The sequence below is a fragment of the Malaclemys terrapin genome, chromosome 12 (genome assembly GCF_027887155.1).
Source record: "Malaclemys terrapin pileata isolate rMalTer1 chromosome 12, rMalTer1.hap1, whole genome shotgun sequence".
NCBI classification, from domain to species: Eukaryota; Metazoa; Chordata; order Testudines; family Emydidae; genus Malaclemys; species Malaclemys terrapin.
The window spans coordinates 22,480,668-22,552,756 of NC_071516.1; positions in this window are offsets into that span (position 1 = coordinate 22,480,668).

Here is a 72,089-nt window from a genome sequence, read left to right on the forward strand (position 1 = left end):
AAGTCAAATATAAAAGTATAATTACGCAGGCCAAAAAATAATTTGAAGAACAAGTAGCAAAAGACACAAAAACTAACAGCAAAATTTTTTAAAGTACATCAGAAGCAGGAAGCCTGCCAAACAATCAATGGGGCCACTGGATGATCAAGGTGCTAAAGCAGCACTCAAGGAAGACAAGGCCATTGCAGAGAAGCTAAAGTAATTCTTTGCATCAAGTCTTCAGTACAAAAGATGTGAAGGAGATTTCCATACCTGAGACATTCTTTTTAGGTGATGAATTGGAGGAACTGTCCCGGACTGAAGTGTCAACAGAGGACGTTTTGGAGCAAATTAATAAATTCAAAATAATAAGTCACCAGGACCAGATGGTATTCACCAAAGAGTTCTGAAGGAATACAGGTATGAAACTGCAGATCTGCTAACTGTGATATGTAACCTATTGCTAAAATCAGTTTCTGTATGAGATGTCTGAAGGATAGCTAATGCAAAGCCGATTTTTGAAAAGGCTCCAGAGGTGATTCTGGCACCTACAGGCTGGTACGCCTAACTTCAGTACCAGGCAAATTGGTTGAAAATATAGTAAAGCACAGAATTATTAGACACACAAATGAAAATAATATACAGGGGAAGAGTCAACACAGCTTTTGTAAAGAGAAGTCATGCCTCACCAATCTATTATAATTCCTTGAGGGGGGGCAGTAAACATGAACAAGTGTGACCCAAGTGTAGTGTACTTGGACGTTCAGAAAGCCTTTGACAAGGTTCCTCACCAAAGTCTCTTAATCAAAGTAACCAGTCATGGGGATACGAGGGAAGGTCCTCTCAAGGATCACTAACTGAGTAAAAGATAGGAAATAAAGGGTAGGCATAAATGGTCAGTTTTCACAGTAGAAAGAGATAAATACCAAGGTTCTCCAAGGATCTGTACTGGGACCAGTGCAATTCAACATATTTATAAATGATCTGGAAAAAGGCATAAACAGTGAGGTGGCAAAGTTTGCAGATGATACAAAGTTACTCAAGATAGTTAAGTCCAAAGCTGACTGCAAAGAGTTACAAAGGGATCTCACAAAACTGGGCAACTGGACAACAAAGTGGCAGATGAAATTCAATGTTGATAAGTGCAAAGTAATGCACATTGGAAAACATAATCCCAACTATATATACAAATGATGGGGTCTAAATTATCTGTTACCTCTCAAAAAAGAGATCTTGGAGTCATTTGGATAGTTCTCTGAAAACATCCACTCAGCGTGCAGTAGCAAGCAAAAAAGCTAACAGAATGTTAGAAACTATTAGGAAAGGGATAGATAATAAGACAGGAAATATCATAGTGCCATTATATAAATCTATGGTACACCCACACCTTGAATACTGCCAACATGTCTGGTCACCCCTTCTCTAAAAAGATATATTAGAATTGGAAAAAGTACAGAGAAGGACAGAAAAATGATGAGGGGTATGGAACAGCTTCCATCTGAGTAGAGATTAAAAAGACTGTGCAATTTAGAAAAGAGATGACTAAGGGGGGATATGATAGAGGTGCGGAGAAAGTGAATAAGGATGTGTTATTTACCCCATCACGTATCGTACAAATCAGGGGTCACCTATTAAATGAATAGGCAGTAGGTTTAAAACAGACATAAGGAAGTACTTCTTCACACAATGCACAGTCAACCTGTGGAACTCATTAGCAGGGGATGTTGTGAAGGCCAAAAGTATAAATGGATTAAAAAATAATCATGGAGGATAGATCCATCAGTGGCTATCAGCTAAGATCGTCAGGGACACAACCCCATGCTCTGGCCGTTCCTAAGCCTCTGACTACCAGAAGATGGGACTGGACAATGGGGTGGATCACTTGATAATAGCCCTCTTCTGTTCATTCTCTCTGAAGCATCTGGTGTGGACCACAGTTGGAAGACAAGATATTGGACTAGATGGCCTACTGATCTAACCCAGTATGGCCATTCTTATGTTCTTACATTCTTATGAAAAAGAAGAATTGCTTTTTTGTGTGTGTGTGTGGAAGCACAGCACATGTTGCTGTTGGTTTTAAGTGCTGTGAATTTGTATGCCCAGATTTCCCCTTGCTGGTGCGAATTAAACCTTTTTGCACCAATGAGTAGTACTGAACTCATGGGGAAATCATATGAAGGAGACAGTAAATGATGAATCTAGTGTGGCCTTCGTTGGGTTTCTTTTTGGGAAAGGTAGTTTTAATCTCGGCTTTGAGCTTTACAGGTTCATTACCAGCAGACATTACAGCAGCGATGCATTAAATCATTGCATACTTCAACCATCCTGGCCATGTCCCCTCTCCAGGTGCTGCTATCCACCCTCAACCACCCATTATGCTGCATCAGGTTACATTAAGGTTTTTTCTAGTACTCTGAACTTAACTGGGACTAGCACTGGCACAGCAGGTCCCCATGTAACAATGTCTGAAGTCTCCCATTCAGTGAAATTCCTGCACACATGTTGGAATTCACCCATCAGCTCAGGAGCCATGGAATGCATTGACACTGTGGTGGTCTTCTGCAGAGGTATGGGAGCAGATGTACATGGGGATCAGGGGGAGTGCAGAGATGGACTGGGAGAGAAATGTGGGTGTAGCGACTGGATCTGTGACAAATCGATCCACTGGTCACAACCTTCCATGTTGGAGATGTGGAAGGGTCAATAGAGTTGTCCTGAACTGTGCTCATGGGGTAGAGAGGACATTATATCACCCCCAATCCTTGCTTAGTTCCTCTGTTGATTCTGGCTTTGGGAAGAGTTGGGGTAAGGTGGGATGTCTCAGGGCAGAGCCATCCCTAGGTTTTGCGGGACCCTGTGACAAGTAAGGGATGTCATGCCTGAGGCAGACTTTTGAAATCTACAGAGGCTGTGGTGGTAACATGCTAAATCACTCCAACCTTCCACCATCCTAGCTGTGCCCCTTCCCCAGCTGGCACTGTCCACTCTCAGCTGGTGAGAGTTATGCAGTCTGGATCAGGGTATTTGCCATTGTGAGCCCAGAGTGGACTGGGCTTCCATGCTCGTATTTCAAGGTATGTGTGGGTGGAGTTGAATGATTACAACTGATGGGAGAGGCTATACGTTTTGCTGGGTTGTTGCGGGGCTTGATAGGACAGAGACCCACACAATGTGGGACCTTATGCAGCCACCCCATCGGCACATGCCTAGGGCCGGCTCTGCTGCAGGATTAATGTGTGACCACCAGCTGGCTGCTCCTTTCCTCCCCTCTCCAGCAGCATAACCATCCCTTTTTCCTTTTTAAACCCTCTCCATACAGCTGACGTTTTCTCCTCAGTGCAGAGGCTTCTGCGATTTACTGTAGCTCTCCTCGCGCAGTAAATCTGAATGTCAGGGCAATCCAGCACCAATTCATGCAGTGCATCAATCTGTCTTGGCCCCCTTTGGTGCCTGCAGGGCCAAAGAGAGCCCAAGATCACAACATTTTGAAACCGTCCAGAGCCCCGAGTGACAAAGCTCCTAATCTCCCAGAGGGTGAGAGCAAGTCAGAGTTAGTTTACCAACACGCTTGCTCCAGTAACTTCTCCCATCGCACTCTTTTCCCAGTTATTATTATTTTTCTCCCTCCCTTCCTTATTTTATTTTAGGCGCCTCCGAGAGTTCAACTGTCGCCCAAGGCTTCAAACTAATTTTCTCTTCAGAAATGATTGCAGAGAGCAGCATGCATAATAAATCCCGTTATTGCTCTTGTTATTAAAATAGGTTGTTAGGGAAGTGGACTTGGAGGCCTTTTCGTCTGATGACAGCAGTTCTTCTTAGCTAGGCGCTTATGGCTTATTGACTGAGGCTGCCAGGTTAAAGAAGAAAAAAAAGAAAATCAAAAAAAGAAGGAGCTGTGACTGCTGTTTAATAGTGAGAAAAGTTGGGATGATTCGAGGCAGTTCTTTTCATCATGTCCATGGGCCGTGTTTGAAAAGACAGTTTATTTCCAGTGTCTCTGAGACTGCACCAGGAACCACTGCAGGAATGTGTGCAATCCTTTCTTCAAAATGTTTTTTATTTATTGTTCATATATCAATAGGTAGAAGCCCCCACTGAGATCAGGGACCCATTATGCTAGGTGCTGTACAAACACAGATTAAGATACAGATCCTTCACTGAAGAGTTTATGAACAAATAGATAAAAGAAGGCAAAGGGCAGACATTGGAGTATTATTCCCATTTTACAGCAAGGGAACTGAGACATAGGGACACAAAGTGATTTGCACAGAGGATGGGTATGGCAGAACTGATAATTGAACCCAGCTCCCCTAAATGCTAATCCAATGCCTTCCCCACAAGCCCGTCTTTCCTTTCCTTGCTTAAATGAAACACATGTTCTCCAAGCACCAAACTGAAAACTCTTGTGAGCTAAAAGTGAAAACCCTTTTACAATGAAGCACAGTGAAAGAAACAAATCAGCTGTAAGAATAAACTCCTAAAGCAATGCCAGGTTTTAAAGCAATAAAAAATAGATTTGATAAAGGGAAGCATACTTTCCATCTACTAAATGGAGACATTATCTGGTTACCTGCACACCAAAATGTGTTTCATAAATCACCATTGCCCTGTGAAATGAATATCTGATCTAGGGAGACACATGTTAACGGGAACAAATGTGGGGCATTTAGCAAGTTTCTTGTGCATGTACAGTGAAGTACGCTGTGAAGTACATATATTCCTACTTGGCTAAGACATGCATTCGGTATCCATACAGAGCCCAGTGCTAGATGTTCAATGCTTTTATGCAGAAAACTCCCATGGTGGCAATGATCTGTATAAATGCAATTGCACACGAGTTGCAAGTTGAATTTTCAAACCAGGTAGGCATACCTGGGAACCACGGATGACAATTGTCTAAGCAGTCACCTCAATGTGTGTTATTGACAGTAGTTTATCTTATGATAGTAACTAAGGGAGAGAGTTTCATAAGCACCTAACTTCTCTTTATGCCTAACTCCCATTGATTGATGTCTTTTTGTGCCTTTCAGCATCTCCCCTTTAATATATGCATATCGCTGCTATATGTCTGAGGATCTGCAGTAAAGTTACCACTATCAGCACAACTATTTGCCTTGGAAACATGAGTTATGTAATGGGTTACTGCCCGGTAACGGGATGTGTTCTGCACACTATTCACTATAGCTTCCCAGTAAGTCGATGGGAACTGTGTGATAACTGATGGCAATCACGGATAGGGTACTTTACTAACTACGGTACTGTTCCCACACTCACATTGGAGTCAGGGCGGGTTTTGCCACTGACTTCAATGAACTCAGGTTTTAGCCTCTTGTATATAAGAATAATTTCAATCATTGCCTTCTGGTAAAAAGTGGCTGCCATAAAATGGTGCACACCAATACAATCTAATTTAGGGTAGGAAGCAGAGAAGTATTCTGCATGCAGTTGTAACTGAAGGAGAAGTTTAGGTACAGAAAATATATTAATCTCAGTGCCCTGGCTGAATTCCAACTCCAACTGAGCTTGGGATAGATGCTTTTAATAAATCAGGATAAAGAAACTGACTATTTAAATAATATTCTTAAAGAAAGTGGCAGAGATGTTTAATGGGCACGTGAACATGGAGAAAGCTTGGTTTATATCTCGTCTGATTAGACTGAGCCTGTAGCATCTCAAGCCCAGATCCTCATAGGTATGTAGGTGCCTAATTCGCATTGAAATCAATGGGAGTCAGGCTCTTAAATACCTTTGAAGATCTGGGCCACAGTGCGTATCTCGAACATCACACTGAGTGACTGCTGTAGTATTTACTCGGATTAGAAACTCGATCTGCTGAATTCCTAACACCCATTTATCTAGGAGAAAGGGGCTCAAATGAAACCTTTAGAGTTGAACCCAAACTTTCTTTTCTTCTTTTGCTGGCATGTGAGGGATTAATTTGGGTTCCAATTTTTGAATCTTTTGCCTCATACTTTCTAAGGTAAGATCCAAGAATCCAGTGTAACATTTATCTTTCCTTAGGAACAAAACAGGGGTCTAAGCAGGTTGAGAGTCCCAATTTATAAATTTGGCCAATTCATTTAGGGTGCCCGTTTGGGTGCTCAAATTGGCACAGACTGTAGATGTCATTTGGACACATAAGCAGCACTCTAAGTCCCAAAGAGACAGGGCCGGCGCAACCCATTAGGCGACCTAGGCAGTCTCCTAGGGCGCTACAATTTGGGGGGCAGCAACCGCAGAGGCATTTCAGGGTGGGACCTTCCGCCGCCTAGGGCGGCAGAAAAGCTAGCGGCGCTCCTGCAAATAGAGCACTGTATATCCTGACTGAGTCACCCAAAGTTAGAAAATTCAGCACAATCTCTGTAAATGGGTTCCCTTCATAGGTGAATTTTGAAGAATATAATTCATGGGGTGGGAATGTAAAAGCAGTTACAGAAATGGAAGGTGACTGAATCATTGTCAGGTATTCATAGGCAATTGGCACCTCCTGAATATTGAATTGTACTAAGTACTGGCTTTGTACTAAATACAGAAAATCAATAATTCTCATTGAAACACTTCACCAACATCTGAAAGGTGGCACAGATGAAATAAGAAATGCCATTTATCTAGTACTGCTTGAAACAACAACACCTCCATTTGGTGATTATGTCTGGTAGCCTCATGGAATGGAATCATTCTGCACTGTTCCATTTGCACATTTGAGAAAGGAGTGAATGAAGAACACCCAGTATATTCACTACAGCTGAGTTTTGTTTGTTCTCCCACTCGTCACTGTTATAACTGGGAGCCTAATGAGCTGGAAAACATGTTCTTGGAGAGGTGAGGAGTGTTCCAGAAAACAAATTTATGGGCCTACTGTGGTCTTTCCCTTGGAGATTCTTTGAGTAATGATGATACTTAGCTCTTGTCATCTGTAGACCTCAAAGCACTTTGCAAAGGAGGTAAGTGTAATCACCATTATACAGATGGGGAAACTGAGGAACAGGTAGGTGAACCAAACTGCTCAACGTCACATGGCCAAGACAGAGCTGGGACTAGAATAGAGGTCTTCTGATGCCCAGTCCCGGGCTCTATCCACTGGACCACACAGCCTGTCGTACTAAGTTAGCTTATTGGCTCTCTTCCGTTAACTTCTGAAGTTCTCCTTTTTGGAGATCCTCCCAGGGATCCTCCCAAGTTCTAGGCTCTTGAAACTTCACTGCAGCAGATCTCAGAGTTTGGGAGACTAAAGGCCGAAGGGAATAAATAAACTAGAAAACATATCATCATTACAAACATAAAAAGCCACAAATCTGTCACACTGCAGAAACTCTCACTTCATTGTTACTGTGATTTATTGGGAGCTAATTTTAAACAAGTTTTCTTTTCCAAAACCACAACACACAAACAAACTGAACAAACAAGCCAGAGGACAGAAGCTAGTCACTACTGGACCATTTAAGCAATAATCTCATTTGCTTTGTAGTATAAAAATGAAGTAAAGGGCTGTTTACTGACTGAATAAACACTGAATGAATCACAAAAAGCTCTTTATTGCAATTATACTCTAAGGCAGTGGAGATTATTGTTATTACACAAGGAGGCACAATGTGAAAATTTAACTCAATGCCTCAGATTTTTAAACAGTTTAGGTGCACAATTGCAGTTGAAGTCCACATTGTGTCTTTAATTTTAGCACCCTATTCTGACAATTGTGCATGCAAATTAGGTGTCTGGGTGCAAATGCATTTAATTAGCTATTTATAACCAATCTGTGCCTGCATGGTAGATAGACACACGTTTTGCACAAGCAATTGCATGCTTAACTGGTCTGATAATCTAGCTCAATGGGATTAATTGAGCCCTGATACATGTAGTGCTGCAGAAGAGCAAAGCAGATATGGTTGGAAACATTCAAAGCAGCACATGGCACATAGAAAGGCAAACAATATCAGGTTTTTCACTAGAGCTGCTTAGGGCTGGTCCACACTAACCCCCCAGTTCGAACTAAGATACGCAACTTCAGCTACGTGAATAAAGTAGCTGAAGTCGAAGTATCTTAGTTCGAACTACAAGGTACTTACCGCGGGTCCACACGCGGCAGGCAGGCTCCCCCGTTGACTCCGCATACTCCTCTTGCGGAGCAGGAGTACCGGTGTCGACGGCGAGCACTTTCGGGATCGATTTATCGCGTCTAGACAAGACGCGATAAATCGATCCCAGAAGATCGATTGCTTACCGCCGAACCCAGAGGTAAGTATAGACGTACCCTTAGAAAAATTGAATGTAAACATTGTTTTTTGGGGAAAAAAATTATTTTCATGTGTTTTTAGCATGCTATTCTCCTGGCAAGAGGTGAGACAAGTGCTCCTCAGTGAATAGCTGTCCTGTCCAAAAAGTGTTGCTCTGCTGGAAAGGTGCATGTGCTAGGAAAAAGGTTAACTGCATGGTTCATCATTCCCTCAACCAGGCTCCCCAAACCAGAGGGTGCAATCCAGAACACGTGCAGGCCTCTCTGAGATGTGCCTCTTTGCCCAGTGACTCAGCAAAGGTTCAGCCCATTGGCCCAGCAATCAGGAGGTGTGCATGAATAGAGATGTGCAGTACTTACCACTGCTCTCATGCTCTGCTCTGTGTTTCCTCTGTGCATACGTCATCCCTGACAGGTGTGTGTTTGCAGAAAAATTGTCTCTCCTGTTTTACATATGACACACTTGTTAATACATCCCAGAATGATATTAGCATTTTTTGCAGTTGCATCACACTGTTGACTCATTCAATTTGTGATCCACTATACCACCCAGATCCCAGGCAGTGATTCCTTATTTTATAGTTGTGCATTTCATTTTTCCTTCCTAAGTGAAGTACTTTGCACTGGTCTTTACTGAATTTCATCTTGTATTCAGACCAATTCTCCAATTTCTCAAGGTTGTTCTGAATTCAAATCCTGTCCTCCAAAGTGCTTGCAATCCCTCTCAGGTTGTTGTCATCTGCAAATTTTATAAGCATATTCTCCACTTTATTACCCAAGTCCTCCTTGTTGTTAATGTGAATTAACCATTAACTTTGTTAGTGAAGACTGAAGCAAAATAGGCATTAACATCCCAGGTTCTTGATGTCATCAGTTATTAGTTGTCCTTCCCTGCTAAACAGAAGACCTACACTTTTCTTCATCTTTCCTTTTCTCCTAATGTATTTAAAGAATCTCTTCTCATTGCCTTTTATGTCCCTTGCTAGGTATAACTCATTTTGTGCTTTAGCCTTTCTAATGTTTTCCCATACATGCTTATGTAGGGTTACCATACGTCCGGATTTTCCCGGACATGTCCGGCTTTTGGGGGCTCAAATCCCCGTCTGGGGGGAAATCCCCAAAAGCCGGGCATGTCCGGGAAAATCGGGAGGGAGGGAGGGCTCGGCCGGGGCCTCTTTGGCCGGGGCCGGTGCGGGGCCGGGGTCGCAATGCCCGGCCGGGCTGGGCGCGGGGCCGGGCGGGGAGCAGGGGGCCGGGCCGCCGGGGTGCGCCGGGCCGCGGAGCCGCGGGGGTGCGCTGGGCCGGGGGGGCGGTCCGGGAGCCGGTCCGGGGTTGCGGAGCCGCGGGGGTGCGCCGGGCCGCGGAGCCGCGCCGGGCCGCGGGGCCGGTCCCGGAGCCAGGCCGGGGTCGCGGGGCCGGGGGGGTGCGCCGGGCCGCGGGGCCGGGGGGGTGCGCGGGGCCGCGGGGGTTCGCTGAGCCAGGGGGCCAGTCCGGGAGCCGGTCCGGGGCCGCGGGGGTGCACCGGGCCGCGGGGGTGCGCTGAGCCGGGGGGCGGTCCGGGGTCGCGGAGCCGCGGGGGTGCGCCGGGCCGGGGGGCCACGGGGGTGCGCTGGGCCGCGGGGGTGCGCTGGGCCGGGAGCCGCGGGGGTGCGCTGAGCCGGTCCGGGAGCCGGTCCGGGGTCGCGGGGCCGGGGGGGTGCGCCGGCCGGCAGTGCTGGGCGGGCCGGGGGGGCCAGCCTGGGCCGCACCTCCTCCCCCCATCCCCCCCCCCTTACCTGCTTCAGGCTTCCCGCGAATTAAATGTTCGCGGGAAGCAGGGGAGGGGGCGGAGACTTTGGGAGGGGCGGAGTTGGGGCGGGGCATGGGCGTGGCTGGGGGCGGGGCCGGGGCCCCGTGGAGTGTGGTAACCCTAGCTTATGCTATTGTATTGAACTCCTCCTCCTTAGCAATTTGTCCATGTTTCCACTTGTAGTAAGATTCCTTTTTGATTGTTCAGGTTATTAAAGAGCCATATTGCACTCTTACTGTTATTCCTCTCTTTCCTTCTCATCAGGTTAGTTTGCAGTTGTGCCTTTAATAGTGTCTCCTTGAGAAACTGCCAGCTCTCTTGAATGACTTTCCCCTTAGATTTTCTTCCCATGGGACCTTATTTACCAGTTTTCAGCATTTGTTAGTCTACTCTTTTGAAGTCCATTTCCTTATTCCGCTGCTCTCACTCCTTCTTTTCCTTAGATTCATGAAATCTATCATTTCGTGATTCCTTTCAACCAAATTGCCTTCTATCTCCAGATTTGCTACCAATTCCTCCCTGTTAGTCAGAATCAAGTCTAAAATGGCTGTCTCCTTGGTTACTTCCATGGGCGGCAAGTGACCCAGCCATTGGGGGAGGCTAGTCCCTGGCCCTCCCCTTGTGCCCAAGGCCCCGCCCTTCTCCTTCTGCCCCTCCTCTCCCTCTCTCCTTCTGCACCCCTCCCCCACAGGAGCCCAGAGCACTCCCACCACAGCCCCAGCACAGGCGGACGGGGGGTGAGGCCCCAGCCCTGGTGCTACGGGCAGCACGCCCGCAGTGCCTCTAGCCCCCGTGCACCAGACAGCCCAGCCCCAAAGCACCAGGTGGTGTGGGTGCAGCGCACCAAGTCCCAGTGTGCCAGGCAGCACGGCCCCAGCACCAGCCACCCTGACTCCTTGCGGGAGACAGGCCAGCCAGCCTGAGCCAGCCAGGGCAGAGTGCTGGGAACTGAAGGAGGGGGCCTGGCCTGGGGGCGGAGCCTGGGCGGGGCCATGCTAGGCTGTTTGGGGACACACAGCCTACCCCTGCCTATGATACTCATTGCCCATGGTTACTTCCGCCGCTTACTGGAACAAAAAGTTTTCCCCAATACATTCCAAGAACTTACTGGAAATTTTGTGGGGTTTTGTATTACTTTTCCAACAGATGTCTGGGTAGTTAAAGTCCCCCATTACTACCAGGTCTTGTGTTTTAGATATTTTTGTTATTTATTCTAGAAGTGCCTCATCCACATCCTCTTCCTGTTGGTGGTATGTGGTAGATCTCGACCATGATGTCATCCCTATTTTTTACCCCTTTTATCTTTACCCAGAGACTCTGAACTGGTGTGTCTTGCACCTCCTTCCGGACCTCAGGACAAGGGCATATATTCTTGATGTGCAATGCAACACCTCCTGCCTTTTTACCCTGCCTTTCCTTCCTGAATATGCTATACTTTTCTATATTAATGTTCCAGGCATATGACGTATTCCACCAAGTCTGTGATGCCAATTCAGGCATATGGGACTTGATCCAAAGTCTATTAAGTGGACTTTGGATCAGGCTCTTGGCAGGGAAATAGCTACTAAAGGGGAGACCATTCCCCATTGTCTTGTCCTCTGGTGACAGCTGCCATTTTGGCAAACACATCAGGGACTGAACTGGGGACATGCAGAGCTAAAAGCATGAGCTACTAGATCTTGAGGTAAAGCTTTCTAGCTAGAGCTGGGACAAAGTCATATACTCTGTGAATCGGGCACAGAGGAGAACCACTTGTGGGTCACAGTAGCTCAGTGGTTCCCAAAGTGGGGTTCGCGAACCCCCGGGGGTTCACAAGAAAAATTTCATTAATGGCGGCCAGAGGACTCTGCTTGGACCCAGTTGCAGGGCAGACAGCCCGAGCCCCAGGGAGAGCGGGGCTGGGCAGTTTGAGCCAGCAGCCCCAGCCCTCCCTTGTCAGCAGGGGAGCCAGCAGCCCCGAACCCCAGCACTCCAAGCGGGGTGCAGGTGGCAGCTCGGATCCCTGTCCCACCTTCCTCGGTGGAAGAAAAGCTGTTTGCGAGCCAAACTAGCCAGAAGCACGTTGTAGCCAGTGTTGGAGTGTTAAGGTGTCTCAGTAATTGTCCTTCTCTCTGGAGTGCTGATTTGCTTCAGTGAATTAATCTTCTCAGTTTCTAGTTTGTTGGTTGTTAGCAGTCTCTCTCTCTGTTATTTTTATTAGAACTTTTGTACACAAGTTCAATGGATAAGTGGCTGAAAAAGGAAAGTGTAAAGACGCTGGAATCAGCTAGTGTTTCCTCAAGTCCACACTGTGGAAAATCTAAGTCTAATGATCATGATGGTCCTGGAAAGTCACTTACAAAGAAAAGAAAATATGATGATGATTATAGAAAATATGGCTTTACATGCATTGGTGATCAAGAACATCCAAAACCACTGTGTGTGATTTGTGGTGATGTTCTAGCAAACAGCAGCCTCAAACCTTCTCTACTTTGGTGCCATTTAGAAACTAGGCATCCTGCACAACTCGACAAGCCTGTTGATTTTTTCACGCGAAAATTAGCTGAGAAGAAAATTGACATTACCAGTTTTATATCCAAAGCAAGTACTGATCATGAAAATGCACTTAAAGCATCATACCGGGTGAGCTACCGAGTAGCAAAAGCATCAGAAGCCCATACCATAGCAGAGAGCTTGATTGGTCCATGTATAAAAGACGTAGTTCATTGCATGCTCGGAGAAAAGGCTGCAAAAAGGATTGACATGGTACCTTTGTCCAATAATACGTTGTCACGAAGAATTAATGACATGTCAAATAATGGAGAGACCACAATTGTACATAGAGCAAAAAATAGTCCATAGTATGCTATACAGTTGGATGAATCAACTGATGTAGCTAATCTAGCTATTTTGCTACTGTTTGTACGTTATGTGAATGAAGGTATGGTTGAAGAAGACTTGTTGTTTTGCCGACCATTGGAAGAACGTACAACTGGAGAAGATATCTTCAATCTGACTAATGCATATTTTCAAGAAAAGGAAATAGATTGGGCTCATTGCCTAGGCATTTGCACTGATGGGGCCACATCAATGACGGGGAAGTATACTGGATTTGTAGCTCGAACAAAAAAGGTTGCATCAAAAGTCTCTTGGACTCATTGTAGCATCCATAGACAAGCCCTTGCAACAAAATGCATGCCAGAGGGACTGAAGGAAGTGCTGGACAATGCAGTGAAAATGGTGAATTTCATAAAATCATGGCCAACAAATTCCAGAATATTTCACGTACTTTGTGAAGAAATGGGTAGTATACATGACTGTGTGTTGACCCATACTGAAGTTAGATGGCTCTCAAGAGGTAAAATCCTTGTGTGCTTGTTTGAGGTTAGAACGGAAATCCTAGTTTTTTTTCAACAGCCACCCTTTCCATCTTGCCAGCTGTATGGAAAATAATGTCTGGCTCCAGAGCCTAGCTTATTTAGCAGATATTTTCTCAAGAATTAATGACCTAAATTTATCTCTTCAAGGCCTCAATATAACAGTTTTCAATGTGCAAGAGTGAGTTGAATCCCTGATAAAGAAGTTGCAGTTCTGGGGAAGTTGTTTGGAAAACAATCAAGCTGAGTGTTTCAGTAATCTTCATGACTTCCTGGCAGAACATAAACTTCAGTTGGATCAGTGCACTAAAACCAATATAATTGTACACCTAAAAGGACTTTGCACAACTTTCAGGGAATACTTTCCGGCTATGTCAGGTGATAATGATTGAATTCGCAACCCTTCTGATGATACCACTTTCTCAACACAGATATTAAACACCAGGAAAAAGAGAAATTGATTGAGATCTCCTGTGATTACGAACTGAAAAGGAGTTTCAGAAATCTATCATTGATCAACTTTTGGCTGAGTTTAAGAAACGAGTACCCCTTTCTGGCAGAAAAAGCTGCTGCAGTTTTGTTACCGTTTTCAACAACATACTTATGCGAGAAAGCATTTTCCTCGTATGCACATCTGAAAACCAAATACAGAAACAGACTTGATGCCGAACCAGACCTGAGACTTTATCTTTCTCCAGTGGTTCCAGACTTCCAAGAGCTTTGCAGAGCAAGGCAAGCGAATCCATCACACTGAGGACATTTAAACTTAAATCCCTGGAAATATTCATTTTTAGGAGGGGGTTCACGAGATGTCACAATTTAGTGAAAGGGGTTCGTGGGCTGTTAAAGTTTGGGAACCACTGCAGTAGCTCATATCATCATGGTCGGAGGGCTGGCAGTTAACTGCTGAGAGTGAGCTGATTTACAACAGCACTTTCCATCCTTATGTGGTCAGAGAGCTACTGAGAACCACTTTCAATGCAGTCTAACAGCAAATCTTCCAAAAGTACAAATCAGAACTGGATGGAAAATAAATACATGAATTTGCCAATATTTAGGTGAACACAAGTATTGATTTCAGTTTTCTCCAATTTGTGGGATCCTGTGACTTGTTATTTGCGAGATAACTACCTGTATTCATGGAGATAGTATTGAACCCTGACATGCACCATTTTGTATTCAACCCAAAACACATGAGGGAAGATCATTATGCCTTGCTCATCACTGTCGTGCTTGAAGAGTTTCAACCATGCCATCAGGAAACAAAATTATACCATGTCACTTGAGTGACCAGTCACACAACACAAATAATTAATAATCAAATCAAACAGCTCGTGACGGCTGAAAATCTTTCCTTGAAGACTTGAATATTTGGCAAAATCTCAAGAATAATGCATACACTGGCAGAAATAAGGGTTGTCTCCTGAACTATCCACTACCCAAGCAAGAAGCTACATTCATAACAATTATTATTTGTAACAAATATTTCAATCAGCTCTGGTGCTCAGACATACTGTAATCTACAGTAGTTGCCTCAAAATATTTTTTTTAATTTTATTTTACAGAGGATGATGTGTGATTGTTTTAATGCGTAATTTTAATGCAAATTAAACGGACTTGTTTCTCCACTGTAACTGTACACTTAGGAAGTCTCATATCCCATTTAGCATGTGCAATTAACTGCAGAATATGCAGACTTTGCAGGAACAATATAAGGGCTGGTATTTGCAAATGTGGCCCTACATATCTATTTTGGGCCAAATCATATTTGACAAAGTTATTCAAATATGAGCCTCAATGGGACTATGGCGGTAAAACAAGAGGAAGAAGGTTTGGCTTTTTATCATTAACATTTCCCCACTGCACCCACCAGTCAACTAGAATAGGGGAAGCACGAGGGCTGTAATTGTCAACAAGGGCTAAAGTAAAATAGCAAAAGGAAAAAGAAAATGTGAAATATTATGGGAAATGTACATGGAACCACCCCCCCACCACCGCCACCACAAACCTTAAAAATATCAATCCCCTGAGCTCAAAGCAATGGATTTATTTTTTAAATTGTTAAATAAACATGAAGGCCGGAATGGAGGGGGCTGCCGCAGATGAGAATAGAAAGGGTTTTGTTGCTGATGGTTCTCAATCTCCTTTGAAGGTTTATTTTGTGAAGGACGGAGCTTTCATGATTTCTGAATTCAACTCCTTGGGCCGCCAGCCTCTGTAAACACTTCTGCTGACTACCAGTTGGGAAAAGGGAGCTCTGGCCCTTGAGAAGGAAGCCTTTATGTTCAAGACACGTTTTCTCAGAGTAAGATGTGGTTTTGGCTGTCCTGTGGAAACCACTTACACCTGGTTTACTTCAGCAGTGCTGGGCAGGATATGGTATAAGACCTGGAGTGCTAAGGCCAAGAATACCAGATGTTTCTACACAGACAGGATAGGCTTCCATAGCCTGTCACAGTGAAGCCTCAGCAAAGACCCTGTCCCCTTTTTCTTTGCTTGACCATAATTCAACAATGTAAGCAAAACATTCTTTTTGAAGAACAGTTCTTTTTTCTTTTTCATCTCTGACTCATGAGACCCCTTTGGCCAAGCCCCTGTTCGCCTCAACCTTCCTTCTGAACAGAAAGGCTCTGATAATTTGCTGGATTTGTATAGTTCGTATGCAGCACATTTCAAACTCAGAGTCTGGTCTTTGAAGGCACAGGAGATCCATTTGTACTTCAGATAGCACAAAGACATCTGTAAGCAGAGCAAAGAGAGACTCAGGGGTGTGTATGAAACAGGGTTCACACTAAAATGTCTCAGCCGCAGTTTAACATGGCTGAACAACTTGACTCAATAGCCGAATCACTGTAAGCCATATGGTTTAAACTTTTCTGCTTCTTTACAGTACATAGTGCGCAAGGACTGGCTAACAGAGTAAAACAACAAACTGGAACTTAATTTCTGTATTCACATATTCCTAATACTTTGAACCAGCTTATGTTTAGGCAATAAAATGTTTCAGAACTTTTAAAGTGTATTGATAGTACACACCTGTAATGCAGCGCAGAGAGAGACTCAGCGGTCTGTATGGAACAGGAAGCCAACCACAACCCTAGCTGCCAGGGAGTGTCTAGACACCCACAGACTAAAGAGCCACATGCATGTGTTGAGAAAACCAGAGGTTCAGGGTGTCTCTAGATACTACTGAGTACAGGAAGCACAATGGGGAGTGTCCAAAAAGTTCAACCACTGTGAAAACTTTAGCTATCAATGTAAGATCATAGCACTCCCTTTTGTGTATGCCTTATGGTTACACTTAGATGAAGCATTCTGTTTTGGGGGAAATCAGGAAATTTGATGATATATTATTTGCATTACTCTAGTACCCTGGACCAGGGCCCCTTGTGCTAGGCGCCGTACAAACATAGAACAAAAAGTGCTGGTTCTCTTAGGGCTGGTCTTCACTACCCGCCCGGATTGTCGGTAGAAAATCGATCTCTCGGGGATCGATTTATCACGTCTCGTCGGGACGCGATAATCAATCTCCGAATCGACGTGCATACTCCACCAGCCCAGGTAGGAGTAAGCGCCGTTGACGGGGGAGCCGCAGCGGTCGATTTGCCGCCATCCTCACAGCGGGGTAAGTCGGATCAGATATGTCCAATTCAGCTATGCTATTCCCATAGCTGAATTTGCATATCTGAAATTGATCCCCCCCGTAGTGTAGACGTAGCCTTATTTCCTAGAAGCAATAGAGATGGCCTCAGGGTGGTCCTATCAGGAAGTGTGGGCACGGAAGCAGGTGGTGCGTGAGAAGAGGAGGGAGTGCAAGGCATTGCTCAGTAAAGCCCCTCTAATTGTTTTTAAAAAGATAACATTCCCAATGAATCCATCCCAGGTTTTCATGGTGTTCAGATCTGATCAATAAATCTCCTGCAATAGGTATGTACTGGTTTGTTTGGCATACACAAAGAGCAACATGTATTTTTAGACTGACTGAGTTTTATTTCAGATTAAGGAAAACGGAAAAATAAGGAAGAATAAATGTAAGATTTCCAGAAAAGCCCAGGGTTTGTCACTCACTCTGTAGCAGGAGCCATTTTGAACTGCCCCCACAGACAAGGAGAAAGGGAGAGACTGTTCCTCAAATTTAAAGATGAAATGTAGGAGAAACAGCCCTTATAGATAAATATGCAACAAATAACTCATTTAATACTGAATATTGGTGGTTTGACTGAAGTAGTCTCCAGTGATTTAGTCACAACCAGTCCCTTTCCCGAAAACATAGTAAGATCATTCTGAATTCCAGTCATGTCATGCTAAACTTATGCATCATTTTACCTTTAATTTGTTTGTGACTAAACACAAATTGTTTGCCATGTTGTTGAGTAGGGTGTTATCAGAGAAAGTGCTGAAGGAATAGACCTGTGCTCAGGGCCTGTGCTACCATTAAGGCGAAGTAGGCGGTTGCCTAAGGCACCAAAATTTGGGGGCGCCAAAAAGCGGTGCCCCCAATTTTTTTTTACAGCGTTCCTCCCCGAGTGCACGGTCGCCGCTACACTTCTCCCATCTCCCAGGCTTGCAGTGCCAATCAGCTGTTTGGCACCGCAAGCCTGTGAAGAGAATTAGAGCGGGGATGGCGTGCTCGGGGAGGAGGTGGTGCAGAGGTGAGCTGGGGTGGGGAGGTGCCGCACGGCTCCCCGGGCCGGGGGGGTGGGGAGCTGCCACGGGGGTGCCTCAGGGCGCAGGGGAGCTGTTGCAGTGCTCCCCACCCCAGCACACCTCTGCTACGTCCCCTCCCCGAGCACGCCATCGCTGCTCCACTTCTCCCACCTCCCAGGCTTGCGGCGCCAATCAGCTGTTTGGCGCCACAAGCCTGGGAGGGGAGGAGAATTAGAGCGGGGGCGGCGTGCTCAGGAGGAGGCGGAGCAGAGGTGAGCTGGGGTGGGGAGCTGCCGCACGGTTCCCCAGGAGGGGGAGCTGCCAGAGGGGGGGTGCCTCAGGGTGGAGCGGGGGGGCGGGAGCTGCCTCAGGGCTGCGGGGGGGAGGGGCGTAGAGTGGAAGTTTCGCCTAGGGCGTGAAACTTCCTTGCACGGGCCCTGCCTGTGCTGACACTTCCCATCCCACAACTTTTGTCTGCCTTGTCTCTTTCAATTGTCAGCTCTTTGGGGCAGGAACTGTCTCTCAGAGTGTGTTTATACAGTGCTGAGCACACTGGGGCTGTGATCTCAGTTTGGGCCTTAAAAAGCTGCTGTAATACAAATAATGAAGGATAATAATTAAATAACATCTTGATTTCACTTGCTAAGAGTATCACAGAAAAACTTATATAATTTCAAGAGCTTTGTTTTTCATTCCCAAATTTTGTCCCTTTTCCCCATTAGCCATCCTTCTGTTGCATATGACTGTGCCATTTTGTGAGTTTTGTAATTGTTTTTGCAAGATGAAAATTCGTCTCTGAGATAGATGTATGCAATTTCTGTTAACGTCAGAGGGGATGTGCACAGGTTTGAAAAGGGCAGAATTTAGCCCGTGCAAAACTTCACTGTAGAAAAGAAATATCTAGTGTCTGCTTTTTTGTTTGTTTATTTAAATAGTATACCTTATTTGTACAGCATTTATTATCCTAACAGATTTCAAAGCCCTTTGCCGTATAAATGAGAATTATTCTGCTCATTACTGAAATGCAGCCACCTCTGGAGTGGAGTAAGGCTGATGTTTAACAGTTTAGGACATGAGTTCAAGAAAAATGGCTTATTCAGCTGAAGTTCCTGAGCTACTTTTGATCGGCAGAATGTAATTAGCCATCTCTGTATTTGGCCAGCACCTCTGGTTCTTATAAAAAGAGCCATGGGTTTTTAATGACCACAAAGTGGCCAGTCCCTCAGTTTTAAGGGCCACCCACAAGATTAGCCAGACATTGATTCTGGGATAAAACTTTGCATGTACTCAGTCAGGGAAACATTTAATTTACAAAAGACAGAGATTGTTTTTAAAAAATGTATCTCAGTGGAACCTGGCTAAAGAGACTTGGAAGGGGATTTTCCCTGCTAGTCTACACTAACTTGTTGAATTAATGCTTTAATTTCATTTATTCTTTTATGCACCGTTTGGCTTGTTGTAGCTACATGCCAGTACAAATCGTGTTTTTCTCCCTCTCCTCTCATCACACTCCTTGCACTGACAGGACCAGGCTGCCTCTGCAGTAAGTTATGCGGTCTGTCAGTTTGGCCGCCGGGATGCAAATCCATGATGAGTATCTCTGTCTGTCCCCTTGGGGTGCCATCAATACTTTATTAAGAGTTTGCCTCTTTCTTTGTCTGGAGAAGTGATGGACTAACTGCATTTTCCTTCCTCTCTAGTGGTCTCAACGGGCAATAAATAAATACTCTCTACAAACGTCTAGTAAATAACAGCTGAAGGAGGACTCATAATTTATCGGCGTTTTCTCAAATCTAAAATTTGTTAAAAATGTATATTTTAAGTATCGCTTTTCTCCTTTTTCCAAGGGCCATGTCATAAAATAACTAGGTGGGACAGGCTTAGTTTGAATATCCCAAAATCTGAATGAATACACCACTGGGGCAGGGGTTCATGCCATTTTGAAAGTACAGGCTATGTACAGAACTCAGAACCCGCTCCTGATTTGGATTTGAATTGGGATCAAGTTTTGGGATGGTCAGCTCTGGTGTTTAGTTTCGGGGGCAATTTCCAATAAGAAACTGCTGAAGCTTCACCAAAGCCCCAAACCAAATCATTCCTGAGGTTTGAAAACCTTCACAGAACATTTTCCCCACATTATTTTTCTTTTTCATGCTGTCTCTATACTTCCTGGTTGCAGCTGAGACTAAGAGCAGACCATTTATAAATGCCATGAGAAAGGCTCTGCTAACAGTGCTTCTAGGCCTGACTGGAAGCAGAAAGCACTCACAAGAAAGTCGGCTCTCAGGAGACTGGCAGCCAGTCAAGAGGTTTGGATAAGTCTCATCATTTTTGGTGGTTATCCAAACCAGTTTGGCAAAGCTCAGTATTTGCTTAACTGTAAGCATTGTAGTGACATCCTCAATGGGACTTCTCATGTGCTTAAAGTTAAGCACATGCTTAAGCATGTTGCTGAATCAGGACCCCAATCTGTAACATTCTTAGATGTACCTACCACCGCTGCTTAGTTAAAACGGGACAGGAGAAAAGGAGAGATCAAATTCCCAGAGCTCATATGAGACACCGGAAGGGGAGACCAGAGTTCCTCAGAGCTCAGATGGCACCTGAGAAGAGAACAGTCCAAGACAGAATTCCAAAGTCACCTGGAGGATATAGATACACAACTCCCATTAATTTCAATGTAAATCCCTTAGGAAATTTTGGAAATTAACATGCTCAGAGCTCACCGGGTGCAATACAATTATAAAGGAAAGTAACTTGTATTTCTTTTGAAATAATCACTATTTCCACACCTGAAAGAAACATAGGTGAGCGTATGGTAGTGCAATTGGGTCCTACACTGGCTTTTTTGTTTGGTTGTTTTGTTTTGCCTTAGCTCAGATCTTAATTGGTATCATTTAAATAGAAATAATTTTGCAGGAATCATCTTACTTCACATTTAGGGCTAGATCGAACAGGATTTATTCACCCCGGTAATACCATGGACTTTAATGGGGCTGCTCATGTGAGCAAATGCTCACTGTTGTGAATAAAGATACCATAATCTGGCCTTCCTATGAGAACCTCACGAAAGCATTACGCCATTTGATACACTCGACAGTCTGGGCTTGAGGGCTGGTATAACGGGGGAGCGGGTGCAGTTGCTAATCAGCATGGAGGGGTGTTGGCAGAGCTTGGCTGGAGAGCAAGAGTGGAATATCAAGGAATGTTACAGATCAGGCCCAAAGTGTGTGAGGGGGGCTTGCATATGTTCATTTTAATGAGCAGCAAATTCACACACGCATCTATTTTAGGTGAGTCTCACTGAAGCTATTGCATGCTGCAGCAGTAACGAGGAAAAGCTAGTATGAACTAGAGCAAAATCAAAGCCATTCTCTATGAGCAAATCAGATTAAGCTCCATATTTAGCAATAAGAATCGTATGATACAGGCGAAGATTAAGTTCCAGTCCATGGCGTCATTCTACCATCGTTGCTACGGCAGGAACATTTGTCTGTCCCAGATGCTGCTGGTGGCTGGTGGGAAGAAAAGAAACATTATGAGACCTCCCGAGGCATACATAGCTGCCCATTGCTCGCCTGTACCTGACACAACACTCGGCACTGAAACAGTTAAACATTTTACTCGTGTGAAAATGCAAAGCAGCTGCTTAGTGCTGTGCTTGGCACAACACACCAGGCCTCTCTGCACTCCCTGTCTTCTGCTGCTCTTGGATCACTGCAGAGTTAACCAGCTGTTGCATTCCAAATGCCAGTTACGCCAGTTTGGAAAAGCAATAGCCGGGGTAGCTTTATGGCCGTACAAAGGGAATGGGAATAGTATTTGTTACTGACCCAGAAAAGGCAATATTTATTCAACAAACATGTTCAGGAATATAAGGCTTCCTTTGTTATTAGAATATTTTGTGTGATTTGATTAATTGTGCCTACAAAAAAAGTACCTAATTTGCATGCACGATGGCAGTCAAGTGCAAAGTGTCAGTTAGCTGCATGGCTGGCAAGCTGCACAGACACTTACTGCAAATGCTCTCACAAATTGGGCACTCAAATGTTTGTACATTTTTGCAAATGCAGTTGCTTGCATGCAATCCTGAAAGTAAGCTATTTAATAGCTTCATATCATACACATAAGATTGCAACTTGGCGAAACTTTCACTTTTCGGGAGCAGATTTTGTTTCCAAGTCAGAATGTCAAGCTATCCAAATTGTTTATGGTTTCAGGTTTCATTACAAAAGGTTCACACTTGAGCGAGGCCAAAGTTTAAGAATTCCTGTGCAGGTGCAGGCCAAATTGCAGGGATGTTCAGAACGGGGGCTTATAGAGATAGGGAACATCTCTATACAAGATCTCTATACAAGATCCAGACTGAAGTTCGGATTCAGAACTTCTCCCTTCCTGAGGTGTTTGATATGAGCTGACCTCTAGTCTACACAGTTCTACTTTGGATTGAAATCTAAGTCAGGGGTCGGCAACGTTTGGCACGCGGCTCGCCAGGGTAAGCACCCTGGTGGGCCGGGCCAGTTTATTTACCTGCTGACGTGGCAGGTTCGGCTGATCGCGGCCCCCACTGGCCGCGGTTCGCCGTCCCGGGCCAATGGGGGTGGCGGGAAGCCGCTGCCAGCACATCCCTCGGCCCGCGCCGCTTCCCGCCGCCCCCATTGGACCGGGACGGCGAACTGCGGCCAGTGGGGGCCGCGATCAGCCGAACCTGCCGCGTCAGCAGGTAAATAAACTGGCCCGGCCCGCTAGGGTGCTTACCCTGGCGAGCCGCATGCCGAACGTTGCCGACCCCTGATCTAAGTGAAACATTTACACTGAAACCCCCAGAAGAGGTTGTTTGTTGTAGGTTGGCTGAAAGACAATGTGCAGGAAACCCAGTTGCTTGATAGTGCATTTTACCAAATGCCCATTCTTCTCTTCCTAAATGCAACGGGGAGATTCTCACGATAACCCAGCAGCTAAATTGATGAAATGGCAGCAAACATTTGCTGAAAATGAAACTCAGCCTATGCCCACACTACATACTTCTGCTGACACAGCTGTGTTGGTCGGGGTGTGAAGAGGTATGATCCCTAAGTGACTTAGCTGTGCTGATGGAAGGATATAATGTAGATGCAGCTTTACCATCCAAACTGCACTTTTAGTGATAAAGATTGTTTTGTACAGGGGTAGATGGAGTAAGCTATGCTGATAAAAGCACGACTTTGTCAGTATTAGATACATCCACACTAGAAGCACCTTGATATGATAGTATCCCAGAATGCTCATGAAGTGCTCCTAGTGTAGATATGCCCTCAGTGAAAGTTCATACTGATACCAATAATCTGCTATAGATTCATTTGCATCAGAAAAAAAGTTTTCAAAGAGAAATCCAAGGAGATTGCTGCAGGTCTAGGGTTTTACCAAACATCTCAGTGTACATCACATGTTTGTGATTTCCTCTCAGGGTTCCAGAGCAGAGTCCTTTACCCTCCCCAGAATCCCCAGGTGCAAAGAACTTCCCTCTCTCACTGATACAAGAAGCACATACTCTTCAACTTCCTCTCAGAGTTACTTCCTGACATAAGGATCCTTCCTGGTTGGAAGATGCCACATCCTTGAGGGCCTTTCTGTATATGTGCCACACACAGAGACCCAGCCAGAACAGTAACTCTGTTTACAGTATCTTCCTTCGCACGATCAACCCTCCCACCCTACCCCTATTGTTGGCTTCCTGTGATGCCTGTATGTTCCCGATGCCTGACACTGACATCCCATAGCACACCTTCCCTGACTGCCTGACCTCTGGGTTTGTTCTTTGTGGCACAGCATCCTGGAGTATCCGTTTCCCTTGGCACGTTATTCCAACCCCCTGGCATTGGTTTCTCAAGGCTGTATCTTTGCTGATTCCCAACCCCTGGTACCGATTTCTCCGTGACGCATCTTCTCTTGCTGCTCAGTCTCTGGTGGAGAATTCCCTGTGGCATGGCTTCCCTGATATTCAGCTCCTGGAAGTGCTTTCCTTTGGCCCAGCTGCCTTCCCCACTCCATGTGGGCTTACAAGTAGCCTAGATGAGGTTTTTATTAATGCAAAATAAAGGTGAAATGGGGGAAGGCCAAGCAAAATATAAAATCAAAGTTGGATTCCATGCAGGCCCAAGTAAGTGCTGCTGAAATCAGCAGATTTCACTATAAAACTAGCCCTTCTGTAAATGGCTCAGAGAAATGTCCCAAACCAACAGAATGAACTATGATGCTCCATTTGTTTTGAGGTGGTCCTGCTTTGGCAGAGAAAGAGTTAACTGGAGCCAGAGAGTAATTAATGCACCTGGTTACACCTGGAAGGTGGACCAGGCCCAGTTTAGGATTAGGCCCAGCTGGAGAAGAGCTGGGTGGCTGAATTAAGGATGAATCTCTGCTGCGAGCAGCCAGGTGACAAAGAAAGGAAGAATTTTAGGGCAGTAGAAGAGAAGCAAGAGGCCCAGGGGGACCTCAGGAGCCTCTCCTGAGAAGGAAGCTCTGGCCAAGAATCAGAGAGACACGGGGAAGCCATAGGGATGGAGTGAACTCCTGTGATGAGCCTTGACCTGGGGCCAAGAGCCCAGGAAGGCAGCCCAGCAGTTGGGTGTCCAGAAGAAAGAGACACAGAAACTGAGAGCTTTGGGAGAGGCAGACAGGGTATGAGCCTTCTGGGAGAAAGTCCTGGGAGGCATTGCTCTGTAGAGGAGCTGGAAAAATCTCTCCAGAGTCCAGGAAGGGGTGAAAAGTCTGGAGGAGTGAGCACCAGAAGGGGCTGGGGAAAGGGTCTTAGAGATGGGCCAAAGTAAGGAATAGTCCAGGGTGGCAGAAAGGAGTCTGAGGAAAGAGACCTGAGCTGCTTGTTTCAGGGTCTCTGGACTGGAACCCAGAGGAGACAGAGGGTCTGGGTTCCCTTACTGGCCACCAAGGAAAATGATTTGACAGCACCCTTAGATAAGGGAAGCAAGGACCACTGAATCCAGAGTCTGGCTGAAGACCCGACATAAAGTCACTGGGTTGTTGATGGGACTCTGTTACCCTAGAAGGGGTGGGCCAGAAAGTGACCTGGCCAGAGGGCTCCGTCACGAGAAGCAGACCACTGCAGTGCCAGCATGGCTGTCAGCAGGGGACACCAGAGATGGAGAACATGTTACGTCACGCCCAGCTGCGAGGGAGTGCACCAGATGGTGGGTCACTTTTTAGAGGGTATTGTAATGTGGAGTCATCTGTGACCTGTGCTACCTTTCAAATAGCGCTATGTGCACCATTTCCTTTCCTGCACGTCCCAGGATGTGGCACTAAACGGGAGAATAATACTCTGCAGAATAATACTGCCAGCTCTGGCAATAACGATTGGCTGGCATGCTGAAGTTACTCCTGAGTGTGCCATGTTCCACTGTGATGAAGTCATAGGAAAGACAGCCTGGGATACCCAAATGGGCCTGCCTACTAGTTATTGTTTGTGGTATAAAGGCTCCTCTAGATCAGAGATCCGCACTCCAGAGGAGTAGTTTTATCTTCATAATGGAGTAAATTATTATCTCCAGTCAACACTGCATGGGATTAGGGTTAAATTTAAGGAAATGATGGCTTAGATATGGTATTAATTGTTTATAAAATGACTTTGGTACCCTGGTTACAGAAGCAGAGTAATGCCCGTGATTTTCACACTGTGAAGGAAAGGTGTCTATCCTTACTTTTCAGTTTTGGAGAACTGGATGCCTTCGGAATTGGCAATGAGGCATAAAAAGCCTTTCACCACTAAGGTGTCAGCTCTAATTCATTGCTCATTAATGTCAGAAAGTGGTTATCATCTGGTGGCTACCTACAATGAGTTCAGTCCAGGTCCTTGTGGACAGTTGTCCACATCACAGAAAGTATCAACACAAATGGGGCTAACTGGCACCCTTCTTGACTGTCTAAATGGCTGGTCAGTAGACATAGAGACTCCAAATCTGAGTTGAGACAGGTGATGGGTGGGGAAGCTTACACTGGTCTGACCATGCTGTACCTGTTCTGTGAATAGAGAATTTCTGTGTCCAGAACTGTCACTCCAGCATGTTTCATCAGGAGATCACTCATGGAATTAATATACATATACATCATCTTTCCCTTCAGATGACTACAGTTATTCTGAGGGGGAAGATACCCAAAAGTTGAAATTGAGGGGGAATTCTGATACTTTAAAAAAAGAAGCACATATTTCATGGTCCCCAAGGTTTCAGAAAGGAAGTGCTGATGGGAAGAACAGTGAGATGGGGCATTCTGGTCAGTTGATTGCATGTCATCATGTTGGCAAACCAGAGTAAAGGGTGTCCTCTGGGCCCACTGTATGATCAAAATAGGATGGATAAGTGTTACAGAAGTAGCTGGCTTCTCTGCACCACACACAGAAAAGGAGTTGCCCTTCTGAAATGTTCATAATTCAGCAAGTCCTAATTCAAGTCACTCAGACTTCAGCCTCATGCCTCTCATAATACCGCCCCAGGCATATGCAATAATCGGCCAGAAATTCATGCCTGCAGTGCTTGACTACCCTGTTCATATGGCTCCATGTGAAAGGTCATGCGTGGGCTGTTATTGTTGGGAACATCAGCCCGCTCGCCAACCAATTTTTAAAGCGTCGCCGAGCTTCAGAGTTAACTTTTTAATGATGATGATTGTTATTGCATTACATATATAAAACAAGCCCCAAATCCCTGCGAGGTTTCTTGTGATTGTCCCAGAAAGAAAACATTTTCATTGTGTGGGCTGTGATTGGGAACACATGTACTTGCCACGCCCCACGTAGCTCTGCTTTCTCTGTTACTAATTAAAGGGGGAACGGAGCAGAATGTAGTGTTTCCTTTCATTCCTTGGGTTGGAAACTCGGCAAGCAAATTACCTGAAGATGCCCTGGATTCCCTTGGGTATAATCAGTCATGCAATTTGGGGTTAGACCGGGGTGGGGAGACATGGATAATTTACACACGCCACCAACATTATGTATCCACCCAACAGAATAAAAGGAATTTCTCTTAATTAATGGCATGATGTCTGACACGTTAGCAGCACAAACACTTCAATAAATCCCAGTGCCTGTTTTACAACTCACATAAGATGAAAGCAGGCTGGGTTACCTGAAGGAACTGGGTATTTAGAAATGCTGGCAGTGAGAGTGTTTTAATTGGTGCACATGGTGCTTTTGATTCTGCAGTCAGTTTTAGGCAAAGCTGCTTTGAAGCACAGGAAGAGTGCTAACATTTCTAACCTCACATGTCGCTGATACCAGGAGATGATGATAATGATGAGGAAGATAGCAGGAAATGCAAAATAATCTGTGATGGGACAAACTCAAAAGGTTTGGAGGTTTGATTCAGAGAAGTTTGGATGCATCTGAACCACTTGATCTGAAATACTGCCCTGGAAAGTTGAGATGCAGGTTCTCGTTTGGCACAGGAGAGAGATAGAAGCCAGCTGCGAAGTTCAGATCCAGACCCAAATCCAGGTTTGAGGGTGTTCAGATCTGGGGGATTTAATGCAGGCCCATCACCAAAGAAGAGGTTTATGGTTTGACTGCATGTAGCCTTCTCCCACACTAAAGGTTATTGGCGTAAGCCTCTCATTTTGGCTATGCCTTATCCATCTTGTATTTCTTACTTCCTAGTTTACACTAAGTTTCAGGAGATTTCTGCATCAAAAATTAGAGAGAGAGTACAGATGGGATGTGAAGAGAGACGGACTGTAGATTTCTAAAAAGAAATGTGTAGTCACTGTTTTATTATGCATTATTATTCATTACAGGCACTTCAGTGGTGCCACTCACCATAGTATTTGAATGCTCTGTGTATGGTTAGAATAAATGGAGACAAAAAAGAAATAACCTTAAATCCTAGTTACTAGTAACGTGGGGAGAAACCCAAAGTTCAAGGGTCTGAATCAAGGCCAATTGAAGTCAATGAGGTCCCTACAGATGGAGGACCCCAAATTTCAAATATAATGTGGTACTCAAACTTTTCCATTCTATGACCCTATGCTACAGCAACATAAAAGTTTTGCACCCCCCCCCATGTAGCTATTAAAAAAGGAGGATTCTCATTGCCCTCCTTAGACCTGTCATGACCTGTAGGCTGAGAACCCTTTGAAACAGAATATTCATTGGTCAAATTCCAGAACTTAACAGGGGCAACATAAGGCAAGACTCTAGGCACCCAAAACTCAAGTGCAACACGGTAAAGGGACACTCCCCATGCTACATAGCATGGTCACGGCTAATTTCTTCTGTGGCCCTCCACAATTTAAAGCATCAACAACAAAATTAGTTAAGAACAAAAACTGTGCAGTAGATATAAATTGCATCCACTGAAAGAGAAAGAGAAAAGAGGAAAAGAGCCTTGTTCCAATCATCCATCCTTGTTCTGCAGTAAAAATATATTCTTTTTTTCTGAGAACAATTTAGTGTGGCCAATAAAATCCCAGCTAATTTCTAAATCAGCATGTAGCCAAGTCAGCCACCCAGTAGCTCTGTCCTTGGGCAATATTACTGAAGCACACACAATCTATACTAAAGCGATCAGCTTCCCTCCGGCCTGCCAAGGGGATGCGTTAGGCGAGCCCAAAGTATGACAGGAGGAAATTTATGTGCAACTTTTACACATAATATCTCATTATGACTCTCCCCAATCTTTCAATTTTAAAAGTAAACGGCCTTTGTAATGATTTTACCAGGAGCATGTTGGACGGGAGATTGAAAAAGAAAAAGGAAAGTAGCCTTGGCTCCATGTATTTCTTTTGCTCTTCTCCTCCTCTTGGGTTTTTCTTTAATTTTCCTGAAGATGTTTCCACTCAATTTAGGAAGAAATGGAATTTCTTGCCCCCGCTCTTTCTTTTTTGTCAGTGTTTTCAAACACTGGAATGGCTGACTTAATGAAGCCTCTGTCAATAGCAAAATCATTTTGACTGGTTGTAAATAATGAAAGTTTCCACTTCATGAACAGTCCAACTCCCACAGGAGACCATTGTTTGATCCCATTCCAGGCCATCCCACTACACACACACATACACACATAATATCTGAGTGCATTACCTCGTAATAATAACAATAAAAAAAATCAGTGAGGAAACTGTTGGGCTGCATGAGAAGCAGTTAGTTTCTCCTTTGCTATAAAGCAAATGAATTTTCATGCTCCAGCTTTTGACTCTGGTTGCACACCCATAGAGTCTCTGGTTGCACACCCATTTTGCATTGGTAGCAGGATTAGGCCCCAAAATCTCAGGTGGTGAAGAGTCACCAAGTAGCATTAAAGGAAACATTTTTCAGTGGTGAGTGATCTGGACAAAATACATTAGTCAAAGAGTTTAATTCTGTGGCCCAGTTTGGTAGAAAGAGATCTTCTGACATACTTAACATCCCAACTTCTTACTGCCTGATTTTCAAATGTTTCATTGTGAGGGCCACCAGGAAGGAATTGGTGGACCACTCCTGGTCCATAGACCACAGTTTGAGAACCGCTGCCAGAAAATTTACCTGAAGTTAAAAATCAGTCATTAGCATTTTTTGGGAATAATTTCTTCTTGGGACAGGGGGGTATGGGGCTGATCTTACAACTTTTGCTGGTGGCAAAATGGGTTATTCTCAGCAAAAGGAAAGCAGAATCTCTGCCAATGTATACTGAAATGAGCTTTCCACTGTGGTTCTTATGGAGAAACTAGCATTATCAGGCAGAAATAAATGGGGCAAATGGAATAATATTCCAGGTCATATGAAAATCTTGCTTTCTGCTACCCTGCACTGAAACTCTCTTGCATTCCAGAATCTTGATGTTTCTCACCAGAGGTGCATCACATCTTCTGCCTGCTGTATCTGGGGCACTGTTAGCCCCCAATGTAAGGTCAGTTCTATAGAATGCCTTGAGGACTTTAGCTATATTTGCACAACAAGTGGTATATTCCATTGCTCACTATTTGTGTGTTAGCACTTTCTCCTCATCAGGCCATTCAGCTAGTTCTGCATTAATGCTATCTTTTGAAAACCCATCAATACCTGTCATGAATGAGTTAAATGGGCCGGTCCCTGTCCTGGAGTGACTCTTTGCTCTCCCTTTGCCTCAAGGGCTGAGCAGTGATTTATTTGTGAAATTCCTGCAAAGGCTGGGGAAACCACAGAAAGGTCTAGACCAAGGTAAATAAATGGAGTGTATATATATTTAGTAAATGATTGCAAAAAAAACCCCACTGGAAAATACATAGAAGGGAGGCAAAAATATACTCCCTGACTGAGAAATTATATATTTACAATATATTAATTATACATTGGAACCAGGATCCAAATGATTTAGCAGGGCAAATTCACTGGTTTCTCCAACTACCAAAAAAGTACAGGACTAGAGTGTGTGGTCCTCAATAACCAAACCCTTATAATAGTCCCAGGAGCTGAAAATTCACTAGGCCCTCACAGTGGCTTTTTTTTTTTAATGCAATCTGTATTAACAATCTGCTCAAGGTTGGTGCTTAGTAGAGGTGGCCTTCTAATAAAGCTGGAGAAGAAGAGTACACATTATGTTGAAGATACTTTAGGGTGATCTCCTAAGACTGAAAGATGGCGAACAAGATTGTCTATTGGAGAGGCTTCAATGATACAAAGAAAAGAAAATATGCACAGACAGACACATGTTTAGTTTGTATATAGGAGGTGCAGCACAGTTGGACTGACTGAGTTAGGGACTAGCAATCAGGAAATCCCAAGTTCTGATCTTGGTTTTTCAACTAACTTGTCATGTGTCCTTGGGTAAGATACCTGAATTCTCTGGGCATCCGTTTTCCCATCTGTAAAATGGGAATAATGCTAACCTACTTTACAGAGGTGCTGTGCGGATGAATTAATGCTCTGAATTTGGCATGTCACAGATACACTGTCAACATATGAAACAAAGGGACTTCGTTTAGTCTTCTGAGCTGTCTTCACCACAGATGTAGCGTGATATGTTTGACACTAATTAGCCTGAGCATTCAGCATGCAATGTGGGATTCTGTGATTCTCCTGGTTGCACTGAATATATATGTGTGTGATTTTGCAATTGCTTATGTTAAAAAATGTATAAAATATTTGTTTTACAGTTAGGAGCTTGAGTGTATTTTTCATATACTCTATATGCTGTGCCCTTTACTTAGTGTTTTACATGAGAAACGTTTAGAAAAGACATGAGTTTTCCACTCTAATCTAATTGAAATGAATCAAATCTGCCTCAGATATTTCCAAGGAGTCTATCACCATGGCCTCTAGACACCATCGGAGTCATAATTCTGACTACTCTTTCTGATGCAAATTTGCCTTCTTTCCAGGCAAACCTCACCATTGCCACTTTACTGTAACTGAAGAGGCAGCATGGTCTGGGGGAATAAACACTGGTCTGGGAATCAGGAAGTCTTGGTTCCCTCATTGACTTCCTGTGTGGCCTTCGACAAGTCCCATTTTCTACATCAATTTCTCCATCTGAAGAATGGGGACCCTATCTTCTGTTATTTTTGTTCTTAGTCTGTCATCCATCACCCTGGTATCTGAATGCATCCTAGGAATGTCTTTCTAGTTCATGTATGAACACTATGTACATGCTAGTGGTAAGTGAGATAGGCTTCCATATGAAAAAGTGAACCAGCAGATTGAGAATCTAGAAACATTTCTACGTGTTAGAGGGCAGGGGAGGAAAGGTGCAGAATGGGGCTTACTTCAGGTTATTCTGTTTTCTTTATGTTCCTCATTTAGGTTCTTTGCTGTATCTCAGAGGCCAGTGTCACACATTTAGTTCTGGGCAGGTTAAGAGCAATGTGTAGGACCTGACCTACCCATATAAGCACAACATGCAGTTACCTAGGGCAGCAAAAAGTTCAGTAAATGTTTGTGGTTCCAAATCCCAGAACCCATAAAACTCAAATACAAGTTCTAACTGCAAGGCTATGACCTCTCCACTCACCAATAAAACATGCTGAGACTCACAATAAACAAAACATTACAATTCAGGGTGGCAAGGCATAAACCAATCACATGTATTTTCTTTCTGGCCACTAAGCAAATCTTTCTCTTTACCAAAAATTATCTCAGTGAACTAAGTTAGCAAAACAGTCCTCATTACAACATACTTTTTTTAATTAAAAAAAAGTCATATAAACTTAACCTAGGTTTCTCGTGGGATGTTTTATGTTCTTGTTGTTGCAAAGCAGAGTGCGGGCCAAAAAAAACATGGAAGGGACATAAGTGTGATAATATAATGATACCTTTTATTAGCTCAATGAAGAAAAAAAGAATAACAGAGCTTTGGATACATCAAAGGTCTTTTTCCTTCTGCTTTCAGGATGCAGAAGGGAAAATAAACCACAGCTTGTATATTCCCGACAATACTAATCTTGTTAGCAGCATGAACTCACGATGCTGGCTTTTCATTTCATAGGTTCTCTGGTGAAGGAGGGAATTAAAAAAGAGTAGCTTTGTAGGAACAGAAGGAGTTGACATCTGGTTATACAAAGATACAAATTTCTAGGTCATATTTTACAGCACAAAAAATACAACAAAAAGAGTTTCTGGCTAGTTTCAGCACTGCATGGTCATTATCTCGTCAAGATGTTTTCCATTGGCTATCTTTGGAGCTGTAAAAGATAACAGGAAGGAAAGGAACAGGAGTCAGATTTTTAGATTGTTGCTTTACCAGAAGATGGGGGATGGTAAGTAAAGGACTGAAGGCGAAGATGGGCCAGATGGAAGTGAAAGAATGAATGTTATGACTGAGCCCAGGTCCGTTGAACCTGTAGCTGAGGCTAGCAGCAGTGGGGAGAAAATTCAGAGCCTCTGGGCAAAAAGCCATGGGTGAAGAAAAAACTCTGAGTGCGATGTGTTAGTTGCCAAATATCTGCTTGCTGTTATAAAATCCAGGCGTGACTCTTATAGTGGATGTGTGACATCCCTCCCCCTCCTCCCTACTCCCCAAAAGCCCTGCATTCCTTCCCACTACCCACCTCCATTTCTCAAGGCCTCTTTGTCATGTGGATGAAACTGACATAGAGAAAACAAACTACACTGCCCCTGTTTTCATAGGCAATTCCCCTTCCCCAGGAAGTAGATCCTAGATTTTATACACTGTAACCGCGCCCCTCCCCCACCAGCATTACATGACTTAGTCCAATACCGCAGTGCTGAACAATTGCCTTCTCATAGTGGAGGAAGAGCTTAAGATGCTTCAGATGGATCTATCAGGGAATGACTGATTAGTTCATTTTTACTCTGTGCCCATTCAAAATGAACCTCCGATTTCCTCCCAAGGACAGGAGGCATTTTCCAGTGGAGGAAGAGAGCAAAAGGGATGAGAAGGGTGCAGGGATATATTGAGAGGAGGAACCATCTGTAAGGGAGGTTAGAGAACATCGGTGCAACCACCTATCTTGTTAATATCCCCCTTGATTTGGCTACAGGACTCATGCACTTTCAGTGCTGTTTCCTGGTTGCACCTCTGCTTCAGGGAAAGTGGGAAGAGCCTGGGACAGGACTGTTAGGAGAGAGCCAGCAACAGGTTGAGGGAGCAAGTAAGGAGTCATCAGTTAATCAGTTGTCTCAATGGAGTGACTGGAGACAGGGAAACATTTGAGGGGAGGGGCACATGCAGAGAGTGAGGAGGACTGTCTGAAAAATCCAGTGATCTCATTGGCCAGCTAAGAATTAATCCACTATGCAGACATTTGGTTTAGGTTGCAGAACTGGCTTTTGACCAGTTTGTCCAATTGTCCAGACACTAATCCACATCTCCTTGATGCATGATTTTCTGAACCATAATACATTTTATTTGAATAAACAAACTAATAATTTAAGAACCTTTTCTTCCCCATCAGTGTAATTCTGAAATAAGAACGGTCCAAGAGTCACAATGGAAAAATAACCTAGGAGCAGTTTCTGTACTTTCCAGTCTGAGGCATCTCTATGCAAAGCCAGAGGGCCAGGAATATTCCGTCAGTCCAGCCATCTGAACCTTCACAAGCACTTTATATAACTGCAGTGGAATCTAACTGTTGATCAGCTGGGCCCACCCGCTCTGCTGTGCTCTGACACTGAAGGCAAAACCTTGATGAAATTTACAAAGGGCCTGAGGGAATTTGGTAAACTTCCATTCAATTGCCTGGAAGCCTGGCCCAGAGCATAGAAGGAGTTTAACCGATTTAAGAGGAGGTTGGGGGTGATGGTTTTGCTGATTGTGTGCTTGCTAATTGATGAAGAAGGATAGTTAGGTACTAATGTGATGGGTGTCCATAGATTGATATATAACACTAAAAGCCTGTCTTCTACCTGTGAGTATCAAGGAAGAACACAGATAATGATGGTCATATCTTATGTGTATACAGTATGTCTGAACCATTGTCCAGCCCCCACACCAGCCTTGCAATAGGTAGTGGGGAAGTTAAACAAATGGAAAGAAACATACATTGCTTTTTTGCCATCCTTAAAATAGCTGTCTTTTTGTGTTTCTTATGGTTTCTCTGCACCATTGTGCAAGCTATTGTTTGTTGTGGCAGCAATATAAACAAAAATTAGGTCTGCTCAGAGTTAGTTTCATGATTACACAGTCCTTATTTACCAATTACTGTACCACTAAGGCAAACATGAAAAATGTGGTCTGTTTTGTGGGAGATCCATTGCTGGCACATGAACACAGCTAAGGATGCCAGCTATCATAATGCCTATTGGTTTCCAGTTAACACATGGGTAAGTTGGTGGGAAGTACTGCACTTTTTTATGTTTATTTTTGATGTTGTTGTTGTAGACCACTTTTGAGGATTTTCTAGAGACAGGCATGAAATGCAAAGTTTGGGTCTGGAACTAAATATGGACTTTCCTTATTTTTGTATCATGGTCTTTAGTAGCAGGGCCCATCTTAAATATTGTCACCATCACAATGAAGATTGGTGTGGATATAGGAAAACCAAATAGATATCTTACCTTTATTCACCCGACCATTTTAGCACTACATGGAGATTACAACTCCCTCTCTCCATCAGTGATTGGTCTCTTTTTCCCTTTTGCAATAAAAGGGGTCAGGTAGGTCAGTCTGGCTTCCCTGTCCAGGTGCTTGCATATCCATAGAGAGGTTACTGTCTCCCCCCACCCCCCGCTCCTTTTCATTGAAACCAAATTTAGCTTTGAACCAGGGAGCACCAAAGGAAATGAAAACATAAGGCCCAAATATCTATATCCTTATTGACTGGAACTGGTTCAGCTTACCCTACTGGATCATGTGCCTGCTGCCTCAGTTTCCCCTTCTTGATTCCCCAATGAATGAACACAAACCTACATCCCGACATAGTTAAAGTATCTTTTCACCACATGGGGTCTGGTTTATTGGAGACACACGTAATAAGTATAAGCAGTTGTCCCCCCTTGGGCAGCAAGGGCTTCACAAATAGTCTATCCTGGTGTCCTCTTATGTATAACCATTTACCTGTCTCCTTGGAGCAGGATCTCACCGTCCCATATTGGCTTCATAATCCCTAAACCCTCTGCTTGGCTCAAATAGACTCTAATCCCTTGGTGCAGGGTTCTCTGTTATCTTTCTCCTAAGGTTTTCAGTACAACGCACTTTGCATTCCATCATTCCTCTGGCAACCATGGGGAGACCCATACTAGCACTTCCCCCAAATATGGTCTTTCTTCCAGGCCATCCACCTAGCCCATGTGTATAGCCCTGTCCCAACTCCTTTACCAAGCCTGGGTATCTTTTGTCTACTCCCCTGCCTAAGATGCAGGAAGACTTAGATTAGGCTTCCTGTGGGTCACACACTTGCTTCTAGTTGTATGCCCTGCAACTACAGCTCCAAGCTTTAATGGGATAGGGCCCACAATAAATGCACTGGAGTACATGCATGCATTCATTGAAGTCCATGGTTCTACTTATTGAGTTAGGGTCTACTTGTTTTGAGTAAGGGTGTCACAGTCTGGCCCTAAATGAACAACCAAACTTTTAAACTTGGAACGTAGTTCACTTTAGTTGACTGGAGTCATTATTCCCCATATATACTTCAGAAATTATAGTTCAGCTGACGAAAGATGGAATATCAGTGGTGCCTCATTGAGAGGGATAACACGAGGCCAGTAAAAGTAGATGGTATAGCATTAAAATCTATGCAACAATTTAAATACCTCGTTTCAGTGTTGAGCCATGATGGGAGTCTAGCTGCAGATGTTAGGAGCCATATGAAGAGTACTTGATTTAAATGGAGGGAGTTGACAGGAATTCTCTATGTTAAGAATTGGCTAAGTAAACTAAAGAGCAAAGTGTAAAGGATCATGATTAGGCTGGTCATGATTTATGGGTCGGAATACTGGCCAATGAGAAAGAGAGAAGATCAACTATTTCACACTGCCAAAATGGGAATGTTTAGGTGGATGCTGGGTAAGACAAGAGCTGATAGGCTACTCAATGAAATTGTACGGGCCAAGATGCAGGTAGCTCATGGAAAATCTGAGGGAGTATCAGTTTAGATGGCAGGGTCATGTGAAAGGAAGAGACATGGTATATGTTGGTCAGAGAGTACAAAAGCTAGTAGTAACAGGACAAAAACCACTAGAAAAACTTAGAAAAAGGTGGTTTGAGACACCGAAGGAGGACATGAAGCAGATTGGCTTAGCTTGGATGATGCACTTGACAACAAGAATGCTTAAAGATGAAAAACAAGAGCCGTTGACCCTGATTGACATGACAAGGCAAAGAAGAAGAAAAAAAAGAAGCTATTTCCCGAACTAGTTCATTCTCTCCTTGCAACACAAGGGAATAACTTCATACCAGTAAGGCTCTGGTAGGCAAATCTTCCTTTGGCTTTACTAAGTGCCCTATGTCTTGGTCACCACTGTATCTCTTTAAGAGCACAGTAATCCTCCAACAAATTGAATCTTCTCTGACAATTGGCAGCACATCAGAGACAATGCACAGGCATATTTTTTTCCCTTTCCTTAACAGGAAATAGGGCTTGTGTTACATTTACCATGACCTGGATCTCCAGGGGCAGACTAATATCTCACCTAAACAAACACACAGTATTTCTTCACTGATAAGGGTGAAATGTCTGAAAGGGAAAGCAGATTTGGCTGGAGTTTGACCAGCTCCCAGCAGCGGTGCACACAGCTGCAGCACGGGAGGTGTCAACAGTGCGCTAACTTATAAACATGAACGCAAGGAAATCAAACGCCACTCATTATCCAAACAATAGTTAAGAAGGCTGGAAACTGCAGGTGATTTGGGAGGAATCAATCCCACTGTGGCCTGGATTCACAGTACATCTTTTAGTTTTGTTAAAAAAATTGGCTGTTTTCCCATCAACCATAGATCTTAGCAGAGTTTCCCCAGCAGATTGCAGCTTTCTTTCCAGAGGGGCTGGAAGATTTCTGTGCTCAGTCCATGGCAGGCCAGAAAGACTCTAATGTTTTAGAGCAGCCTCCCTTAATACTTTGTTCTGAGAAACCTCTCCACCTCTTGGAAGTTTACAAGGTCCATTCAAAGTTCCCCAACAGTGGCAAAGGGGATGAGCTATGACTGTAAGTGCATAGATCGCACAGGGTGGAAGGGGATTTAGATCTTCACAATGGACATCCACACCCCCAGGAACAAACAGTTTTGGAGGGAAGAATTCCTGGGAAGGGGGATGGTTCTCCCCCAACCAAAAAAATGAAGAAAAAAAAAAACTGTACCAAGGAGGCAGAGCTAAATGAAGGGGCACCCAGCCATGATAGAACACCAGAGTTGTTAATATTGACTGCAGGATGGGGGGGAGGGAAGGGGGCGTATTTCATATGAGTGTGCCCCAAACACCACTCAGGGAAGGCTTAGCCATGATGGCCTCAACTCTCCAAAAGGCCATACCACATCCCAGAGGAGCGTTCCATGTTGCCATATGAAATGTATTAACACTGAACAGTTCTGGGTACAAGATAGACCTCGTCAAAGAACTCACCTACTACAAGATTGTAATTGTTGGCATTACAGAGGCATATTGGCCACAAAGCAATCAAATCACTGTGGAAGGAGCAACCTTCCTCCACTCCAGTGGCCTAAACCACACTCAAGGTGTGGCACCTGTTATTAGACCACGGTAACGACATAGAACCCCATCTTCTCATCTTCATGTATGTTTATCGGTTGTTCCAGCCTACACAGAAATGCAAAACATATCACCTGCAGGAAAGGACACATTCTACCTCCAGTTTAACAGTAAAAATCCAGTCACCTTCACCACATGCCACACTGCTAGTGCTTGGAGATTTCAGTGCTGTGACTGGCTGTGATCAAACTGGGTATGAAACTGGGACAGGTCCCTTTGGTTCAGGTTCCCCAAATAACACCCCCACTTGACTTCAGACATTGTATGCTGCCAAGGTTTTGTCATGGGCTCCTGGTTTAGGCACCTCCATAACTATCACAGGACCTTGACTTCCAACAGTGGAGGTGCCATGAAAGAAACTGACCTCATACTTGTCAGAAATCACTCCATGGTGAAATCTTATTCGGTCCTCAGCAGTGTAGAAGCACCAGTAAACTCAGAGCATAGACTAGTTGTTGGTCAGCCCTCAGTGCATCTTCCAACTCCTCGCAAGCCAGACATCCACTAACAGTAAACTGTCTGGTTTCAGAGTGGTAGCCGTGTTAGTCTGTATCAGCAAAAACAACGAGGACTCCTTGTGGCACCTTAGAGACTAACAAATTTATTGAGTTTCCAGGGAGATTGAAGTGTTCTCCTACTGGTTTTTGAATGTTATAATTCCTGATGTCAGATTTGTGTCCATTTATTCTTTTGCGTAGAGACTGTCGGTTTGGCCAATGTACATGGCAGAGAGGCATTGCTGGCACATGATGGCATGTATCACATTGGTAGATCTGCAGGCAAATGAGCCCCTAATGGTGTGGCTGATAGGATTAGGTCCTATGATGGTGTCCCTTGAATAGATATGCGGACAGAGTTGGCACCAGGGTTTGGTTCCTGGGTTAGTGTTTTTGTTGTGTGGTGTGTAGTTGCTGGTGGGTATTTGCTTCAGGTTGGGGGGCTGTCTGTAAGCGAGGACTCGCCTGTCTCCCAAGGTCTGTGAGAGTGAGGGATCGTCCTTCAGGATAGGTTGTAGACCCTTGATGATGCGCTGGAGAGGTTTTAGTTGGGGGCTGTAGGTAAAATGTCTAGCATCTTGCGGATCCCACTGAAGCTGTGAAATACATGCAGGCTGTCGAGACCACAGTAGGGCGATGTCCGAAAACCTAAACAATCAAAAGGCATTTTCTGGGCCATGGCAAACTGTGATCAATAAAAAAATCTTCAGAAAGGATGATGTTTTATTTGTATTAGTGTTGTGACTAGGAGCCCTCGTCCTGGACCAGGACCCCATTGGCTTACGTGCTGCACAAACACAGAACAAACAATAGTCCCTCCAAAGAGCTTACAAGCTAAGTATAAGACGAGAGATTTGATACTGACAAGGAAGTACAAGGAAACAATGAGACAATGTTGGTCAGCATGATAGGCAGCGGTCTCAGCACACCAGCAGCCTGGCTGTCGTTTAGTTTTAATAAGCGTTGGAAATAAGTGCCTATGCATGATAGCTTATAAGATAAATAAATACTAGACTGACATTCTTGTATTTGGATTTTCCCCACCAACGTACTATTGCTCTCTTTGCCCAGGACCAGTGTTCGGTTCTTCCCTCATAAAACCAGAGAACCGAACCAACGCTAATGAAGAGATTTGCTATTTGTGAAACTCATATGACTAAACCTACCTTAGTGGAAAAGGGGGAGAATGGCCAGTTCATCTTCCACATATGAGGAACCCACATAGGGCAATAGAAAACCTTGCAAGCTTCCACTCCTGTTCATGTCAGCAGAGGAACAGGATTTAACCTTCAGCTGAGTGAGCAGACTTATTCAAAGTCCATCCGCAGGGTCCTTCTGTTGACACAAATGAGCTTTGGATCAGACCCTTGGCCTCCCCAAACCTGCACATGATCAGAGATCTCACAAAAGCCCCACGCACCTAATGACACCCATGTAGGGCAGAGCTTTTGTGCTAAAGCCATGACAACTCCCCTCCCTGGGTACCTTTTGCACCCATGCAAAAAATGAATCAGCATTATCTTAAGCAGCTGTGTCCCTGGTTTGATGCCATGGAGCAGAGCCATCCCAATAACTACACACCCTCCCATCTCTGGTAGGCCATACCTGTAGAGCCTTGACCACCAGAAGTGAGGTGAAGGGGCTCCCTGAGGAGCAGGGGGCAAGGGACAGTATGTCATGGAACCACTGCTCCTCACATACCATGCATCCCTAAGCACAGATCCAGCCTTTCTGGTTCCCCTCCACTTGTACTACCAGAGAGGAGCATCAGACCCTGAGTATTCACTCTGTGGACCAAAACAATAAGGTGTGTGTATGTGCGGGGGGAGGGGAGGGAAGAATCCTTAGCAGTTAAAACATGTGGATGATGCAATGTCTATAGCAGGGAGTATTCTCTTAGGAATCAGGAGAGACAGACAGTGATAGGCAAGAAAGTAATACTACTGGAGTGAATTGCTTTAAGATGTTCTTTTGGCTCTGTCAACACAACCACAAGTCTGTTCATGTTAGGAACAGACCTCTCTCTCTCTCTCTCTCTTCTCTGCTTATTTCCAGGAATCAGCCTTGTAGACATCAACAGTTGACAATTAAAACCGACTCTAACATAAACACTGCAGCTGGCCACTTTCAGGAGATCTGAGGGCTCTTGATTTGTTTTTGCAACAGAAACAATCTATCTTGGGCATTTCCATGGCACCCACCTCTGTAGCGCTGAATCAAGGGCATGGTTTATAATAGTCACATATAAACAGCCATGATACATCCTCTGAGGATCTCTCAGGATTCCAGTAGGTGAATCATATATGCTTGGGGGAGGGGGTTGGAATCTGCAGGCCAGGTTGCCATATTCCATGTGAAGCTCTGCTAGTCTGGAGGTTGAAGTTGGAAACAAAACTGAATTTCAGCTAACTGTTTTGAAGATCCAAGAACCTTCTGTTGAAACTCAGAACAAAACTTATGGTGCCCCTGAATGAGTGTGAATTTTCTGAGGCTGAATGTTGTGGTTTCAGCTGGTTTTGTAATCATGTTCGTGTCCTACTTTCATTTTGAGTTTCTGCTGATGCCATGTTCAATTCAGATAAATCAGAAAAGTAAAGAGAAACTCAAGAACTGTGAATACATGGATGCCCATATGAACTCGATTCTCCTTTCCACTCTCTGTCCCAGTCTTTTTCTCCTTCCACCCCTCTCTCCACACCATTTCTAGTCACCCCACCCTGGTTTCTCTTGGGATGAGCAATGCAGTTCAGGTTATCTTGCTCATCTTGCTAGTGCAGACAATGAGAACGTTTCATAAAGTGTATTCAGGGGGGAATTTGCAGGCATCCCCCTCCAGTGATCCAACAGCCTTGCATTACTGCTATCTTGTCCTAGCCTGCATATACAGAAGAGAAGAGCAGTAAGTCTCAATTCTCCATCTTTTAAGAGTTGAACATCGTTTGCTTGGGTCTTTGCTGTGTTTGTAAATACTGGGCAAGGTTTCTCAGTTTCAAAGCTGAACAGTGTGCAAACCTAGATGACTGACAAGTATACATTAGAATGAGTTTATCTTGTGTGGCAATATTCTCTGGCCTGAGAGGCACTTTCTTGCTTTGTCAACTGTCCAGAGCATGAAAAGCAGCAAAGATAAACAAGCATTAAAGTGAAAGAGAATAGCCAAGTGGGTACTCGAGGGCTTTACTGTCATGTCTCCTGGAGCCTGAAGCCAAGTGGCTAAGATTTGGTCTACAGCTCAAGAGGTCACACACAAGGGGTGGTGTTTATGTGTGAAAGTTAAGTTTGATGTGATTGTGCGGTTTTGTTTTCCTGGTTAAATGTGTTGCCTACATCTGTATAAACAGGGATCAGGGGAAAGTTAGCATTACAGTTAAAATGAGCTGCAATAGCGACAGGCTCGCCTGGGTTATGGCCTGAGAATGAAAAGACTGGGTGAGATTAGGGTGTCAACTCAATTGTGAGCCCATTATGAAATCCGGATGAAGAGATAGATGAATGAATGAACAAACAAAAGAAAAAAAGAGGATGTTAAACGGACTGTGGTGGCGAGGACAGAAATGTGACCTATAAGAACTTCATATTATTGTAATACAGTGGGAAATGTGCCTGGAATTCTACACAACACTGTTTTATATAATGTTCTGTAGGACTGTAGCGGGACAAGGTCCTAAGTCCACAGCTGGAGGGAAACTCAACACGACTTCCAAGTCAGGCAGCAAAAACCCTCTGCGTGTTTCAGGATAGTTACAGTTTTTTGCTTTGTTTTGCTGGTTTTTAATAAATAACACCAAGCAGAAAAGTTTCTGGGCACTTTTCTTTCATTCAGCCTATGAGCCTTTAAATACCAAACAAAACCCTTTTGAACAGGCAGTTCTTGTATCTCCAGAGCTCTCTGTCCTGCTTTCTAGTCAGCAAACCCCCTATCTATTGTCCCCACTCTGACCTACAATACTTTTTATCAAGTCTCTAGTCTAACTAGGCTCAGGTCCAGGTAGGAAGTGAGGAGTAACCCTATGGCACTGTCTGAATCACTGGGGTCTCCCACTGGGGATATCACTGGGCAATGGAGTAGTAGGGCAAGGGATCACTGTGGTCTAGTAGAGTACTAGCCTGGGAGTCAAGAGACCTGTGCTCTAGATTTGGCTCTGGCACTGACCTGCTTAAGTCACTTCCTTGTTTAGTGCCTCAGTTTCCCCTACCTATAAAGCACTGTTATATCTGTGCGCAAAAACCTCTCTATAAGAGCTAAGCATTATTATCCTCATAAAATAACCTTTTACAATCTTGTAGAAATGACTGGGGAAATTGGTGGGTCAAAATCCAGGGCCAGCCATAGGTGTTTTGTCACCCAGGGCAGGAACATTTTCAGCACCCCCTGAATAACTAAACAAACAAAAAAAACCTCAAACCAAACAAAAAAGACCACAATTTGGTGTCTCCCCCACCCCAGGTTGACTTGGTGCCCCCAGAAGTTGATACTTAGAGCTACCACCCTAATCACCTGCCCCTGGTCAAATCCCGGGAAAGCAAACACCTCTCATGTTTGCGACCTGGATTTGGGGGGGAAACAAATGTTGTTGTTGTTGTTGTTGTTGTGTCAGCAAGCAAGAGAATTAGAAATAATGGACTGAAGAAAAATTAATCTAAAGTACAAAATAAAGTATCCTTGATAGCAGTCTTCAGACATCATTAGCCTTGGTGCACTCCAAGGATTTGCCTGTGGTACCAGAAATCTTCTCCAGAGTGGAATCTCCTCTCACCATCAGGAACACCTTGTGAAATTGCTTTTTCATAGCAGCAAGAGCATGTGGGTTGTACAGGGCTTTAATTTTTTAATAAAGATATCGGATAATAACAGCTGTACACTGCTTTCCCCCAACCTCCCCCCTCGCACACACTCACACTATCTAAGATCAGATCCAAACCAGATAGTGTGGGCAGAACAATGGGAAACAGATAGCATCTGGTTCTTTAAAAAAAAAAAAAAAAGCCCCAAACTCTGCATATACTAGCTCCTTAAGTAACTGTCTTTCAGGGTGTTGTTGTTGTTGTTTTTGTTTTGTTTTTGGGGCCTGGGCGGGTAACTTGATTGAAATCCAAACCACAGGACAATCTTGTAGAGGTGGGATCAGGGAGGAAGGAGCAGAGGAGGAACAAGATAACCTGTTCTGTCAGAGGCCAGTATCCTTCCTCTGCAAACACAAATGTAGTGGAAGGGAAACTGGCAACTGGCAGAGTTATCGAATTTGTGTCTCTGTGTGACATAATGCAGCCAATTGCATTAACCACTTGTGCCCTATCAAGCACTGGAATAGCAGAAAGTCTAATTTGTTTGCATGCATTTTTAAAATGTCTTCGGTACCTGCAGTTTGCAGGCATGGTTTAGGCTATGGCTGCTCTTCAGAGGCCCAATCCAAAACCCACTGAAATCAGAGGAAAGGCTCCCATTGACTTCAATGGACTTTGGATCAAGCCCTAAATGAATACCTCCATTCACGCGTGAATAGGAGTATTTGCAACTTATTTCCTATTCACTACTTACTATATAATTCATTATTCTCCTGCTTAAAAAATTTCAGTCAACCAATCGCACAGTAGAAAAAAATCCCATGTGATTTAGGAGACCAATCACACATCAGGAAGAATGAATAGTTGCCATGATCAGCTTTTGAATACGTCTTAAATCAAGACTGCAAATCTTTCTGAAGACTATTCTCTAGCTCAACCAGAAGTTATGGGCTTGATGCAGAAATTACTGGGCAACGTTCTCTGGACTGCATTATGCAGGAGGTCAGATTAGGTTATGCAAAGTGGTACTTTCTAGCTTTAAGATAGATGAACTTATGAAAGCTTGCAGGCTTAAAGTTGTTTGTCCAAATTGTTTGGTGAATAGTGATGAACAACTTATACTGTCACAGAAATCACATCTGGAACAGGATCAGACAAAAGTGTGAAATTCATCAGACGTTTTATTTTAAATTTATACTTTGACCAGCTCTACCTTACTCAGGAAGGAAAGTGCTGTCCAGGGTGACCAGATGTCCTGATTTTATAGGGACAGTCCCGATTTTTGGGGCTTTTTCTTATATAGGCACCTATTACCCCCCTGTCCCGATTTTTCACACTTGCTATCTGGTCATCCTAGCTGTGACTAAGGCACTTGGATTCTGAACAACTGGGTTCAATTTAAAGGCTCTGCTTTCTCCCAACATTTGTCTTGCCTATTTAAATTGTAAGCTTTTGGGGTCCAGGACTGTAATTTATGTGTTTATACAGTGACAAGCAGAATGAGGCCTTGATCTTGGTTGGGGCCTCTAGGTACAAATAGAGGTGATTGAAAACTTCAGAAAGCCTTTGTAAAAATTTGCCTGGAATTTCAGATTTTTGGAAACATTCAACCACTATAACAGCTGGTTGGAAAACAGACAAAAATAATAAAAATTAGAAAATGTAACACGTTCAACTGCAAATAAATAAATAATAAACATCATTAATAATAATAATTATTATTAATAATAATAATTAATTGTATACTTAATCCTATGTTTAGCGCTCCATCATTTCCAGCTACGGATATCTTTGCCTATTTAAAACATATAGATTTTTTAAAAGAGTTGAAGCAATTAGTAGCTAACAAAGGCTTATGTCTTGAACACTAACAGGGTTTAAAATGCTGCAAAAAATCCTCTTCAGCTCTAAAATCTTAGTTCTTCTCTGTTTCTGTAATTCAAAAATAAGCAAACCAGTTTTAGTGAAAAATCAGAGGCCACTTTTAGATTGGCCATCAGAATGTAATAGCATTTCACAATGTATAAAAAAATGAAGCTTGTAACTCTGTAAATGACTAATAATGTGCTATAATCCTTCTATTCCTCTTGGATGCATAAACTATTCAGAATCAGAGGACACATGTCATTTGCACAGACAGGCAAGTCATTACTGCTTTGTCTGCCAGGAAATCTGTGTTGTAAACTAATACTAAGGTCAAGTTTATTATTATATTGACATTTAGACCAACAAGTAATTTGAAAGGTTACATTGCTGACATACCAGATGTTATGCAAACTGCATTTCAAATCACAGTTTCGATACATCTCTACAAATAAATAAATTAGACACTTACAAATGGTGTGTAAATCAGTCTAGGGTAAATCACCCATTAATATATATATAAACACAGAGAAAACTACTGTATGTAAACCTTATTTTTCATACAGTGCCAGAATCTTCTTTCCCAGCCCCCCACCCCTGCACCCGTACTTCTTCTTCTCCTTAATATAACTGTAATCTATACAATGTATATATTTTTCCCACCACGACCTAATGTGCTTTAAAGTAAGAGGCCTATTTTCAAACTTGGGTGCTTAAATCAACACCTAGATGCCTAAAACAATTATTTTGGGCCGAGCCTCAAAGGCATTTAGGCATCTAACTCCCTCTAACATAAATCCACCAAACACCAACAAGCTATTGATCTAATTTGATCTTTTGGGGTGTAATTCTCCTCTTGCAGCTGTCAATGGGCTGGAAACTCTAGTCTAGATGGGCTAGCCTTGGCACAGCACTGAAGGGGCAACAGTAAAGGTGGCTGTAATCTGTTTTTTGCTCTCCCTTGGCCCTGGGGCTGCTAGAGACCAGGCTGATACCCAGCATAAGCTAGAGCACCCTTCATGGACCATTCTTGTGGCCACAGAGAATGGTATCTTGCCCATGCCCTCTTTGGCCAGCCACAGGCATCGGAGTCATTACCCCAATGCCAGATGATTCCTTCACTGTCCAGATTCACCATCCGTACAACCCAATGAATTTACTCTGGTATAAACTAAATGAGAATCAGGCACCATCTATTGCGGGGAGAGAGATGAAAGCTTTAGGAATGGTGCTGAAGCCTTCTGCAAGTTATCCCATCTCCTAATCAAAGCAGTGTCATAACAAATCATTCCTTGTGTAAAATTTGCATCACACACACACAGATGCAGTATGGTCTCAATATGTTCTAAAGTTTTCCTCCTGGCAGGGCGAAGCCTTGCTAAATTCTGACCCTTTTTAGCCAGCCGAGACATGGCACTGTGTCTTTCCCACTTTATAATTCTTCACTGAGTGCTCATACTGAAATTGTTTCATAACCACATGAATTTGGAGTTTTCACTTCACCCCTGGAAGAAATGTAGAGTCTGGCAGAGTGACAAGTATAACAGTGTGTAAAAGCACAATTAACTTATGCTCCCACCCCATTTTTTGTACATTTTTAGGGAAGCACAGAGATTTCAGAGTGATTGTTTTCACTTCAGAGCCAGCAGCACACAGTTCCTTCACTTCATCAGCGATCCCAAACAAACTCGTACTTTGCCATCAGCAGTGCACGCCCTCCAACATTACACAAAAATCTGCGAGAGAAACCACTGCACAGGGTACTCTTTGGGTACCTTGGAAAATCTCTGACAAAATTCATAGATTGAAGTCCCTTTCAGATGTACCTGTGTGAACATATGCTGCTGTTACAACCAGGGACGCAGACCATAGCTTCTAGTGTTTCTGAACCACTACTCAGGGCTAGTTCATGCAAACATGAAGACCCTGCTAAATCATTTGCGCAGTTCCTCTTCCTCCCTCCTCCACTCCCCCTCACCAATGACTAAGCATTTGATACTGAAAAAGCTTACACACCGGAGTATTTTTATTCATGTCCCATTGAATTCAAAGTTAGTCACAAGTGCTTGCAATATTTTGCCCTATATGTTTAATTACCCTATCTGACCCAAATGTCTTGACCATGCCATCTGGACAAAGCGGTGAGTGAGGAGGGTAGGTTATGTGTGTTAGTGGCTGGAGGTTGCCCTGTTACACATCAGGTGGAGTCTGTGATGCGCCCAGCCAAAGCTACAGAGCTCCTGGACAGCACCAAGCAGCTGTTACTTAACACCACATGGAATATCCCACTGGCATTGCAACTTGCCACTACTGATCCCCAAACCCCTAAGGTTCTCTGTGGCAGCACTGGCTGAATCAACCACGCCCAACACCATAGTGGGCCTACCAGTATCTCCAAGCATTTGGCTGACTATTACCTCTTTTCCAGCACCCTGTTTTCCTTTCATGGCAGCTGCCTTTAGATATTCCATTAACTAGTAGAGATACAGATTAGAAGATAGGTTCAGCTCTGATCACCCTAGTCCCTATCTCCACCATGGATCAATACAAAACTTTGGAGCTGGACTGCCCCAAACTTTCTGAAGGTTTGGATCATGTTCTAGCTCCAGGTCTGAACTTTGTGGCTCAGACTGGTCCCTACTAAAGATCTTCAATTCAGAGCTAGGACCAAATGGACGGTCATCCATGCAGGACTAGTGTAATCTGGGCCTTAGGTGGGAGTAAGTATCATTCCAATGCAAAATTTCCATCTGGTTCAACATAATGCAGGCTTTTCTCTTCACAACCAATGCCACAAAGATATCCTGCCAGGTATATTCTAATGTCTCTAGCATAGCAATCTCCAAGCTATCCGAAGCACATGGTTTGAAGAGCTTGGTCATTAAGAAAGGACTGTATAAAATTGTGCTCTGCATTCAAAAGCAGAACAAAAACAGCACCACCACCAAACCTTTACGAGTTCTTTTATGAGTCTGGGCCTAGTTTTGTACAGGGTTTTAAAACACGGTTTAAATAAAAGTACTGTACACCACTAACCATTACAACTGGAGTAATTAAAAAGACCTCCCCACCACACACACACACATAGATGAGATGCAAATGAGACTGTGCAGATTTTACATCATGGGGTTTTGATTTTCAATTCAGATTCTTTTTTTTTTTGCAATCTCAGCATTTTTAACTGGGTTATAATGAAACACCCTTGAGCACTGTAATGGTTTGTATCTGTTGTTAATGGGCAAGGTACCTGGATATTTTGTTTCACAAGTATCGTTACAGATAACAGAGGGCAAGACTGTGCTCTAGTTTTATAAGGCCACACAGGTGAATAAGGGCACACTCACCCCTCCTGCATAGTCAACTTTGGTCACGATATGATGGTGGAGGGGTCAGAATAAAGGCTTGTGCCTATTTCCCCCATGAGCAGATGTGTGGGGAAGGACTAGGAGGGGCTTCGCCCCATGATTCATACCCATGAGCAGAGTTAGCCAACTGTGAGGGGAAGTGAACTATTCCCAGAAAAGGGGTGTCACAACTTATTTCCTCCCCTCCCCACACAAAAGGGGGGCATGGAAGGAATAGTGATTCTGAGCAACATTTTTTCCCCTTGGGTAGAGCATCTATGTGCCAGCCCATACTCAGGGCTGAGCCAAAAGACTCAATCTGACTCCTATTGTTTATATGTACAGAAAATTGCATATTCAGGAGTCACCATGAAAAAGTCGGCATTCCCCCATAAGCACAGATACGTCCTATTCTAAGCATAGGCAAATGCCATAATAATCTCAGATACCATTGTGTGGGGAGGTGAGGCAAAAGGCTGTAGGTGGCTTTGGGGAATGGGTAGAGGAGGCTATAGAGACATTCTCCCTCGGAATCTCCTGATTTTAAAAAGAGATTCCTCACAGCCGTCTAAATCTGGAGAAGAAATGCAACATCACCAGAATTCTCTGTAAAGGGGGGAGGGGAGAAAGGTGCACTATGAGTGTAACCACAAATTTCACTTTTAATTAGTTTTATTTAAATGGCATCGTGAAAATTACAGCTGAGGTCTGTCAGATAGTAACTTTCCACTTTTTATAGACATGCAGATCCCTGTTTGCCAAGGTCCATGGTTTCAGCCTGTGCCATATGGATTCCATGAGAATCACATTGGCACAGAGCAAAACTGTGTCGCAATGGTCTCTGATGATCCAGTGATTCTGTTCTCCTGCTTACCAAATGGTTTACTATGCACTCTATCATCCTGTTGTGTCCCAACACCTCTGTGGGCAGGATCATCGGCAAATGCCCTCATTGTGTCTCATTGGAGACACTGGTTTCCCAGCTGACTTTGGTGCTAACACAGTGAGACATGAAAAAAGGTTTTATTCCAGCCTCCTGGAGGAGTTAACCAGGGCTTCTGGGATCACTACTCTAACAGGCTCATGAATCTGAAGTAGGCTAAATTTATCACCTTCCATTCATTTTGGCACTAGCCCCTGTCTGGGGAGCATGTGTTCAATTCAGGATCTAGCCAGAGTATGTTCCTCTCTGGAAACAAGGGCCTCTCCCATCACCCAAGCTCTTCCTTTCAAAGAAGGCCAAGTAAGGGGAGCGTAATTTCTTTTAAAGGCCTATTGCCTGATGAAGGCCTAATTGTCAGCTCTGCCCTTCCTCCCCCAGGATCGACTGCTTATACCCTTGCAGAAAATGTAAGGCAGGTATTTTTCTTCCCCTCCAGGGAAACTGAGTCACCCCCTTCTTTCCTCACATGAGGTACATACATCTCAGCACAGACAGCATCCTAGACAGAGCAAGTCCACAGCTCAGCAATGGCCCTTGCAGAACTTGACCAACAGCTCGTATCAAGAGAGTGCTAGCATGAGCATTTCCTTGTTGTCCTCTTCAGAACTGAAATAGCATTCCAAGTGGGCCACCATTAAGGACAGGAATGGGTGGCCTGTTCTGGATAAAAAAAACCTCCAATCTGAACATTCACCAGAGGCTTGAGCTCAGCTCCTTGTGAGGTTTGAAAAGGCCCATTTACTAGAGGTATTAAGGCTGGAAACAGAGTCTTTGTAGGGGACTGAAATTTAGCTGGGCCAGCAAGTTCCCATTGTTGAACAAGAGGTTGTGGATAACCACTGTGTTACAACTCATTATGGAGCAGGTTGTGCATAGGTGAGGGGAGGGGGTTCATGAGGAGGCTGTGGAAAGAACAGACCGAGTTGCAGTCACTGCACTCTGACAAGCACAGGGTCAGCTCCCTGCCTACTCACCTGGATAGAGCTTCAAAGGGGTTGGGCCAAAGAGGAGGCAGGGCCATTGCCAGATAGAGGGGAGTATCTACAATTTGCAAAGTGCAAGCAGGTGGGCAGCCTCTCGGTGCCCAGGAGCTCCAGGAGGCATTTGGCCTCCCACTGCACCCGCTGGGGTGGTGCAGCTCCACTCAACCCCCTAGCTCAGCGTCCAGAGGGCACAATAACGCTCTGCCTATGGAGCTGAAACAGACGTATGTGTTAGAACAACAGAGCAGAAGCTGAAACACTGGAAAGAGGCAGGCGTGGTATCAAATGCAGGGGGAAATGATGCACCAAGGGAAAAGAAACTGAAGTGATGAGTCACCCAAATTCTCAGAAATAAGATAGGAGACCAGATGCTCTCGTGACAGAAAGAGAACCAATTCACAGGAAGTCCACTTGAAATATAAACCTCAGCCAAATGATCCTTGATGTAAGAAACTGAAGGCAACGGGAGCAAGTTTTGCTAGGAGATACTGTGACATCTGGCTTACACAGAATGCAAGCCTGGCCTCCAAGGGGGCACTGAATGAGGAAGTGAGGATGATGATACAAAATTTTTTGCTTGGTCATGATCTGAACAAACTTTTCTGATTGTTTTTTTGTTTGTTTGTTTTTAATTTACACTTAGATTTGCAGTTTGCGTCTGAGATTTTATTTAATATTTATTATCATTATTATTTGTGATGCGTTAACACTTAGGAGACCCAGTCATGGATCAGGGCCCCATTGCGCTCAGTGCTGTACAAAAATAGCAACAAGACATTCTCTGCTCCAGATAGCTTAGAATATAAATATAAGAGAAGAGACACCAGAAGGAGATAGGCAGGCAGATAGGCAGTACAGGGAAACAGCGAGACAATACTTGTTGGCTTGATAACTAGTGGTCTCAGAACACAAGCTGCCTAGCTATTGTCAAGTTTGTTGCAGGCATCCTGGCAAAGGAGAGGTTTACTCTGTTCTTATAACAATATGCTATTATTTTTAATACTCTGTTATAACTTTGCTTCTAACAGTGATGTGCTCTTTGGTGTGAGAATAAAGAGAGGACTATTTTTTAAAAGATAAAGATAACCTACTGAAAAAGGGCTTATCATTTAGGTGTATTTCCAATGCAACAGTTTGTGTCCTGGATCGTTTTAAAAACATCTTCTCTTTACTATTGTTTCTGGACATTATCTAATGGTTGTTCCTGGTTTATGAGTCCATGGCTATGTAGGTCAGGAGAGTGTGGTCCTATATGTGTATTAGAAACCAAAGATCCTTTGTTAATGCAAATATACTCAGGAAAAGAAATCAAAACAGAAACTGTAGATGATATGGAAGCAGAATTGGTTTCTAAGAACTTGATCCAAGTCACACTGAAGTCAATGGAAAGACTCCTAATCATTTAAATGGAAGTTAGGTCAGGCCGTAAGCATAGTAATTATGGTCTGTAAAATGGGAGAATTAGTATATTTTATTTATATCACAGGAGTGTTGCTTTTACAGCCCTTTGACATAGATAAAAAACACAGTGAAAGGGTAAGGTTTTCATCCACCTGAATTATTATTGAGCTAGACTGTGACTTGGACTATGCATCTGTGCACAGGAGTGAGAGGGGAAACAAACCTCCTATACCCCTCTACAGAAGCTACTCAGGCTCCAGCTCTAGGCAAGTAGGAAGGAATAAGTGGATCTATTCACCCATTTTTCCCTCCCCAGACTGGGTGAGCAGGGGGTGTTTAAACTGAGAGAAATCATGACTCCACTCTCCCTACTTGCTGGCAAAAGCAGCAGAGACAGTGAGGGGTGAAGGTGGGGAGTAGAAGTAACTTTCTGATAAGAACGACCCATACTGGGTCAGACCAATGGTCCATCTAGCCCTCTATCCTGTCTTCTGATTGTGGCTGATGCCAGATTCTTCAGAGGGAATGAACAGAAAAGGGCAATTTGAATGATCCATCCCCTCTCGTCCAGCCCCAGCTTCTGACAGGTGGAGGTTTAAGGTACACCCGGAGTCTAGGGTTGCACCCCTGACCACCTTGGCTAATAGTCATTGATGAACCTATCTTCCATGAACTTCTCTAATTTTTTTGAACCCAGTTATACTTCTGGCCTGCACAACATCCCATGGCAACAAGTTCCACGGATTGACTGTGCATGGTGTGAAGTACTTCCTTATGGTTTGCTTTAAATCTGATGACATATGTCACTGGTGAACTACTCCCCTACCAAATCCAAGAGGAAACAGGGGAGGAATTGTGACTTAGGAGGATGTCTCAGATTCACAAACCCTCCTAGGACTACTCCAGGGAACCTTATGCATCATCCCTTGCTCAAGGCTGTAATGAAAAGCACACTCTAGCCCATTATTATTAAACAGAGATAGGCTCAAAGCCACAACGTTTGGGTCCCAATACTGATATGGGCCCAACTGTCCCTAAAACTCATATGTGGCTTCACCTGCATTTGGACTTGGCTCTGCTAAATACAGTAGAATGATTCGGGGAGGGGTTGTTTTGTTTTGTTTTATTTTCCTAGTTTTCCCATGAGCATTCTCTGTCTGTGGCATCACCATTGCGAAAGATTTTTGTTTTTACTAATTAGGACTCGACAGGTCAAGGAATTGATTGGGAATGGGATCCTGAGGCTTTCACCTCTAGGTCACTGGTTCAAATCAGGCTCAGGTTGGTAGTGAATGAAAGTAATTACCATCTGACAACAACAGTTCAGTAGCTGGAATATGCTACCCATTACATTGAATCAGACACCCATATGGCCAGGCTTTTAGAAACTTTGTATCCCCTGTGTTAAGAAGCCTGTCGATGTAAAATAAACTAAGAGCGTGATTGCTCAATGATGTCTGCAGTGTTAGACCAAGTGCTCCGTATTATATTGTTTGTGTTGTATTGGAGTAGGCTACGGCAGGACTGTCTGACTTTTGTTTCCCGGGTGGCCCTCGAGGATCTTATGAGCTTCTCAGTCAGCAGGATTTTTGAATAAAAATAAATAAAGGAGTTGGTGGTCTCAGCCATATTTCTAGTGGTCAGCTGCCCATATTGCAAAAACTACCCCCATAATTGGCACTAAGTGCCCCTCCCCTCACTTGCTAGCAGTCTCAACAGAAAGGCCAACAACTTAATGAAAATGGAGAGTGAGTTACTAGGGCTGTGCGAAGGACAGCAATTCATTTCACAAAGGATTTTGAGATTTCAAAATCTGGCTTCTTTCCAAACTGGAATGAAGCCAGAAAGTTTTGAAATTCCCTGTGAAAGAAAATTCCAAAAACATTGGTTTCAGATTGATCCAAACCTTTTTTTTAACAGAAATCAAAATATTTAGCTTCAATTTTGACTTTTAAAATTGTATATTATATTATAATGTAACAATATACCACATTCAAAATGAAAAATCAAAATGTTCTATTCCAACCGTATCGAAATGGGATATTTCAACCCCGTCAGAACTTTCTTTTTCCTTTTTTCCTCCTGAACTTTCAGTGAAATCAGCACTGTGTCATACAGTGCTTCAGTTTTTTGGATCTGAATTCACTAATGCAGTGGTCACCAACCGGTAGATTACAGTCGACTGGTCCAGTGTGGAGTCTCTGACAGTTGATCTCAGTCTCAGTCTAGGGTTGCCAACCCTCCTGCAGCCAAACCGGGAGATCAACTGCTAACAGTCTGGTGGCAAAGCGGGACTAAGGCAGGCTCCCTGCCTGCCCTGGCTCCATGCTGCTTTCGGAAGCAGCCGGCATGTACTTGCAGCTCCTGGGAGGGATGTATCTCTGCATGCTGTCCTTGCCTGCAGGCACCGTCCCCACAGCTCCCAGTGGGAGCTGCAGGGGTGGTGCCTGTGGATGGGGGCAGTGCATGGAACCACATGCCCCGCCTTCCCAGGAGCCGCTGCCGGACATGCCAGCCACTTCTGGGAGTGGTGCAGGGCCAGGGCAGGCAAGAAGCCTGCCTTAGCCCTGCTGCGCCACCACCCAAGAGCCGCCTAAGGTAAGCAGCGCCTGGCTGAAGCCTGAACCCCAACCCCTTCCCACACCGCTACCCCCTGCCCCAGCCCTGAACCCCCTCCTGCACCCCAACCCCCAGCCCTGAGCCCCCCCGCACCAAAACTCCCTCCCAGAGCCTGCACCTCCCACCCCCTCCTGCATTCAACCCCCTGCCCCAGCCCTCTTCCAGAGCCCGCACCCTGCATCCCAACCTGCTGCCCGAGCCCTAAGCCCCCTCCTCAAGCCAGGACCCTGCACTCCCTCCTGCACCCCAACCTCCTGCCCCAGCCCAGTGAAAGTTAGTGAGGGTTGGGGAGAGTGAATGACAGAGGAAGGGGGGATGGAGTGAGTGGGGCTGGGCCTCAGAAGGGGCAGGGACAGGGCCTCAGGGAAGGGGAGCAGAGGGCAGGGCAAGGGTGTTTGGGTTTGTGTGATTACTGTTATTTCTACATTTTCTTTGAGGTAGATCCTGGGTTGCACTTAAATTCAAAAAGTGATCTTGCGCTTTAAAAGTTTAGAGACCACTGCTCTAACGGAAAATTGTTCCCTCAGAGATTTTCTGACCAGCTCTGTGAATTACCTCTCAAGATGGTTCATGCAGAATGAGTCTTATGCCTCTTAATAGGTCAGTATGGAAGAGTTTGTACAGTCACTACCTGTATTGCAGTGTGAAAACAGGCTTCACCCAGACTATGGTACCTCATGTTACTCTGCTCCTTTCCAAATTATATAGTCCTAGTGTAAAATTTTCAAAAGCACCTATGTGATTAGGAGCCCAGTCTCACTGAAGGTCAATAAGACTTAGGCTCCTAATTCACTTAGGCACATTTGAAAAACTTGCTTTGGTCTTTTTAATCTCTCCTTGTTTGGCATCTCCCCCACTTCTTCCATTCCCCACAACCATAGCTATAACCACTTCCCACAGAAGCACTATGCAATATACCAGCTACAGTCCTAGTTAGGTCAAGTATTTGTGGGATTTAGATAGTGAAACTGGTATGCCACTATCTACCCTGGTCTAAAATTAAAAGAGAAATGGTCAAAGGCAGTTGTGAAAGGAAAATAACCAAACTGAGAGTATCAAAAGAACTGGCTAAGAGAAATGCACAAAAGAGCCACAACTGTAACTCCTAGGACGTGGTTAAATATCTGTTCATCAATCTGAATTGAAAGCATATCACTAACTCCGTTGTTTTCAAACTGAGGTACACATAACCCAGGGGTACGCAAGCTCTCGTCAGGGAGTATGCGAGAAAAATCCTGTAATGGCAGATAATGCATTTTATTTAGTAAGACTAGGCAATCTAATCATAGGTATATTATGACCCTATCTCAGATGGGGGTATGTGGTAAACTACCTTATTTGGAAAGGGGTTCACAGCCTAAAAAAATTGAAAACCATTGAACTAATGTTTTGACATTTGCAAATCAAAATTTTTCATTCTGCAAAAGCTTTCACTATTTCATCCAAAACAGGATGAAAACAAATGTTGAAATAACCGAATTTCCTGCAGGATGGAAATTCTGTTTTCTGAACAGTTGTGATGGACATTCACGCTTGTATCCTTCCTCCTTCTGGCTGTAGGTTGTTACCTTTTCTCAGAGTTTGCTTCGTCCTGCTCATGGGCACAGCAAATATGTCACTGGTTCCAGTATCCAATTGCATACATGAGATGACACTATTATGAGATGACGGATGCCCTGTTTGTTTTTTAAATGGAGTTTTGAAGAAAGGACATCTCGTCTGTAATGAGATATTCCATTGCCAGGAAAAATATCCGCTTATTCTCCAGTCAGGGTTCTTCCCCACAATTCTGAGGGGAGACACTCTTAGCCAAACAACCAATGTCTTAGGTGCTGAGGACTCCTGGATGCTGACTGAGAAGGTGATAATCATCCTGGTGTGAAAGGCAACCTCCAGCCCTATGTCTTTCTTAACTCCAGCTTGGAGCAAATGTCAGGTCCCAGTGTAAACTTTCCCATCTGTGTTATTCTATTAACTGAAAAGAAAAGGGATTAGGATGTGTTCTTGTCACATCTTGTGACCTGCTGCACACTGAACCAGAAGGTTCCATTAAAGTCAACCACATTCTTTTCTTGCAAGCCTCCCTCGTGGGGATAAGCAGGGGAAGGGGCTGGCACTTTAGTTTGTTAAAAGAAAAGAGATCCACATAAAACCTAGTCTGTACCCTCTGCAAAAATAAATCTTGAAAGCTGCAGGCCTCCAAAGGATATACCTTAAACAGGGCAAGAGAGAGAGGGGGCGTGGGGAAACATTTGAAAGGAAAGTTTCCCTCTTTGCCAAGCTCTTCCAGATGGAAGGCCTTCCCACGGAAATAGTTACAGAAGACAGATCGCTGACAGAAAACCTTGCCAAGTGAAGGAGGTCCCACTAGTTGCGCTGGTTAGAGCTTAGTGAATGAGAACATAATACTCCGATTAAAGCACTTGTTCCAGAGAAGGGGGCTGGAATGTGGTAAAACGCTCTTTAATGCGACAGAGTGCATTTAGCACAGCCACATAAAGTGTAAATTGTAGAAGGTCAACGCAGCTGGGGTTATTTTTATTCCTTCTTTCATGTAGATTATTACTTTTGTAACTGTTAACTTAAAGAGGCACATGACAAAAAAGAGAGTCCCAACAATATGGCCCTCTGCTCCCTTCCCCCTCCTTTTATTTTTACAAATCCCCTGCCAGGATTCAGGCAGGATGAAGTGTTGGATGCTGACACTGATAGAGAATACATTTGGGTATAGAAGGTTTAAGCCAGCCAGGCACCAACAAAACCTTTCCCGGATAGTTCTGTTTTATGCCAGTTAATGTGCCATGAAATTATTTATACCAAAAAAAAAAAAAAAAAAAAAAAAAAAAAAAGAAAGGAAAGGAAAGAAAGAAACGGAGAGAGTTTCCTCCCTTCCATTTGATAGTTGTTCTCTGGTTCCCTCTCCCTTCCATTTGATAGTTGTTCTCTGGTTCCCTCTTAAGATCTGCAGCAGTGTATGTACCTGATCAAAGGAAGGAAGAAATGCAGCAATTCCTGGATGATCAAGGCAGTCAGACAGTGGGAAACGAAGTGAAAACACAAAGAGCAAAATGAATGGGGCCGAATGTGCTGCGCACAGTGTGTTCAGGAAACATTCCTCTCCATTAAGGCTACAGATACACCCTGATGTTCCCTTCATTTGAACAGGGGCCATTCTATTAAAACTATTGCTGAGACACAGGCACCATCCAAAATCAACAAAGCGGTTAATAAGAGTAATACTTGTCACTGATCTAGGCCTGCATTTTCAAAAGCCCTGCCTCCCATTTCTGTGCACAATTTATGCCCCCCAAATTTTCACCCACTTTTTTTTTCCAGTTGCAAACAGGAGGCTAGACTCAGACTTTAAGGAACCATCATGATCATTTAGTCTGACCTCCTGCACATTGCAGGCCACAGAACCTCACCCACCCACTCCTGTAATAGACCCCTAACCCCTGGCTGAGTTACTGAAGTCCTCAAATTATGGTTTAAGTTACAGAGAATCCACCATTTACACTAATTTAAACCTGCAAGTGACCCGTACCCCATACTGCAAAGGAAGGGCAAAAAACCCCAGGATCTTTTCAAATTTGACCTGGGAGAAAATTCCTTCCTACCACTAAATATGGTGATCAGTTAAACTCTGAGCATGTGGGCAAGACCCACCAGGCAGAGACCTGGGAAAGAATTATCTGTTGTAACTCAGGGTAAGTCTATACTTACCTCCGGGTCCGGCGGTAAGCAATCGATCTTCTGGGATCGATTTATCGTGTCTTGTCTAGACGCGATAAATCGATCCCGGAAGTGCTCGCCATCGACGCCGGTACTCCTGCTCCGCGAGAGGAGTACACAGAGTCGACGGGGGAGCCTGCCTGCCGCGTCTGGACCCGCGGTAAGTTCGAACTAAGGTACTTCGACTTCAGCTACGTTATTCACGTAGCTGAAGTTGCGTATCTTAGTTCAAAGTGGGGGGTTAGTGTGGACCAGGCCTCAGAGCTCTCCTCATCTAGTGTCCCAGCACCTGCCATATTAGAGTGAGGCTTAACTGAAAATTTAGCCCATAGGGCCTGTGATTCTATAGGCTCTTAAAGCAATGTATCCAACTTCAGAACAACTCTATATGGCTGGTACATTTCATTTCCCCCAGTTTTACAGATGGTAAAGGCTAGCAGACTTGCCCAGGTCACACAGGGAGGCTGTGACAAAACCAGGAAGAGAAGGTGGCATAATGTTATGAACGTTGCTCACCTGGAATCTGATCCAACTCCAGTTGACTTCAAGAGCTTTTGATCAGACCCCCAGTTACATTGCTTCCAGTCATTTCCATCGTCAATCATCATCATCATCACTTATTTGAACTGTGGTAGCACCTAGGAACCCCAGTGAAAGACCAGCCCCCCTCTTCCTCCCCCTCCCCCTGTTCTAGGTGCGATACAAACTCAGAACAAAAAGGTCTCCTTACTTTGCTTGACTCTTAGCTTATGAATCCTGTGGACCCTTCGTTCACTACTAATTGTGTTTTTTTGGTGGGTAAGAATGACAGACAACTTCCCAGCAAAGATATTTTCTTGCTGATAGGCAAATAAATTCACTGGGATGGAAGAGTCTTGGTTTCCCCTTGACCTCAAACTAAAACAAGTTGGGAAATATTCCCTTGTGCCTGGCAAAGCATAAAGTATAGCAATTTGGGGTGGGGGTGAGGAAGCTGAGAGAGAAGTAGAGAGACAGTGCCACATGCAGTGGTGATTTGCAGGTGCTTCTGTTTTACATGGAGTTGAATGAGCTCTCTAGGACTTCTGCTGGAATTCTACAGCACTGCTACACTATTCCAAGGATTGTTATTAAACCCCTAGAACAGACTATTGAACCAAAGTTTATTGCCTGCTGTTATAATAAATATAGCCATTGCAATGCGGTGATTGGGAATGTTTACAGTGTGTAATTCTTGGCTAAACAGAAAATCCATTTTGGGGGAGGCCATGTGGCACAGGTCATTGCATTGTTTGAAGACAGAGCTCAGGATAAAGCACTCGTACGCTGCCAGATTTACTGTTTTCCTAATAGGTAAATGTGGGGCTAGTGTCTGGGATGGTAGAGGCAGATATGTGCAACCTTCCCCATGCAACTCCATCAATACAGTTCCAGCCTGCTGTGCACTATCGCTTCCCCATCCTCTTTTCCACTCCTGAGCCTCTATTGTTATTTATTAGTTGTATTGCAGTAGCGCTTAGGAACCCTAGTCATGGACCCATTGTGCTCGGTGCTGTACAAACACAGAACAAAAAGATGGCCCCTATCCCCAGATAGCTTACAGAGTCTCTGCTGAGTAATGACTGCCAGTTTTGCATGTTTTTATGCTGATATAGCTGCGACCATCCAGCTCATTTCACTTGTGACCTAGGTTGAATTTAAGCTTAGATTTTCATAGGTGAATGGTGCCAAGCTGTCTGGAATGGCTCACGAGCGTGAGTGTCAACCTCAGGGCAGACTGTCAAGAAGCCAGGCACAAATCCCTAATTTGGTTGTGAGTTCTGTACTTAGATTTCACCAACCAAGTAACAAGTGTGAACTCCTCAAGCACTATAGCAGCCTAACCATGGAGCCATAGACAGTCCCCTTAGGTACTCCTGTCTATCTTGCCATCCAGGCAAACTAGCCTTTGTGATAGAGGGTCCCTTACGTCAAAATTCAGAACAATATTCAGGTTACTCCCAGTTCACAAGGACTAGTCACTTACTCCAGGGTCAATTGCACCTTAGACCTCACCAAAGACCATGCTTCTAGCCAATTGTATAATGAGCTAACTAAAGATTTATTAACTAAGCGAAAGAAATAAGAGAGTTATTTACAAGGCTAAAGCAGATAAACATACACACACAAATGAGTCACAGTCTTCAGTTCCAAAAGGTAATAGAAGCTGCTGTGATATGCAAGTTTTCTTTGTCCTTTAGAACAGTGGTTCTCAAACTAGGGCCACCACTTATTCAGGGAAAGCCCCTGGCAGGCCGGGCCGGTTTGTTTACCTGCCGCGTCCGCAGGTTCGGCTGATCGCGGCTCCCACTGGCTCTGGTTCGCTGCTCCGGGCCAATGGGGGCTGCGGGAAGGGCAGCCAGCACGTCCCTCGGCCCGCGCTGCTCCCCGCAGCCCCCATTGGCCCGGAGTGGCGAACCGCAGCCAGTGGGAGCCGCGATCGCCGAACCTGCGGACACGGCAGGTAAACAAACCGGCCCGGCCTGTCAGGGGCTTTCCCTGAACAAGCGGTGGCCCTCGTTTGAGAACCATTGCTTTAGAACTAATCCAAGCTAAGCAGCGTGAGGATCCCTTGCTCATATTTACAAGTATTGCCCTCTCCAAATTCCAAGCAGCATAGTGATACAGTTCCTGCTGGTTAGGGATTTTTATTCTCTTCCCCCCAGAGTTCAAACTCATGGGACAAGTGTTTATGTCCATGGCCTCTTCATGGATGAGGAGGAGGAGCAATCAACAACGTCTGTGTCCTTTGATGCTTCACAGTGTCTCATTTGGTTTCATTTGTGTGGAGGACCAGCACTTCACATTAATTAATGCTTCTTTCCTGTTTGGTGAATTACACAGTTACAGAGGTTTACAATGCAAACACTCAATACAACTTTATACCAAGGGATACAGACGTTATAAATGAGATCAATACGTGCAGCATCTTACAAACATGTCCCAAAGTCTAAACACTAGACATGCTCTTATAAAGTTAACATCTATTTTAACAATCTGAACATACAGGTGAGCCAGATTGGTTTCCAGCTCTGCATTTGTCAGTGTTCAGTGAGGCCTAGGAGTCTTGGCATGAGTTGGCACCTGGTCTGCCAGCATCACAAAGGGTAAATGTATTAATTCATTGCACACACACTTAGACCTACTGACCAATATTTTTTATGCTGAACACAAATATTGGGTATGTACTATATCTGGACTATGGTGTGTGTATATAGATAGATATAGATATATATACACACAAACACACCCCCATATATGCGACTATTAGAAGAGGATCCCACAACTCAAAGGAAGGTGAGTTAATAAAGAGTCTAAGTTCTACATGCGGATGCCCAGATGAATATTTAGGCTATTTTGTCTACCTACATGGTAATCTGAGCAGCCCAGTGTATATAATACTTCCTTGCTATCACGGGGTAAGCCCAATTTTCAAATGTGGGTGTATTAATATAGGATTTTGTGATAGGTAAATATTGGACTAGGGCATTGACATTGCACTATGCCTGATAGATAAAGAGAAATCTCTCTTTTTATGGGCTGATTGAAAGCCCATTGAAATCAGTGGGAGTCATTCCATAGACTTCAATGGGGTTTGGATCAGGTCCTTAATTAAATGAAATTGCTGCATGCCAATTACCTTTCAGGCAGCAGCACAGATTCAGGCCTATGCTGCCTAATGGGCATACGGCCAGACAAATACCAGTGAATCCCATTTTGTGTTATGAACCCACAGTTCTCTGACATCAACCGCCGTTGCATGTGCCTTTCAGGTCAATGGCGATTTTGTTTTTGCGCAAAGCCAAAGGCTTTAAAAAGCAAACAACTCCCCACAAGTAGCCTGCATTTTGCTCAGCAGAAGTAACTTGTACTCCTTGGCAGGTTTATGGTCTAGCTCTCTATCTCTGCACCTGCCAATAATCTGGCTAATGCATTTTAATCCTTAATTAGATTTTTCACATCTCTTCCATTTAGCCAGACCCTTCGTGCCTGAAGAGGATATTGTTTCAAGGATCGTTTTGTTCTGGTCTTTTTTGGGCTGTGGGGTGGGAAGGAGATAACACTGTACTGCACATTCATGGTGGTCTAGGCACTACAATGAACGGTTTTTGGTGCGTTCACTGCCCCCCTGCCACAATCCCTTACAATAGAGAGAAAGAGAGAGACCGACTCAGTGATTTGCCAACTAGTTCAGCACCTATGGAGAGAGAGGAAATCGTGATATGACTTAGGATATTTTAACATTTCAAATGACTTGCTTACTAGCATTTTCTAATCAGGGTCTTTTCATTCATTCTTTCTTTCTGGCTTTATTTCAACAGCAGATGCATCTGCCTTCAAACCTTGAACAAGAATCTGCCTGGTTTTATCCTAGCCCCACTTCCAATTGCCACCCAAATACTTTCATTTCCTCAACATCATTTATGGCTTGAACTCCAGAAAGCATGCGAAAGTTCCTTACTTAAGAGTAGCTGCTAGTTTTCCCTTCATTTGTTTGGTAAAAGAAATGGGTCTGAGCTGCAAAGTGTGGATCAAAATTTTCTCTAAGCTATGGAGTATTCTTTATATAGCTTTGTATCAGGATCTGATGGATAGTGTGAAGAGTAAGTTCACTGTGCTGGTAGGACCCCATACAGGAGAACCCAATGGCAAAACTCTCATTGACTTCAGTGAAGCCAGGATTTCACCCATACACTTTAACAGAGGGTGATATACAGAATTTTAAAACATTTTAAGCCTTGTCCACACCGTGGAGTTGCCCCAACTTCAACCATCAGTGGTCAGCCAGTGGGGCAGTTGTACCAGTGCAAATCCTTACTGTAGACGGGCAAAGTGATGTAAGCTGCAGTTTGCATTAGTGCGTCTTACCCATGCCTTAAACAGGGATAAACTGCAGCAGTGCAAATCATGCCTTAAATCAGCTTTGCCGGTCTACACTAAGGAGTAAGGCTCAGATTTTGAAAGTTAGTTAGGCATTGATGCAGTCAATGTTGTAATGCCTAACTGATTTAGGAGCCTAAATCTCATTTTCATCAGGAATTTTGATTTCTAAGTGCCTAAATCCTTTTGAAAATGAGATTTAGGCTCCTAAATCAGTAAGTGTTCCAATGTTGCGCACAGCAGTGCCTAAATAGTTTTACAATCTGGGTCAAAGGTACTACTTGGCATGAGTAAGGGTATCAGAGTCTGGGCTTAATTGAACACAGAAGAATGCAGCTAAGGTTCAGTTTGAGTTTTGGGCCATGGTTTGGGTCAGTCCAGATGAGATCTGGTCTCTATCAGTTCATCTCTTCCCTAGTGCTAATAAAGTCCTGCTACACTAACATAAAGCCCACAGAGCAGTCTTTAAAAAGAAAGAAAGAAATCAAGCTAAGTCAACTCTCAAATTCCCATGTAAACTGTGTTTAAGAGTGGAAAATTTCTTTTACCTATTCTTTGGGTGGTACAAAAATCTAAAATTCCTATAACCCTGCTTCTCCAGGCCAAGTCAAACAAGGATATTGTCCTTTTAATGTCTTAAAGGCTCTGTTTTCTTGTAATGCCAAATGCAATATTTTTTTGAAAACACTACACCAGAAGTTTCCCAGCTGAGAAAACAGGCTGGTGAAAAATGGTTTCAGAAAACGAAATAAACCATGCAAAAGCTGTTCAGGGTGTGTGTATGAAATGAACATCTGGATTTGGGTTGTTAAATTGCCTCCTTTTCTTCTTCTTTTTTTTTTCTTTTTCTCACAGCTGTTCAAAAGAGTCCTGAGGGCAAAGAGACAGGTCAATGGACTGGATTGCACCTCTTTCTTTTTTTTTTCTTTCTTTCTTCAAACCTCTTTGCACCTAGGCAAGAAATCCAGGCCACATGTGTGTTTAATAAGTAGGCACAAACACAAGAGAGAGAACAAAAATTCTCTCAATTCCTGTTGGTTCTTTGCAACGACAGCAAAGGAAAAATAAACTCCGGATTTCAAATTTTCTTTTTAAAAAATAAAAACGTATGGTTCTAATAAAAGATTCCGTTTAAAACCTGATGGATTTTTATCAAGAACTATACAGAGCATATATTTCTCACCACTTCTTTAAAGGGATATAGCAGGGGATTATTCCATTACAAGTGGAGAAAGAGCAAAATGAAAAATGTTCTAGGCTCGCTGAACTGTGTCTTCCAATAGCACTATAAAAATATGTTTGTATTTAATGGGCCTGCATTTAATTTCAGGTTGTAGCTTCTCCAATTCAAATGCGTGGAATCCAAATAGAGCATTAATACATTTCCTCCAAGAGAAAGGGAATCATTATTCTTTTTCTGCTGCTATAATGTCTCCTGGAGTCCAAAACAATGGCTAGTAGTAGTGTGTCTTCCAGGTGGGGCAAGCGTAGTGCAGCTCCTGTTGGCACTGCTATAGGATGCTCCAATCTGCTTCACCGCTTTGAGAGGCTGTGTGAGACCTGGTTCTAGTTTTGGCTGCGGTAATGGATGGACAAGCAGTGAATCCCAGCCACTGGATGCGGGAGGTTAAAACAGCCCCGATTCCATTGACATCGCTTGTATGGAAAGGCTCTGTCCACTTTAAAGTGTAGCCACCAGTTGAGCATTGGCATTGTACACACTCCCAGACACACACACACAGACCAATACATTCCAGGGTCACCCACCCACTGAGAGCCAAGAGCAGCAAACCTAAACAGACATTGCCAATTAGCAGCGCATCTCCCTTGCTGGAAATAATGTATGAAAGCCACATACTGTGCACACCAACAAAGCCTGGAGGGTGGTCTCTTACTTAGAATGGGTGACTAGGACTCAGGATCTGGGGGAGGGGGTAAGGGTCTCTTCCCACCTCTGCCATTGACTCACTGTGTGACCTTTGAGGAGTTGCTTAGATTTAATTTTCAGTCATGTGTACAGTAGCTTTGGCTTTACAAGATGCAGCTCCGCAATACTTGTGCATGCAAATGTAGGGTTCTGTAAGATGCAACAGGTATGTGCTCATTTTCACACATTTAACCATTGAATCACACCTTAAAGTTTAGTACTTAACTGCTCTGTGCATCAAAGGTACCCTCTGTACAATGAGTATTGGAATTAGAGGTGGCCTGAGGAGCTGGTGTTAGGATCTAGAGCCTGATTAGTCTAAACCCTTTTCAGTTTTGGATCTAATCAAACCTAAAATTATGCCGGTGGGTTCAGATCCAGGGATTCAAACTTGACCACCCCAACCTATGCCCCCCAAAAATATATGGATGAGGGTTGGGCCCATCATTAATAACTAACAGTTACATACATCAGAGTAGAGCGGGTAGGAAAGGAGGTTGTTGTGTGGCTTAGCTCATGTTTGTAAAGTGCTTGGAGATAACTGGAGGAGAGGTGCTGTAGGAGGACAAAATATTATTAAAGCTTGCATTTGACTCAAGACCCTCAATGGGCTGTAGGCAGTAGGTTTACCAGGTGAGTCAGAGAGGTCTTCTGCAGGCTTGCTAAGTTTTCTCAGCTGGCAGTTGCTCTCACAGATATTATATTTCTAATTGATTCTTGGAGAGTACATGATGGACATCCCGAAGTTATAGGTTGCATGAACCTACTCTTCCAGGTAAAAGCCTGAATTCCTCACAGTGGCCCTAACACTCGGATTTGATTCTGCTGATTTCACCACAGGAAGAGGAGCATGGTTTTAGATGCAAAAGGAAAGGAGGGGGGATTTTAATCAGTGGATGCAGAGTGGGAGAACGCCCTTAGATTGCAGCCTAATCAGAAAAAAAAGGAGTTCAATTGAGAAATTTTACATCAGCTGGAAAACTGAGGCTGAAAATTAAGTGCTTCTGTAAATCCTGCTTCAGAAACAGTAGGGCCCTCGTGCCAAGAGAGAGTCTGCAAAAACTAGTGCCAATACTGTAACTCAAGCAGCTATATTAATATTTACTGGAAAAGCGCCCGCACAGTGGTCTCCACCAAAAAGTCAGCATTTGCATAACCACACAGACAGGATACAGACAGGAAGTGCTGAGTTCTTTTGTTTTTTTCTCCCCCCCCCCTTAAATCCACCATTACCACTAAATTAATCACAAAAAAAAAATCCTTAAACTAACTCCCATTTTAGTATTGAACAAATGGAGCATGTAGAAAAAGAGTATCCTACTCCAATCACATTCTTCTCCATTATATCCCATCCTTGGTTTGTATCTGGTCTATTTAGGGCCCAGACCTGCATCATCACAGTTAAGTTAAGTATGGATTGGATGAATGGACTATAAAGTAGATAGAATGCTGGCTAGATCGTCAGGCTCAACGGGTAGTGATCAACGTCTCGATGTCTAGTTGGCAGCCGGTATCAAGCGGAATGCCCCACGGGTCTGTCCTGGGGCTGGTTTTGTTCAATAACTTCATTAATGTAGGAGCATTGCCAACAGATCAAGGGAAGTGATTATTCCCCTCTATTCGGAACTGGAGTATTGCGTCCAGTTTTGCCCCCTCCTCCCACTACAGAAAGGATGTGGACAAATTGAAGAAAGTCCAGCGGAGGGCAACAAAAATAATTAGGGGTCTGGGGCACATGGCTTATGAGGAGAGGCTGAGGGAACTGGGCTTATTTAGTCTGCAGAAGAGAAGAGTGAGGGGAGATTTGAAAGGGGGGTTCCAAAGAAGATGGAGCTAGGCTGTTCTCAGTGGTGGCAGATGACAGAACAAGGAGCAATGGTCTCAAGTTGCAGTGGGGGGAGGTCTAGGTTGGATATTAGGAAAAACTATTTCACTAGGAGGGTGGTGAAGCACTGGAATGGGTTACCTAGGGATGTGGTGGAATCTCCATCCTTAGAGGTTTTTAAGACCCGGCTTGACAAAGCCCTGGCTGGGATGATTTAGTTGGGGTTAGTCCTGCTTTGTGTGGGGGATTGGACTAGATGACTTCCTGAGATCTCTTCCAACCCTAATCTTCTTTGATTCTATGAAGTGTTTAGCTATTGACGCTGAGAAGTTCTTTGCAATCATAGTGGTCTGCCCAAGTGGAAACTACTGCAAGATTGTGACCTTAGTTTGGAAACTCTGCCATGAAGAGAATTTGAATTCTCACAGGTTTCTTAAGCACTGAATCTGAATCCCACCTGCACTGTCAAACATCAGGTAGGGTATGAACAAAGATCTACCATCCACCATCTATCATACTGCTTGCTAAGATGTCTACCTTGCTGTGTTTCTATAAGTTATTTTTTTTATGAGGCTAGGTTGTTATATCTCAACCCGCAATGTAGAGGACCAGTGGACTGCTTTTCATCTGGTCCCTACCCTGTGACCTGTCCGGCTTGGGTTACTCTACCAGGAATTAAAATTCCTGCCAGCATAGCTCTCAGGGTCATTGGAACACATAAGCCTTCCCACCACAGACAGATGCCTTCACCAGAGAAGGTTAGGCACCTATCGCATTCTAAGTAATAAATGAATAAGAAACAACTACATAATAATTAGTAACACCATTAATCCTTCTTGTTACATGCTTGCCAGAGCCTGTGTGTTGTCAGTTCCATTTCAGTTGTTCAGTGCAATTTCCCTGATGACTGGACAAATAAAAAAATATGAAATGTAAATGGTTATTTCCTTTTAATGTGCCTTGTGCTAGTTCTACTCATCTATGGTCATATGGGCATTGGATATAAGGCCTGGCCTGAGAGGAGCAGATTTGCTGTCATTTTCAAGTTCCTAGCTCCTTGATTAGTAATGTAAAGGACTCATCACCTGAAAATCTAGCTGAATGGAAAATTAATTCTTCTCTTTCTCTTTCTCCCTCTTTTTTTTTTTTTAAAGAGACCATGAGAAGAAGACAGCCATGAATATTATTTATGGAGCACCTAATAAAATATGCTATGGGGAAATAATTACTGGAAAAATCTGACCGTGTGACTGTAAATGCTTAGGCCCCAGTGTGCAGATTTAATGGACCACTGTTTTAGTCTCTTATGCCTTGTACTACTGACTTGAAATCCCCCTGCCCTCCTATTAAACTGCTAACATTACCATTAGATCAGAACTTTATTCTGCATATGGCAACTTTCCAGAGAGTGATAATGTCAGCTGGGGTGACCATGTTCAGAAGGAGGCATAGAACTGGGCTTGGAAGAGATGAAGTGTCTTTCACACAGATGCTGTTGCTAGATGTGGCTTTGTGAAGGAATAAGAGGGAAATGCTGAAGGTCTTGTGGCTCTGGGAATGAACGATATTTAATGGCCAGATTCTAGGTGCTTCCGGAATAATATTTCTGACTAGATGTGAATTCATCCACTTTTCCTGTCCATGCATCATTCACAAACTAATCCTGATTTCCTTTGAAAATATTTGCTATTTGTAAATATCTGCTAAATAGTTTGGATGAATAATTTGCGAACTATGGTCATTTGTGAACTGTCCACTTCAGCTATTTACTGTTACTTTTTCGTACTGTGTGGTTGGTCATTTGAGTTACATGATATTGTTTCTGCTTCCTTACACTGGATAAAGCAAACTTCTTAAAGAGGAGATTAACCAATACCAAATAATGCACTTTTGGATAATTACACCTCTGTCAAACATTCAGAAGTCACAAATGTTTTCAAAAATGCCCTATGGCCGATGCCTAAAACAAATACTATGTCACAGAGACTGAAGTCAGTGCTTTCATTCATGAATCACAATTGTTGGGTTACTATTTAACCAGCTCTACTGCTGATGCAGATCTGCTAAAAAAAATTCCTAGGTGAATGCTAGAAGGCAGAGTGTGGGCCACCACTTCACAGGAGCATGAGTGGTATCCTACCCATTCTTCCTACATGCAGTATTTAGCACACTTTTTACACTTTCTTTATTATTGATTTTAATATGAATTCTGGTGCTTCTGAACATGAGAAATTGATATAACATAGGGATAACAATACTCCCTATCTTCAACCCTTTTTTGGTCTTGTCCATTTAGATTGTAAACTCTTCAGGGCAGGGACTGTCTCTCATTATGTGTTTGTAGCACAACTGGCTCCCAGTCTTGGCTAGGCCCCTAGACACTACTGTATGATACGCGGACCCACATACATCAATAATAAGATAACATAGCACTAGCCAGAGCCAGTCTGTCTCTTTGTAAGCTTCTTCTGCATAGCTCTTCCACTGTACTTGAATTCTTACTTGGAACACCCCCTGCTATTCTAGTCCTGAGATCTCACTAACATAGCTCTGCTTTATCACATGTGATTGGGTGTAAAAACCCCACACTGGCAGGAAAAGGGTTAACAGGAGCCTGGGAGCTCAGTTAGCACACCTGGCTGCACCTAAAGGGATGGTGGCTAATTTTGTTATTTGACTAGCTGGGGAGGAACTGGGTGGCTGATTTAAGGAAAGGAGCCCCAAGGCAGTGGGAGGTAGAAGCTGGGGATAGGGAAGGTCCAGGCTTAGATAGAGATATGGACACAGATAGCCTAGAAAGAGGCAAACAGGTCTGGGCCTCCAGTGAGAAAGCTCTGGGAGGCTTCACTCTATACAAGAGCAGGAAAGAACTTTGCAGAGCCAAAGAACTGGGTCTGGAGGAAAGGCCTAGAGACTGGCTGAGGTAGGAAGTGGTCCAGGGAGGAAGCAAGAAGTCTGAGGAAGCAGATCATAGCTTCTTGTTACAGGGTCTCTGGATTGGAACAAAAGTAGAAGGAGGTCCTAGGTTACCCTGTGGACCCAACAAAGAAGGCGGTATAAGGACTATTGAGCCCAGAGTCAGGCTGAAAATCTGCTGTGAGGTTGCTGGATTAATTTTTTGTTGGACTCTGTTACCCTAGAACTGGCGGGACTACACGTGACCTGGCTTGAGGGCCAATTCACAAGAAGAAGAAGATCACTGCAGGCCCAGAGTGGCTGTCAGCAATGGGTGTGTGATAGGGCTTGCTCTCATCACCTGTTAGACAAGGGTTAAGAGCCAAGTAGTTCACCTGTGATTGATTGATTCATTCCTGGCCAGAGGGGGTGGAGCTAGGTAGGGCTCATTAGGCACCTGGGGCTTATGAGGGAGCTGAGGGAACTCCCTAGAGGAGAGTACTGCAGAGGAAGCAGAACTCTCCCATGGAGAGAATCCCTCAGAGAGCAGGTCAGTCTCCTGTGGGGGGAGCCCAGTAATAGGGTTTAATACTGGCAAGAAGCCAGACAGGAGGATTCATGGGGAGTAGGTCAGACTCCTCTGGGGGAGGCCCTGAGGAAGGGTCCCTCAAAGCATGTCAGTGGAACCCAAGAGGGGCAGACAAGTGGTTAGCTCAGCAGAGATAGGGGAAGCTGGGAGGACCTAGGGAGAGGCCAGAGCCCTGAGAACCAAAGGGAGGCTGTGTTAAGCACAGGCTGTGGGGAAGCAGCATATGGGGGTTTAGGGGTAAGAAGCATCCTAAGGAAACAGCAGTACATTTGAAGGAGCAGACCTAGCTGCTTAATGCAGGGGCCCAGAGGTCAGAGTAGTGGGTGGGCTGGGTTCCCCTACCAGCCCCTGAGGAAAGGGGCATGCAAGCCCAGCTGAAGGAATATTAAGCCCAGGATGGTGCTAAAGACTGACTCCCAAAGGACAGGCTGAGGAATGTCCCCAGGAGGGGGCAGAAGGCTATTTTATGTTGGGACACTTTTGAACATTTAGTTGGACCTTCTTTTTACCCTGGAAGGGGACTGAACTTTATGTGACTTGGCTGGAGAGCTGAGCCTTGGAAGACCCCGTGAGAAGCAGCGAGCAGGAGTGCCAGACACAAAGACCCCATGCAGTGTTGCATTGTAACACAAGGGGTTGCAATGGGTAGGGTGACCAGATGTCCCGATTTTATAGGGACAGTCCCGATTTTTGGGTCTTTTTCTTATATAGGTTCCTATTACCCCCCACTCCCTGTCCCAATTTTTCACACTTGCTGTCTGGTCACCCTAGCAATGGGTGATGAGTATACTACCTTACAGGGTGTCAGGGAGAAGACCCTGGTATGCCATGTCCACGGATTCACTCTTCTACAGCACCCTAATCCTGATATTTGTACCTCTTGTTGTTTGTTTCATGTAGTAAGTAAAATGGATCATAGAAAGTCAAACCACTTCTAAATACATTGTACCAATAATCTAAACTAATTTTTCTCCTAATTTTACAAAGCAAATCTCAGGGTTTTGAGCTGGGGGCTCCCACTCCCTTTAATGGAAGTGAGCAAACTCTGTACACTGCTTTGACTGCAGGCCGTTATCTCATTGTTAAAGTCTCTCTAACTGGCTGCTGTTAGACAACTCCAGTAAAATAATATTCCTTTCAGTTGTACTGGTGACTAGTGTTTTGAAAGGGTTGTTCCTGAAAAAGAAACTCGTGAGCTTTAGTATTGCATACTGAGAGGAACTAGGCGATGGAATATGAAGGCAATGCAGTTTTTCATAAACCCAAGGATTTCTATTGCAACTAGAAAGCCATCTAGAATTCTGAGAAACCCAAAAAAGGGAAACCTACACTGTTGCTGAAAGTTCACTGAAGTGCAAAATGAAACAGTATGATTGGTTCTGTGGGTGAAGAGTTCCACATTGCTTGCTCGGTCTTCTCTTCTTCCTCACTCAAGTTTCAGTCATCTGATTCATGAAAGGCAGTTCCACTCCCCATCTGCCTTGGCATTACTAACTAGGGAGACGTTCAGACATACATAGGCGGCCTCCTGCTAAACCCTCCAGAAGAGGCTGGTCTTTATCTGCAGAAAGTTAAGGCCTGCATCTGCTCTCAATTAGCAGGCAATTAGGGGAGTTGAAAACAAACCTGTTTACATTGGCTATGAAGTTTAAAATAATTTGCAAGATGTCAGGACAGGAT